At 39.3% G+C, this 72089-nt stretch overlaps 2 protein-coding genes and 1 long non-coding RNA gene across 7 annotated transcripts in view; 2 read left to right on the forward strand and 1 right to left on the reverse strand.

Annotated features, from left to right (window-relative positions):
- Nucleotides 1–4262: 4262 nt before the first annotated feature.
- YIPF6 (Yip1 domain family member 6) lies at nucleotides 4263–29154 on the reverse strand. The gene is made up of 7 exons (XM_081043381.1): nucleotides 29050–29154; nucleotides 16819–16947; nucleotides 15694–15772; nucleotides 12047–12089; nucleotides 11282–11407; nucleotides 10502–10659; nucleotides 4263–8651 (listed from the first exon to the last, which is right to left on the reverse strand). Exons 1-7 carry the CDS (start codon nucleotides 29104–29106, stop codon nucleotides 8533–8535), a joined length of 711 nt encoding a protein of 236 aa, XP_080899507.1. The 5' UTR covers nucleotides 29107–29154; the 3' UTR covers nucleotides 4263–8532.
- A 588-nt stretch (nucleotides 29155–29742) lies between these two features.
- Nucleotides 29743–33988, forward strand: LOC308495487. Its single transcript, XR_013992992.1, has 3 exons — nucleotides 29743–31701; nucleotides 32597–32687; nucleotides 33321–33988. It is a non-coding gene; the product is annotated as an uncharacterized lncRNA (long non-coding RNA).
- Nucleotides 33989–69212: 35224 nt separating this feature from the next.
- Nucleotides 69213–72089, forward strand: part of OPHN1 (oligophrenin 1) — a 314749-nt gene continuing 311872 nt past the window's right edge. For 3 of the 5 annotated variants that reach the window (XM_081043828.1, XM_081043826.1, XM_081043830.1), the window contains exons 1-2: nucleotides 69213–69910; nucleotides 70044–70201. In XM_081043828.1, coding sequence (XP_080899954.1) covers nucleotides 70048–70201 — 154 coding nt within the window. In that variant the 5' untranslated portion in view covers nucleotides 69213–69910; nucleotides 70044–70047. The remainder of the gene's footprint in view (nucleotides 69911–70043; nucleotides 70202–72089) is intronic. The other 2 variants (XM_081043829.1, XM_081043827.1) reach the window with 2 other exon arrangements.

Here is a 72089-nt window from a genome sequence, read left to right on the forward strand (position 1 = left end):
GGAAAGATGGGAAGAGGACAGATCTTAATGGGCCTGGAGATAAAAGATTTGGGACTTTTTAACCTTTGTACAGTAGAGAGAGCAAGGTCTGTTTTTTTTTTTTTTTTTGGTCTTGTTTTGTTTTTCAGTGCAGTGCTACTAAGAGTAATGCCATCAAAGAAACTCTTTCCTCCATATAATTCACAAGAACACTAGCAGAAATGATCAGAATTAGGTTTTTTTAGAACTTTGAAAATGTACTGAAATTTTTCAACAATTAGAGGAGTGCTGAGTTAAGAGAGAGGCTGTCTCTGAGTTAACATCAGCACACTGCATGGCATTTGAACTTGCCCTATTACCATACCCCCTTCCCACCTCCACGGTAGCCTTGAAAACTACCAGCCCACAATCCCAGTGAGACCAGAGCCTGGGAGGGGCAGAGAAGACGGGAGCTCTGTTCCGTACAGTAGCATTCTTGTATACTACTGAAATTAAAGAGATACTAACCTGACGTAGGCTGTTTTAAGTTAAAGTGTGAATTGTAATCCCCAGTGCAAAAAGTAAGAAAATAACCCCAAATTATAGTAAAAGAGATAACAAGGGAGTTAAAACCATACACTGAAATTATTTAACATAAAAGAAGGCAGTAATGGAGGGCTAGGTGCATATGAAACAGACAGCAAAATGGCAGATATAAATCCTACCTTAGCAATTCTTACACTGAATGCAAATGGTGCAAACACTTAGAAAAAAGGCTTAGATCTGCAGAATGGCTAGAGAAGCAGGTGCTGCTTATAACAGACACACTTTACATTCAAAACACAAATAAGTCGAGAGTAAAATAATGAAAAAACATCTACCATGCAAACAGTAATCAAAAGAAAGCTGGAGTGGCTATATTAATATCAGACAATACAGAAATGATAAACAATTGTTACTAAAGATAAGGAAGGACACTTCATAATGAAAAAAAGGCTGAACCCATCAAGAAGACAGAATGGTTAGAAATATATCTGCAGAGACTAAACTAGCCTCCCTAGTAAAAGCAAAAAAAAAAAATCTGAGGTACATGAAAATCACAAAACAGAAGACTATAAGATGTCCCCTCTGGAGTCTCTTTCATAAGGGCACTAATCCCACTTATGAGGGCTCCGCCTTCATGACTTAATCACCCTCAAAAGGCCCCACGTAACAACACCATCACATTGAGGGTAAGGATTTCAACATATGCATTTTGAGAGGAGGCAAATATTCAGTGTATAGAATGAAATGAAGCTAAAGCAGGGCTTACAGGCAAATTATAGCTATACATGTCTGTATTTTAAAAATAAGAATGCAAAACAATAATCTAAATTTCCACCTTAGGAAACCATTAAAACAGCAAAGTTATCCCTAGCAAACTGAGAAAGGAAACAATAAAGATTAGATGGGAAATAAATGAAATAGAATATAAAAAACAAGAGACCCCCAAAGTTGGTTCTTTGAAAACACCAAAAATATTGACAAACATTTAAGTAAACAGATGTGTGTGTGTGTGTGAGAGAGAGAGACAGACAGAGACAGAGAGACAGAGACAGAGAGACACAGAGAGAACGAATGAAAATTCAGGGAATATAAGTTTTATAATCTTCTAATTTGTATACTCAGAGACTCAGGACTACATTAAATTGATAAAGCAAGAACAGGCTGCCACAACAAAAGAGTAATCATGGATAGGACAGATTCCTTGGAAATTAAAAAAAAAAATTATATAAACAAACACAAGTTTATAATATAAAGTCAAGGAACACAGAGCAAATACACAAAAAGCTAAAAAACCAAAGGAAAAATTGAGACATGGAGAATTAATCCAGTAGAATCAAACAACTATTCAATGTTGTTTGAATACTAATTCCTAAAAGAGCAGACAAATAGAGGTGATATAATAACTTAAAAAGCTAATTTCTCAGAAACGAAGACACAGATATTTAAGTTGAAAGGTCTCACCGGTTCAGAATAATTTAAATTAAAAAAAAAAATCAACACTTATCCCAGAAAGAAAATTACGGGCCTAGATGATTTTGAATTCTATCAAATATTTCAGAAAGCAATAACACCAATCTTACACAAACTCTCAGAAAATAGGAAGGAGGGAACACTTCTCAATTTGTTTTATGACGCCAGAAGAACTCTAATACCAAATCAGGCAATAGTATTACAAGAAAATTAGATACCCATCTCAACCATGATCACAGATGAAAAAATACTTCAAGTATTAGCAAATCAAAATTCAGCAATATACTAAAAGGATTTACACTGTGACCAAGTAAAGTTTATCGCAGGAATACAGTGTTGGCTGAACATTTAAAAAAGCAACCAATTTAATTCACCGCCGTATTAACAGAATAAAGGAGAAAAAGCACATGATGAGTTTAATAAATGTAGATAAGGCATTTTACAAAATTCATCATCCATATATGGTAAAAATCTCTAGCGAACTATCATTAGAAGGGAACTTTCTCAATCTGATAAAAGGCATTGATGAAAAATCTACAGTGAAGAGATAGTAGTGAAAACAAAAAACTTTAACAGCAAAAGCAAAACTAGGGAACGATCCTCCCCTAGTATTTGGAACAAAGCAATGATGCGCCCTCTACCACCATTTTAAAACATTTTACTAGAAATCCTAGATGATGCAATAGCATAGAAAAAATGTGAATAAAGATTAGAAAGAAGGGTCTTATAGTAATTTTTGCTCCAAAAGACACATTATAGCTGATTGTCCGGCTAGATCTTATTTTCAGGGAAACACGGTAATTGTTCCCATAGAAAATATTAAAGGAATCTACCAATGAACTACTAGAACTATTAAATTCATTTAGCGAGTATGGAGGATACAAGGTTAATGTACAAACTTCTAATCTATTTTTATATACTAGTTATATAAAATTTGAAAATACAAACCATTTTATCTATAGTAGTATCAAAAACATAAAATCCTCAGACATAAATATAACAAGAGACACGTAAGACATCCACAGTGAAAACTACAAAGCATGGCTAATAAAACTTAAAGACCTAAATAAACGGAGATACATACTGTGCTTATGGATTAGAAGACCCAATATTGTTAAGGTGCTGGTTGTCCCCAAACTGATCTCCCTAATCAAATTAGAAAGCTTGGTCAGGAGAGGTCACCGAGTTTGTGGCCAAATTTGATACGGAGATTAGTATGCATCCCGATTACAGTGGAACCCACGTACTATTCATTAATTTCCATTAGTCAGGCATCTAAGGAAAGAGAAGTCCAGACCTACTGTCCAAGACAATGGAAAAATGACTCCAAAGGCATTTCACAGGTCCCTAGGGCTGCCGCTCCCATCATAGGCCCCTAGTGTAAGGGCCTGGTGGGCAGAATGATTTCAGGACTGCTTCCTGTACTCCTGTGCTAAGATCACCTGCCCCTGTGGAAGGTACAGGCAGCATACCTGGGCTGCATACGTGTAGTGCCATGTCTGCCAGTGCGTAAGGTGCATGGCCATCTGCACCTAGATTTTGAAGGATGGAGCCACCTGGGCATGCAGGTGCATGACCCAGTGAATGCTTAGTGGAACTGGGCCATCTGCACAAGTGCAGACCAGGAGAGCCACTCTTGTGTGTGATTCCAGCCTGGGAGAATGATAGGCCTGTCACTCAAATCCACGAGAGAGTGAATTGTGTCCAGCAAAGCCATGTGGGCAGGGCTGCCCCAGTGTATCCAGAATGCACCTTCACCCCAGTGGGCCTTAGGGTTTGGGACTTTCTTGGGACCTGTTTGATTTCACACATTCACAGCAGGAAAGCAATTTCTCTCAGAAAGAATTCTAACTTGAGTCTCACCCATATAACACATTTAGATGAGACTTGTGGACTTCGTTTTTTGAGTTGGTAATATATAAGGACATTCATTTTTATTGAAAAAAGAAGACCGTGGAGTCACAAAACCCGAGTTTCAATCCTGGCGCACCACTCACTATGTGATTTTGGGCAACTGATCGAACCTCTGATTTCTAGGTTCCTCAACTTCAAGAAAATACCACCAACCTGCCAAGGCTGCAGCGATCCGAGGACGTACTGCTACAAAGCAGCGAATCAAGTGCCTGGCATATGTGATTTGCTGAGTACATGGGACTCCCTTTCTAACTTGCTGCCTGTGAGGCCTCCATAGCCTTCCATTCTGTGGGATGACAACATAGCCCATCCAAACAGTACGTAGCAAATCTCTTCGAGCTTTTCAGCACCAGAACAGAACAGGCAAACACAAATTCTCCTTTGCCAGTGTTTATTTGCACATTTAACATTCACAAACAATTTTACAGATTTATTCTTTTCACAGGTTCATAATTTATAGGAAAGACCAGGATTAAAATGGGGTATTGAAGAGTTCCAACACATTAGCAGCAGTGACAGTACAGGGGACAAAGGCTCTGAAAGAGAGAACGGGACACCAGAGCAGCGTGCTGCCAATTCCTACCAGGCAGGAGCCCACTTCACTACAGCCAAGCCCATCCTATTATTTCCTCCCGCGACCCAGTTGAGCCCAAAGCAAAGTGTTCCAATTCTCACACCACTGCTCTCTGAGCTCTTAGGAATAGAACTAGTGCTACAAGCAACCAGCTGCTTCCTTTGACTATAAACACCTGAACAGGCAGGTTACATTTTGATGCATTAGCCATCCCTCTGGGAGATTTAAAAACAGGCAGAAGTTGTTTGATTCTTAAGACTTGAAGAGAGAAAGGGGAGAGGTGTGTGTCTGTGGCGGTGGTAGAAGAGGAGGGGAGAGAAAAGGGGCTCAAAGACGGAGCGGGGCAGAAAACCCAATTCTTCCCAATGTAGAGCTGCTCTTGGGTTTTTCTCAGATGCTGCTAATAGAGTGGTTTATTATATCCAGGAAAAAAGAATGCGAGTGGATTCCATTTAGTCAGTGGGAGGGTGTGATGGGTAATAACAAGGAACGCACCCTGGGGAGCGGGTATATTCATTCATGTACATAACAATGCAATCCCAAACTGTGTCCTACTATGAGAATCTAATGTGTTTTTCCAATTTTAAATCAATTTACTGTGTGACCTTGGGCAACTATTAATCTTTGTGTGCCTCAATTTTCTACTTGTAAAATGAGAATTGTAGCACTTTACATTGCATGAAAAGTACTTAAGAATAGCGCCTGGCCAAATCAATAGAAAGCAGACTGGTGGTTGCCAGAGCCTTGGGGGAAGGGGAAAAGGGAATGATTGTTAATGGATATGGGGTGTCTTTGTGGACTGATGAAAATGTTCTAAAATCAGATAGTGGTGACAGTTGCACAATTATGTGAATATACTGAAAAAAAACGACTGAATTGTACATCACTTTAAAAGGGTGAATTTTATGGTTCAGTGTATCTCAATAATGCTATAAAAAAATTCTTAAAAAAATAGAATAGTGCCTGGCACACAGTAAGTGCCCAATAAATGTTAGCTATTATTAGTAGTAATATTATTGTCATTATTATTATTTGGCCATCCTATGGCCTAAGTAAATCCCTAAAAATTCCTTAGTTTTAATAAAAGCCCACAGAATCTAGAAAATGATTTCTAATTTACATACATGGATTAACATTCACGTGTATTTCTATTTAAATTGCCTCAGAAATAAAGTCTGAGAATCACAATTTCAGTATTTTACTCGGCAATGAAACAGCTGCATGCAATGGACATCTGTTCACATCATGATAGGCTTTAGATAAACTCCACTGGCTTGATGTTACCCACAATTTCAAAATAACAAGAGATTTTCACTTTCATCTCTAGGAGTAAATAGAAAATCCAGTAGATAGGTTATATAAAGTACACAATTAAATTTTCAAATACAGGCTTGCCAGCCTTCTAATCACATTTTGGGGGACAGTTTATAAAAAGACAAATACAGTAAACAGTCTCATGCCCTGTGACCCCACCTGGCCCAACAGAAAAACCCCACCACAAGGAAAAGACCCAGTTCAATTCATGTAATAAGCCTCTGAGGAGGTAAAAGACTTGACAACGAATGACTGACTTTTAAGACTATACGGCACATTTAAATTCATTCACATCAACTGTGTTTTCATAATCTGAACAGCGATTAAATCTAGTCTTCACCTTTGTGACTGCTAAAGAATAGGACAGTGAAGTCTCAATCTCAGATGCAGGAGCAAGTGATGCACTGAGACCGGCAGTAACGCACCCTGTCCGGCAGTTATCCACCGCGCCGGGCAGTGATGCTTACACGCTTGCGTTTCATCTGAAGCATGAAACTTCCCAATTCCTGGCACAGGGTTTCCTCTGTTGGAGTCCCAGTTCCATTCTAGTCCCCCTTTCTACAATTAGCCGTGTGCCTTTGCAGTGAATCAGGGAAAGCTGGGTTGAAGGTTACAAGGTCCAGATACTTAGGTCTTCTGTTACTGAAAGCAATGCACTGTGTTTTGGATATAAGAAAACATTTATGCCCTGAAACTGACCACTTGTTTTCAGAAAGATAATTTCCATTTTACCCACCTTCAAATCAAATAAAGCCATTCCCTAACTCACTCAAGAGCAACAGATTAATACACAGAACAAGCTGCCTTAATCCCCACTATGTATAACCCCCTCCCATATGCACACACACAAACCCCCCGAGTTGTGGTAGTAGGAGTTTCTCACCAAATATTTAGCCTGAGTAAAATTTGATAAAGACTTAATTCCCTTTTTTAAAAGCATGGTTATTTCTGTAATTTTACACTAATCACTGGACAGATTATGAAACAACTTTGGAAGAGAGATCTTTTTAGCAGAGGCTAGAAAATTTCAGACAATGGATATGGATGATAATTTAGGACAAATTTCAAAATTAGGACCAGTTCTAAAATATTCTTTACCAATTCAAGGCTAAAATCTGAGTTTAGCCCTCGCAGAGTTTACTTTAAAATGAAAAAGGGAATTTGAAATAAATACAAATATATAGCCACAAACTTTGGACAAGGCTGGAACAGAGGGGACCAAGTTTGTAAAACTTTTGTACTAGAATATCACTCCAAGAACCCAACTGTCCCAGTGCTGTTCGTTGCTTAATCTGGGGATGGAGAACATGTTTGTCAAATGATATATCTATGTGTAGGTAGTCCTTAAATACAAAATGAATAAATAAATTCTGGGATGAAGAACACTTGTGGAACAAGACATTCCTATCTTTATCAGTAACTGTATTTTTACAATGACAGTTTCCTGCCTGACTCCTAGGCTTTGTCTATTAAGAGTTCTTCAATGTGCAATTTATAGAAGCAGCAGCTCACATTACCTTAAAGGAGCCCCGCTGAGCTCAGAACCAGCCTGTCCCAGACACTCTGCTCGCTGGAAGCCTTCACACTTCCATACTAATACAAGTAGACACAAAAAAAGACTCGTCTAAAGGAGACTTAATTAGCTTTAAAGTCTGCAACCAAGGAAATGAATTGCTACTCCTCAGCCCAAAAAACACATGTAATGAAAAAACTGCCGAGGCCAGTATGAAAAGGCAGCAGCTGTAAAGCCAAGTCATCCTACATCATGCTCTAAGTGTCTAGATGTCCTGTGAATCAGCCCTCAGAACACGAAATCCCTCCGATGAAATGCATGCAGGCTTCGGATTTAGCCTTACTTCCCAGATGGGGGCCAGATAACATGGAATAACGAAGAATTCCTTACAGCTATGCTGTTTCCAAACTGCCTCATTCCACCTATAAGAGAAGGTGCCCACATGATGAGATGCCTTACAGACCTATCAATCGAAATTTCTGAGGTCTCCTACTTGGAAAAGTTCAAGCACTGGACCACTGAGAGCTTCAGGCAAAGGAAAACTACATGCTGATGCTAACATCTTAGCTTGCATACTCAGAGCTAGTGAGTGAGATTAAAAGTAGTGTCACCGAGGCCGAAAGGGGACTATACGGAAAGACTACTCTCTTTATATATCTTCTGCTTTTTCTTTTTTTAAAGCAAAAGGTGCAAAATTTTCTATGATCAAAGTCTGAATACTGGGGAATGCACATCTGCTCCTCTCACATGTATGAACCCCTCTACTAACCTCTGTCATTGCCTTTTTACACTTAAGAAATAAAAGGAAATGGACAGAGATTATCCGTTATTTCTTCTAGTAGCAGGCATAGTCTAATAGTCATAAGGCAATGTGTTTCAGAGCTGCACCTGAACCGGTATTCTGAAAATTGAAAATAGTTATCAACTCCATAGTTATTCAACTTGCAGGATGTATCTGTGTGCTTCCAGAGTCGTTGGTTATTGCCCAAATGGACTACAGCGACCCCCATCATGTCTTAAGAAGGAATTAAACTGTGTGTAGTATGCACATGGATTTTAAAGAAATAACATTACTAAGAGGGAAAGGACAGCCTTTCAAACATCAGTTCCTTACACAAATGGCGACGGAGCTTTATGCTCTCTTGTAACCCCCTCACGTGGCCAGATGCCAAGTACCTTCAAGATAGACAAGAGGCAAAACTCCACGGTGAATTGCACTGGTTTTGAATTTCCATTTCCTGATTTACTTAGGAGTGAAGGTGAGAATCATCCAACTGATGACAAAATAGAACAAGAAAACAGGATAGATGGCAAGGGCTTTGCGGTTTGGAGGTTGACTGTCAGCAAGGAAAGCTGTAGAGGCTGAACAAAATAAACCGAGACAAAACAGAAGGTTGAATATAATGAGATCGTCGTACCTACTAAAACTCGCTAACTGTCGTGTGCTCGCCATAGTCTGGAACAGAATTACACTAGCAGCTCCTGCGTATCTGTGACCCTCAGAGAAGGAGGCACAGCTTTCCAGACAGCTGAGGGCTGCTGGTTTCAAATGCTGAGGCTTTGAAAGTCCTCAGCCATTTTAGATGGAAACCTTTCTGAAAGGGGTGTCTTACCCTTCTCTCAGAGGTTACTGAACTGTGCTGAACAGGCTTAAAAAACGTTATATGGTAATTTGCTCCTACGGCAAATGGCCTCATACTGCTGTGCTTTTTGAAGAATTGTCCTTATTTTAAGTTATCAGATCTTTGAAACGCCGTCCCTTTTGTCCACCCAGGAAACATCTCATGTTCAACAATCACCCTTCAAGGACATCTTTTCTAACAACCATGTGGTCACCTGCCACCCCAGGTACAACTGCCCACTTCCCTCCTCTGTGTTCCCACTGTGCCCTGCACAGACGTCCATCTCCCACCTGGGACACGTAGTAAGTATCCTTAACTGTTTACATGTCTGGCGCTCCACTGGGGTGTAAACTCTGAGGACAGACACCACACCTACCACAGCGCCTGACACACAGTTTGGCCTTAATAACTATTTGCTTCTAAGAGTCTACTTTCCAAACTGCCGTGGGCCTAGATACTGGATAATCAAGCTATTTAGAACCACATGTATGGTAAATTATGAGATTCTAAGTGAAGGGATGAGGGGCTCTCCCATGGGTCAAGCGCCCAAGCTTAATAAACCGTTCTTGGAACATCAATCCTGGTACTCTCAGACCTCTTTGTGGATTACCTCTTGGCTTTTTCTTTTTTTTTAAGGAGGGCGCAGCTCACACTGGCCCATGCAGGGATCGAACCAACACCCTTGGTGCTATTAGCACTGTGCTCTAACCAGCTGAGCTAACCGGCCACCCCACTTCTTGGCTTTTAATCATGTTCCAAGCAAAGAGATGTTTCTGCACTTAAAATATTAGGTGGTCTGTTTGTCCCGTTAAATAAAAAGCTAATGAACATTTCCAGTTTAAGCAGAGTTGTAGGACAATTTAAGGAATGTAAAAACAATGAGCACATAGCATTCACTACCATTGCTAGAGGCTCTTCCTAACCTTCAGCAGAATTTTCTAGTGAAGCAGGAAAGGACCATATGATACCAAACAACCTGTACTGGGGGGTAGTATAGTTCTCAATGGGTATGTGATCTGCTTGAGTTTGAAATTTGATTCCCCCATTCACTAGTTAGTGTCCTAAGGCAGCTGCTAAACTTCTGTGTCTGTTCCTTGTCTGTTCCTCATGTATAAAAGAGGGACCAATAATAATAGTTTTTATTACGGTTGTTGTGAGGGTTAAATGAGACAATACATAGAAAGCTCTTACAACAGTGCTTGGCCTATAGTAAATAAGCAATCTGTAAATACTAGCTAGTATTTTATGATGATTAATGTCAGGAAAAGGCCCATGTCATCTCTCAAGTCACCTATGCCTATATGATAGGGCTAAGATATAGTGGAATCTCCTTTTCCAATGCTATGCATTATTTAAGGCTTTTATAACAAAAGAACAGCTGTGACTCTCCCCATCTTAGAAGTCCAGATACCCAACTCAGCCAAGATGTGCATCGTCTCTCTATCAATGCCACGTAGGGCTCTACGGATGACACTGCCAAGAATCATGTCACTCAGTGTGACTCACGAGTCACACTGGGCCGTGTCGGGGCTTTATCTCTAGCACACGCTTCTGTCTGCTCTGCTCTTGTAGAGAGAAGTACATTCTTACCTATTACAGACCAGGCAAACATCACGATCACCACAAAAAGTCGGACCATGAAGTTTATCGGTCCTGAATCAGCCAAAAGCACCAGCCGGCAAACCAGCATTGCCACTGTCAAGGGAAGTATACAGTAACCCAGCACACAGAGGCTCTGAAAAAAAGATCTAAAAAATACACACATCCATAAAAATCACAAATATATAGCTGATTTGTATCATGATACAGTTTATTACACAGATTTCTACGTATCATGGATTGTTACCTCCCTCCAGATACATAATACCTACATCCTAACATGGTTTTATAACAGGCCTCTATAATAAGCATATGCTTTTTCTCTCCATCCTCTTCCTTCTCCTTTCAAACTCCTTAAGAATGAACCATCTAGGACACTAGAGACCTCCTTCTCCTACTGAACCTCTAAGACGGTGGTTCTCAATCTTTTCTAATTTACAGACCGACCTGAGAATTTGTTGAAAGCTTTGGACCATCTGTTCCCCAAAATGGACATAATCTTCTAAAAAAAAGTTCTGCCTATGATTTCAGGGCTGGAGAGAACATCTGAAGCTTATGAAAGGATCCCAGATGACTTAACTTAATTCCAGGTTTAGTTAATAACTAGATTATCTCTGTTCAGTGGTTTTAACAGAACATACTCTTTGGCCCTCAATTATTTTGATTTTTCTTTTCTTTTTTTTTAAATACCTAATTCGCCAGATCCCCCTTAAAAATCTAAGACATACCGCTACCTAGCAAAGGAAAAGGATAGATTTTAATAATACTCACATGTTTCCTCCAAGCAGTTTTGAGTTGAGGGTGATGGTAACTGCACCAAACCAGATAATGACAAACACTTCTGCAAACTGGGGCCCTCCATCTTTTTCATTATCTGCGGAGCCTTGTTGAAGCATTCTATGACAAGGAAATGACATGAGCATTGCTAATCTTTTCCTTAGAGCCATCACGTTAAGACATGGGTTCTCAAACCCATGGGTTTTCTTTATTAATAGCCCAAAGTCACTTTGCTGTTAGCAGCCAGGATGAGAAGCCAACAGTATTGTTTCCATGCTACCTTCTCCAAGGAACCTTGCTCTCCTCCTTCTGTCCTCTCCCTCTACATACAATGCAGGTGGAAAGCATAACACTTTGTGCTTTCAACTTGACCTCTTCTATCCTCTCCAATTTATTCTCATTCATACTTTTAGGAAGACTTAAAAACAATTGTTTACAAACAGTGCTTAATCCTATAGATATTTAATTCACTTAGTTTAATGGTGAAGTGCATCAGAGTTCATAAACATTTGGTGATTAGAAATGGCTAAAAGAGGCTAAGAAGTCATTGGTAAACAGGTGGGCATGATTTTTACATCTTTAACTCCATCACTCTTTGAAGTGATCTGGAAAGCTACCTTTTAGATTTAAATTCATAAGTACAATTATGTCACAGAAGTCCCACATGAAACGTTCCATCAAAATTCCCCTCAATTTTGAAACTCCACAAAAAAGTCTAGTCTATCTCAAATGACAAAGGAAGGAAATATATGTACTTACAATGCGAGTGTCACACAAAGAATCAAGGGGCCCCATAGATCCCCTACGAGGCAAGAAAAGGCAGAAGACTGTTAAGAAACAACCATGCAGTGTTTTCTAACTTTATTTCAACATCTAGCTTTCCCACTCTCAGAATTCAGACATCAAGGCTCTATCTGGCCAAGCCTTCCCCTTCCACCTCTCCTACCCCTGCAGTTGCCCTCCCTGCTCGCCACTTCTGGATGTCCTTCTTCATATATCCTTTAAGTTTTGTTCACTTCATATTCCACAAATCACCTCTCCCCACCTTCAAGCCACATTCCAGTATGCTATAAAGAGCAATGGATGAGGAGTCAAAAGAACTAGGCACCCCATCCTGCACCCTCAGAAAGAGGACTAGAACCAAGTCACTTCACCAATCTGAGATGATGTTAGACAAGGCAAGTATAATCAGGCCCATCGCACAAATATGAAAAATGAAGCTGAGAAGGAAGTCACTTGCCCAAGTTTATATGAAGTTAGGTGTGGAGGTGGGGCCAGAACCCAGGTCCTCTGATTCCTACTCCAAAATTCTTCCCACTCTGCCACACTGCCTCCCTTTTATAATTATCGCATTGAACTAGTATGGAATTGCTATTCTTCCTGGTGAAAAACCATCTCAATATTGGTAGTTTTATAAGGTTATACTTTAACAAATAATATGAAAGCTTTCTGAAAACTATAAAAGGCTCTACCAACATCGGGTCCAAACACACGGTTATCAATAGCGACTGGGCAATTGATACGCACAGTTTGGTAACATACATCTTACAGCACATTACCCTCCTCAACTAGTATGAAAAAAGGTACAGATGCCACTTTGAACTTTAACCTCACATGTATGTACATAACTTCACCTAAAAATATGTATATGTACACACTTACATTGTGTTTTAATTATATAAGCCATTTTGACACCCTGTAGAAAGTTTGGAAGAGATATAAAAATTAATCCTATGACTAATAAAATTGTTATTCTTGTTAAATTTTAAACTTAGCAACGGAAAAACTGAATTCAAGTACAAATGACATTAACACACTAGCTTTTCTAATGCACTGATTTTTATTTATTTATTGGGGTGACAACTGTTAGTGAAATTACATAGATTTCAGGTGTACAATTCTGTATTATATCATCTATAAATCCCATTGTGTGCTCACCACCCAGAGTCTTTTTTTTTTAATTTGTAAAAAACCTTTAACAGTATTTAAAAACTATTTTCCTATTGTTGTAATACGTATCTCAGAAAACTCACCAGTGTAGTCACTTTTAAGTGTACAGGTACTGAGCACATTCACTGTTGTATAACCATCACCACCACCATCTCCAGAACCTTTTCATCTTCCCACACTGAAACCCCAACCCATGAAATAGTAAGTGTGCACCTCCCCCTCAGCTGCGGGCAGCCATCATTCTACTCTCTATCAGTGTGACTACTCCAGGGACCTAACGTGAGTGGATCATAGAATATATGTCCTTTTGTGCCTGGCATATTTCACGTAGCGTCATGTCTTCAAGGTTAATCCATGCTGTCGTGTGTCAGAATTTCACTCCTTTTTAAGGCTGAGTGATATATATGATACATACCATGGTGCGTACACCCCATTTTGTCCATCCATCATCCATCAGTCGATGGACGTTTAAGGTGTTTCCACCTTTTGGCTACTGTGAACAGTGCTGCTGTGAACATGAGTTTACAAATATCTGTTAGAGTCCCTGCTTTCACTTCTTTTGGGTGCATACCCAGAAGTGGAATTGCTGGATCATATGGGAATTCTACTCGTCATTTTTTGAGGAACCTCCATACTTTTTCCACAGCGGCTTCACCATTTTACACTCCCACCAGCAGTGTACAAGGGTTCCAAATTCTCCACATCCTCTCCAACACTTGCTATTTTCTGTTTCTTTGATAACAGCCATCCTAATGGATGTAAAGTGCTATCTCATTGTGTTGTTGGGGTTTTTTTAGATTATTTTTTTTTAAATCTTGAGTTTTTTTCCTTGCCATTTTGCCAAGGGCTATAACAGGACAGGACAGAAGTGCAAACTGTGGCCATGACTTGCTCACCCTTTGTGCCAGCCTATCTACCTAACCCCTCACGGCTTGCAAATAGACCTCAGCATGTGACATAAGCCAAGATTCATCACTAATCAGCAAACTAACACCTGGTTCTGCACTGTGAAAAGCAACCTGGCTTTGCACTGAACCTCAGCAGCAGTTCAAAGCATCTTCACATCTGGAGTAGCAGCGGGAGACCACAAAGGGCACTGAACTTGAAAACTGGGGTCTAATCCTGCCCGTGATCTTGACAAGACATTCGGCTTCTCTAGACTCGTTTTCTTCATCTGTAAACCACAACCAAGAACTCCTACTTCACAAGGTTGTAAGGATTTAAAAAGATAATGTGTGTCTGGGGGGACGGGAAGGCACTAGAATAACAGCGGTCATTTATGGAGTGCCTATTGAGTGCCAGATTCGTGCAAGGTGGTTGGTAGGTGTTACTGTCTCTAATCTTCAGCAGCAGGTACACGTTATTATCTCCACCTTCACAGAGGAACAAACTTGAATCCCTGGAAAGTTAACTGTCTTATCCAAGATCACATAGCTAGTGGTGGAACCACTATTGACACCCAGATTTGTCCACGTTCTTTCCAGTGGAGCAAATCATCTGAGCTCCAACACACAGCACACCATGTTGAAAACAATTGTGACGCTGCATGCAGTCTCCACCTGGAGTGATGGCATACTTGCCACACATCTGACATCCCTATAATACAGCTGAACTGCTGCCAAAATAGAAGGTACACTCATGCATGACACCACTGTTCCTATTCTCAAACAATTGATTCGATTTTCCTGATAAAGGGCATGAAGCAAACCAAGAATACTTGAAAAGGAAATGGTCTAACAATTGTAAGAATGAATTCTAAGAGCAGAATTTATTGCAAAACTGTTGACAGAACTCTTGAACAAAGAAAGCAGTCATCAGACTACATGACAGTTCTGAAGACAGAAATGTCCATAAAGGTACTATTAATTTGTTACTCCTTAATGAGTGTTACCTTGTTTCCCTGAAAATAAGACCTAGCCAGACAATCAGCTTTAATGAGTCTTTCGGAACAAAAATTAATATAAGACTCGATCTTATATTATATAAACCGGGTCTTATAGTAAAATAAGACTGGGTCTTATATTAATATTTGCTCCAAAAGACGCATTAGAGCTGGTTGTCTGGCTAGGTCTTAGTTTCAGGGAAACACAGTAGCTATTATTTAATTTCACAGTTGAACATTTGCCTTTCCCTTGGAGATTGTTAGCTCTTTAGTTGAACGAAGTCCCGATGTGTTTGCAGCTTCCAGAAATACTTTTTTTTTTACAGTGTCCATTATAGTGGGTGAGGATACAGGATCTGTGTTTATTGATGAGAACAACATATTAAGCACAATTTTCCAATCTCTGAAATTCCGCCCTAATTTTTAACTTATTCCAAAAGTTTCATTTATATATTCATTTATATATGTTTTTTCATCCTGAAAAATGTCAGTTTTATTACCATGGGACCTCTGCCTTACAAAGTACTTATGACAAAACATGATGGGAAGCATCTCAAATGCCTCACATACTTACAATCTCTCAGAAGAGTGTTACTCTTCCTTGGGTACAAAACATGCATAAATTTTTTCCCAACAGCTTTTAGATCACGCATCTGAAAGACATAAACAACTTGTATTGTGATGACCAAGGTTGCCAGGCAGCCAGCCCCCTCACTTAATTTGCTAAAATTTCTTTTATTTCAATCTCCTGGGAGCCTTTTGTTGAATTTTAGAGCTCAAATTCCAGTTCAACTTCTTCACTATACAAACAATCCAGGGAGGCAGGGTGTTTTCATTAATTCCCTTTTCGATTCCCTTTTTCTATTAACCATTTAAGCCAACATCTAACTCTTTACCACATCTACCAGTTCTGTTTTGATTTTAAAACTCTGTAAAAGAGAAATGTAACCCTCTTAATATTTTACTTACGGAGACTAAATAATAGCACTACTAAAATCTGCTTTGCCAAACATAGCATGACTTTCAGTTTATACGCGAGAACGTCCAAAGGGCCAATTAGCCTGCTCCCTAGCTGCCACATTCTTCACAATATATAAAATAATCTCCAACATTTCCACTTTAACTGATAAATGAATTCCAGATGTCAGATTAACTAGTAATCAAGACATCTGAGGAAGGGAACGGTAACACAAATATAACCTCTCAAAATACAGTTGAGGTAATTCTGTCCTAACTTTTTCATCTAGAAATTTCTTCACGTCATTCAGTTTTTTGTTAACATGATTATTAATGGTTTAGCATTCTATCACACGGATGTAACATAATTTACTTAACTGCTATTCCATCTGTTTTTCAACTTTCCCCTATTATAAAGAATGCTGTAATGAACATTTTTGCATATTACTGTTTTTCTGTGTTTTAAAAAATATTTTTGTATTTAATTTTTTTTTCCTTATACTGTATCTGGAGAAGCAGAATTGCAAGCTTCAAAAAGACGGGGACATTTTAAAATTCTTAATATCCATTATAGCCAAATTGCTTTCCAAAAAAGGTGGACCACATTATTATCTAGGGGAGAATCTTGCATTTCAATAAAGAAAATATACTGAAAATCAGTGATCCAAATGAAAATATTACGAAGTGCTATTATTTAGTCCCCTGACACTGAACAGAAATTCTCTCAACTAGTCTAACTTACGATGGTATTGTGGACAGATTCATTTAATGTGGAGCTGTCGAATTCCCGAATACGAGATCTCATAGGAATGGTGATTTCTCCTTCCACAGGGATGTCTTGTGAGATGGATATATCTGAAAGGCCTGCAAACTAAGAAGAGTTAGAAAAAAAATTAAAGTACTAATTGCAGCATTCCTCAAAGACATCATTTCCTAGAAAGTATGGACTATGTCTTTTTGTAAGGTGTTACACAGTTTTTAAAGTAAAAGCTCACCAGATATTAAACAATGAAGTTAACTAAAATTCCCAAATGCTTATTTAAGTTAAAGAAGGAGATGGCATATGATGGAAAAAATTGTAACATAAATGGCATAGACACTTCTTGCCCTCAAATATTTGTTTTCTTCCAAGCATGAAATCTTCACATGCCACAAGCTCGCGACACTGCAGGGTTATCTGTGACCTTTCAGCAATCATCCCAGCACAGCCACAATTCTGTTACACTTGGGCTCCTTAGTAGGCTCTAGTGGCCTCTGCTGGCTAAACAGGAGGATTATGTGAAGCCTAAAGGGAAATGGGAAGAACGGGACAACACCAAAGTATTATCTTGATCTAAGCTTGTTTCCCCTGGTTCTCTGACATCTACAGGTCAAATAACATTTCCAAAGTGAACTGTAAGACTGCAGACCTTTAAACGCGTATGTTGGGGCATCCCGGTGACTCAGGTGGTTGGAGCGCCGTGCTCCTAACGCCGAGTCCGCCGGTTCGATTCCTACATGGGCCAGTGAGCTGTGCCCTCTACAGCTAAGATTGTGAACAACAGTTCTCCCTGGAGCTGGGCAGCCAAGAGCAGCGGGTGGTCAGCGTGGGCTGCTGAGGGCTGCTGTGGGCTACCATGTGCTGCCATGAGTGGCTAGTGGCCAGAGTGAGCCGCTGTGAGCGGCCGGTGGACCAATGACGACCAGAGACCGACTGCCTCAGTCGGGGGGTGCGCAAGGCTCATAATACCAGCCTGGGCCAGGGAGCTGTGTAGACTTAGAAACAACGGCTTGAACAGGTGTGTTTGGGGGGTTGGCGGAAGAAGGGCGGGGGAAACGTGTATGTTCACCTGTCAGATTTGATTACTGTGACTGAAACTCTGGAATCTCCAAATTCTTAACAGAAGCAATCCCTTCTTGTATTGTTTTTGGCCCAACCGGTACAATATTTAGTGGGCAACAGCTGAAACATAAGACAGTATACTGAAACTTTAAGACAAATAAGGTTGTTCAAAGAGCTTATAAGAAACCACTTCTCAATCACACTCTTAAGAGAAATGCACATTAAAACTACTTGAAATAAAAATTTTCACCTCTTGGACTGGCAAAAATCCTAAAATTTCACAACATACTCTGCAGGTGAAGTTGAGGGCAGAGAACACCCACACTGCTGGTGGAATGCAAAATGGTCCTCTGCTCTTCTGTACAGCCGTCTGGCACTATCCAGCAAATGCACACATGAATCACTTGTTAACTCAGCAGTGCCATGTTTAGGATTCTAAAGATAACGTGGCAAACATACAAAAAGACACATACAAGGCTCTTCATTATAACACTATGTGTAAAAGCAAAAACCTGACAATAACCCAAATGCCCATCAATAGAAGACTAGTTCATCAAGTATGGTATACCCACAAAATGGAGTACTATGCAGCTGTAAAAAGGAATAGGAGTTATCTCTAAAGAACTACAATGGAGTGTTAAATTAAAAAAAAACAATGTAGAGGCCGGCCCGGTGGCTCAGGCGGTTAGAGTTCCATGCTCCTAACTCCGAAGGCTGCAGGTTCGATTCCCACATGGGCCAGTGGGCTCTCAACCACAAGGTTGCCGATTCAACTCGGTTCAACTCCTCGAGTCCCACAAGGGATGGTGGGCAGCGCCCCCTGCAACTAAGATTGAACACGGCACCTTGAGCTGAACTGCCGCTGAGCTCCCGGATGGCTCAGTTGGTTGGAGCGTGTCCTCTCAACCACAAGGTTGCTGATTCGACTTCCACAAGGGATGGTGGCCTGCACCCCCTGCAACTAGCAATGACAACTGGATCTGGAGCTGAGCTGCGCCCTCCAAAACTAAGGCTGAAAGGACAACAACTTGAAGCTGAGCTGCGCCCTCCACAACTAAGATTGAAAGGACAACAACTTGACTTGAAAAAAAGGTCTGGAAGTACACACTGTTCCCCAATAAAGTCCTGTTCCCCTTCCCCAATTAAAAAATCTTTTAAAAAAAACAAACGAAAAACCATGTAGACAAAAGTGTATATGTATGCTACCATTTATCTAAGAAAGAGGGGGATACAAATATCTATAAATATCTGCATGTTATTTTTTAAATGTAAGAAATGTGTAAGAAATAATCAAACGTAATGTGAGTTAAGTCATGGAAGAAATAAGTCATATGACATTTTTAAAAAGACGCTGTCTACTGAGGAAAGGAGAAAATGAGCTGGAGGAGACAGGCAAAGAAGCAAGGCCTCTCAATAAATATTGTTCTATATATATATATATGACTTGAAATCATAGAAATAATTCACATAATTATGAAACAAAATTAAAGTTTAAAAGCATTCCCTAACACTGGAAGACAACTGAAACAAATGAAGCTACTGTATGTTGAATAAAATATACAACCACACAGACAACAAGTATTTCAAGTGACTTTACAATCATTTGACTTCTGATTATGATGTAGAAAGCTGGAAAGAGCATCCCTCCCACCAGAACAGTGAGAAAAAAAGCTAGGTAAATGACAAAATCATAACTTCCTTGAACCCATCAGAGAGCTGAATGCAGGGCTACCAAGTAGTTTGAACAAAATCTAAGGAAAGACAGGCGCTTCCAAGAAGAGATGGAACATGAGCCCTAGCTCATCGGTGGCAAAGCACGAGATGATAGCGACACTGGGCATCGATCGCACAGGTGGTTAAGAAGTCATCTAAAAATTTAACATTAATTGCTAAAAGCCAAGTGTGGACTTGTGTGAGACTACAGAGCTCCAGGAAGCATCAGACACAAGGGAGTTCACACCCTCATGCAGCCTTTTCTCCACGGACTTCCAATGGGTGCAGGTGTGGGGAAGGGGAGCAGCTGCCACTTCTGAGAAAAGCACAGAGCCCCACACAGACCTCCCCCCACTACAGAAAAAGAGTCTTAAAGCTGCTGGGGGGAGATGAGCAAACTCTGTTGTCTCGGGGGCACAGGTGAAGGGCCATCGCGGCTGGGGAAAGGGAAAAGACACCTGTCTAATCTTTAGGGAGGAATAGGAAACCATCTGAGGCCAGACCATTAGTGTCCTTTAGTATCACTTTGAAAGTCACACCCAGGAGATCCAGCTACACAGTTACACACGGCCTACGTAAGGCGGAGGCTGGACCAAGACAAGAAAGAATACCTACCTCCAAGGTCCCCACCACCAGACTAGCAGGTATGGAGGAACAAGCAACACCAGTCTACTGTCAGGGGAGGGGCCAACGCTTGGAGAGAGCCCCACTATTTGATGCAAGGGCAAAGGGAAGGCAGAAAGCCGAGCACGGGACAGGGAGGAACATTAGGAAAAACCCTGGGACAACATAGCACACACTCTGAGCACAAGATAAAAGGAGAGGAATTTGAAGCTGGTGATGTAGTGAAGGTTCCCACAGGCAGGACAAAACCCAAACACCGTTTAATACTGGCTAGTATTCATTTAACCCCCACCGTAACAACTTAGCAAAACAGCTGTGCCATTTCTAGGCAGTGTCTACTGATCTATATATACATGATGGCTGGCATTCAATAAAAAAATACCCCCCAACAAACCTACACTCCCATCCACACACATGAAAAAACAAAGCAATGAATAAAACCAGACTCTGAGATGACCTCAATGTTGAAATTATCTGAAAAAAAATTTGACTATGATTAACATGTTAAAAGCTCCCTTAGAAAAGATATATGCATAGCCAAGACACGGAAACAACCAAAATGTCCTTCGATAGATGAATGGATAAAGAAGTTGTGGTATATATACACAATGGAATACTATTCGGCGTTAACACAATGGAATACTATTCGGCGTTAAGGAAAGACGATATAGGAACATTTGTGACGACATGGATGGATCTTGAGATTATAATGCTAAGCGAAATAAGTCAGACAGAAAAAGCAGAGAACCCTATGATTTCACTGACATGTGGTATATAAACCAAAAACAACAAAAGAACAAGACAAACAAATGATAAACAAAAACTCATAGACATAGACAATAGTTTAGTGGTTACCAGAGGGTAAGCGGGGTGGTGGGTGGGAGATGAGGGTAAGGGGGATCAAATATATGGTGATGGAAGGAGAACTGACTCTGGGTGGTGAACACACAATGGGATTTATAGATGATGTAATACAGAATTGTACACCTGAAATCTATGTAATTTTACTAACAATTGTCACCCCAATAAACTTTAACTTAAAAAAGATATATGCACAAATTACGATGAATTTCTGCAAAACAGATGGAAATTGTAAGGTGAAATGGCAATGCTAGAAATAAATGAACATACCGCGTTTTCCCGAAAATAAAACCTAGCTGGACAATCAGCTCTAATGCGTCTTTTGGAGCAAACATTAATATAAGACCTGGAATTATATTAATCTTATTTTATATTATATATTATTATATAAGACCCGGTGTTATATTAAACTAAGACTGGGTCTTCTATTAATGTTTGCTCCAAAAGATGCATTAGAGCTGATTGTCCGGCTGGGTCTCATTTCCGGGCACACACGACAGTAACAAAGAATGCCTTTGACTGCCTTTATCAATAGACTCAACACAGCTAAAGAAAGAAATCCATGCTAGGTCAGTCAAAATTATCCCAATTAAAACAAAGAGAGTTTAAAAAGAAAAAAGCTGTATATGTATCTAATCATTATGCTGCACATCTTAAATTTAAACAATTATGTGTCAATTATATATTAAAACTGGGAGAAACAAATAAAACCCAAAACACAATACAGCACCCAACAGCTGTGGGGCAATATTTAGTTGTCTAACATGTATAGAATCAGAATCCCAAAACATGAGAGAAATAATGGGTCCGAAGAAATATTTGAAACGATAACAACTAAAAATAATGGGAGCATCAAGTGACAGATCCAAGTCCAGAGAACCCCAATCAAGATAAATACCTAAAGATAAAACCAAACCCAAAATCCACAAACCTAAACACATTCATACTACTGAAAACCCAAGATAAAGAGGAAAATCTTGAAAGCAGCCAGAGGAAAAGAGACACTGCTTACAGAGGAACAAAGTATCAGACATCACACCTAAAACTACACAAGCCAGAAGACAATGGAGACACATCCAGAATACTGAAAGAATCAAGTCTTCAACCCAGAAATCTAAATGCAGCAAAAACAGCTATGAAAAGGACAAAACGCTTGTTTTTTTCACTCAAGCGAGAGGTAAGACGTGTATTACAGGAAACGTTAAAACAAGTTCTTCAGGAACAAATATGGTATCAGAAGGAAACAGATTTACACAAGGAAATGAAGATCTCCAGAAGTGTTTAAAATGAAGGTAAACAAAAGCATTTTTGTCTTATTTTTAATTATTCTAAAAGATGACTGCCTAAAGCAGGAGTCACCAAACTTTTTCTTGTAAAGGGCCCAAGTAGTAAATATTTCAGCCGTTAAAAGCCATACAGTGTCTGCTGCAACTGCGCAACTCTGCTATTTAAGTGTGGCTATGTTCCAATAAAACCTTATTTATAAAAAGGAATAGTGGGCCAGATTTTAAATTACGAAAACAAAATTTAGGAGCTAATTGGAAATATGAACACTGACAATGTTCAAATTGGCAATGTGACAAGATATTGGATATTAGGGAATTGTTAAGTTTTTAAATGTACTAGTAATACTGCAGTTGTGTTCTTTAAAAACAGAATCCTTCTCTTTTAGAGATGCGTATTAAATATTTACTAATGTAATGATGCCTGGGATTTGCTTCAAAATAGTACAGAAGAGGGTAGGGTTACAGAAGAAAGAAGACTGCCATAAATTGATAATTATTGAAGATGGGTACATGTGGGTCCATTATACCATTCTACTTTTGTATACGTTAGAAATTTTTCTTAATGAAAAGTTAAAAAACAAACATTCCTAATGTTAGGGGCGACTTCAGTTCTTTTTTTTTTATTCTTGCCCCAATCCCCCACCCAATGAACCTAAACATAATCAAGTCTTTAGATCTTCAGAGTTTACAGGAAATATGTGGATAAAGGAGTATATTAAAAATACTAAAAGGATACAATCAGCCAAATACAGAAAGTGAAGAATTCTACAAGACAAATGATTGAATTGAAACAAATAAATTAATTAAGAAGAGAAGAACACATATATTAAAGGAGATTTAATTAAGAGACCCTGACCAAATACAATTTGTTGACCTTGTTTAGATCCTGATTTGGACAAATTGTAAAAGCTTTTTTCCCCCCTAGAAAATTGGAGAAGATGAACAGAAGTTAGATGATATTCTGGAATTATTAGTTTTGTTATGCATGATAACAAAGAAAACATAACAAAAGTTCTTACCTGTTAGAGAAACACACTGAAGTTATTTATGGGTGAAGTGGTATGTCTGGGATTTGTTTTAAAACATTCAGAAGACATCATGAAAAACAAGGAAAGACTGAAGAGCCATTACAGACTGAAGGGAACTGAAAAAAACAAAAACTAAATGCGGTGTTCAGTGTATATCTTTTGAATCAGAGGGGTACAATGAATGTCTGTTGAGTAAATAATAAATGGATGTATGAATGAAAAAAAAAACTAAATGCAATGTGAGATCCTGGATAAAATCCTGGAACAAAAAAAGGACAGTAGTAGAAAACCTGATAAAATTTGAATAAAGTCTGTAGTTTGTACCAATGGTAATTTCCTGATTTTGATCAATGTACTGTGGTTATGTTAAATATGAGGAAGCTGGGCAAGGGCTATACAGAAACTCTCTGTACTATTTTTGCAACTTTTCTGGACGTCCAAAATGAGTTCAAAGTAAAAGAGTTAAAATACTGCTCCAGAAAAAAAAAATGTGGTGAGGAGCTAGATGAAATAAAAATAGCAGAATGTTGATAGGTACATGGATTCATTATACTTTATTTATTTTAAAGCTTCCATAATAAAAGATAAACATTTTATTTCTGCCATTCTCTCAAATTACCTTCCTTCCTTTCCTCTTCAGTCTGAGTGCTCTCCTCTCCCACTCCCTTAATCCTTTAGTAATGTGGCACTGGCTTTCCCACCATTCTACTGACTGCTTTCTAATGTGGCCTCATCATCCAGAAATACCAGGATCCTTTCTCAGTTTCAGCCTCTCTGGACACTCTGCAGCACTTTCTGGTAAACCACTACCTTTTTGAACCCATATTCTCTCTTCCCTACTACGACACTGCCCTTTCAAGCTCCTGGATCACTTGTTTTGAGTGTTCTTGCTGCCTGCCATTGCTATGGGACGCAGGGCAGTGCAAAAGGAATGGGCTTTGAAGACAAATGGGGCTCTACCCTCACCTGGAAACACTGCTACCGGTATAACAGTTAGATAACACCTGCATAGCACCTTGCACAGTCAGTAATCAACAGATTGCATCTGGATCATACTGTTTAGGAGTGAGGCTCCTGGAGCCAGAGTCTGGATTTAAATCCAGCTCCATTATTTACTATCTGTGTGACACTGAGCGGATTACTTAACCTCTCTGTGCCTCAGATTCCACATCTGTGAAACTGAGATAATGGCACCACCATCACAGGCTTGTAGTGAGGGAGAAATGTATTAACACGTGTAAAGCACTCAGCACACTCACAGCAGGGACTAGATAAATGTTAGCACAAATTCAAGATTCCCAGGGAGTCAATTCCAGTGAATCAAAATATTTGGCTAGCCTTTGTCTCCTGGTCCTAGGAGGCAGCCTCTAAACCCTTGGAATTTCCCAAAGGACAGTAGTTTTGTTATTGATGCTGGGCCCTACTCCTTTAGCTAACAGGTGAGACTTTGCAGACCCCTACATAACTTTACACTACTGAGATCACTCTACACAGTTTAGAGGGTTGGGGCTTAATCATGTGCTAGAAACCTGGCCTGGGGGGGGGAAGGAGCCGGTCAGTCATGCCTACATAATGAAAGCCCAGTAAAAACTAGGTACCCAGATGAGCTTCCCTGGTTGGCAATACTCTGTATATCGTCACACTTTGATGTATCAGGAAGGTAACAGGGTCCTGACTCCAGAGGGAGTGTCTACCGTGAGGGCTGTCTTGTGGAAGACTGTGCCCTTAACCTGTGAAGTTAGACCTAACTCCCGCTAACTGGTTTCAGAAGCCACTGCACTCACTAAAGTGCCATGTGAGTCGCACCCTCTCCCCCATTCCAACCCTTCCTCAGTATCTCAAGAAAATGAGTGACATTGTTCAGGGAGCTGAGCCCAGATCTGTGGCTCTCCAGCCCCACAGAAGACACAGGTCCTGCAGTGCCTCAGCTAGTGGGATGAAAGGTGAGTGGATCCCATGTCCCTCCTCTTGCTCCTCTGCAGACAGGCATGTGCACATACGTGCACATGTGTGTACACTTTGCTGCCTGGCTTAGGCCAACAGGGGAGCAGAGAGAGACAGGGCTAAAGACATATAGTAAAAGTAGGGAGTGCCGCTTTATGAAAGCGGCTAGGAGCAGATGGTTATACTACTGACCAAAATCCTGGAGAAAAGAGTCAACAAGGGTGGAGCGGGCCAGCATCAAGCAGGAACAAGCTCAGTCTAAGAGGCCTGGCTCCAGAAGTGGGAAGGGGGTGGCCAGAGGCATGGTCTCCAGCCAGCCCTTTTACCTGGGACCAGCTTCCTTGCAGACCCCAGGCTACAGCCACTATTACAGCTTTTTTCCTGCTCCCCAAATATTCAGGCAAGAGATAGGCATTACCCAAGATTCTACCTTTTCAACTCCATGCAGATGACTCATAAATGAACAAATCTACTCCCGAAGTCGGGGTTTTAGAGTCTAAATGCCTGCTGCATATCTACTGGCCAGTCTGCCAGTATGTTGCACTAAACATGTCTAAAAGCGAATTCATCAACGTTCAGGGCCCTCATTCTCCTCTTACTTTCAGGACATCGCTACCCTCCCATGTCTACAGCCTTGCTTTTCAAAATGCATGGGGAGCAGCCACAGCATCACCTGGGAGCTTCTTAGAAATGCAGAATCAGAACCTCCAGGGTCGCTGTGCACATTCAAGTTTGCAAAACACTGATCTAAGACATAATAAGAAAGACACTTCCTCCCTGCACTGCAAACCCTCAAGAATTCCGCCTTTCTCAAATCTTCACTTCTCCTGCCACTGCTGCAGCCCAGGCAAGCATTACTTCTTCCTAGAACTCCTGCAACAGTTTCGCTGGTCTCCTAGATTCCCCATGGGAGGTCTTCCTCAGTTATGCTGTCCAATTCATGACTTTAAACACTTTCCTCCTCAAAAACGTCCCCTGCCTCCTAGCTATTAAACCTCACAGCTTAGTAGTCAGTAAGAAGAAACAAAGAAACAAAGTGTCACAAATGAGGGACGCTTTTCAGTGACCGGATATTCTCCAGTCCCACTAATGATCTCACACCCACAAAGAAACAGTCCTGGGGACAAAGTGGAAAAACGTTTAGGTGGATTTCACATTAGAAATTTTGGACTGGAAAAAATTTCTAAAAGAACCACTGAGCATTTAATCTGGCAAAAAATTCAGAATTTTACCAAAGATTTGTTTTTGAAAACATGCAGGATAAAATGCACAATTGTGAAGTACTTTGGGAGTGTTGCATGCAGAATTTTTGAAGAAATAATAAATAAGATCAAACTAAAATGATTAATACTGAAATAACATTTATTTCATGATTATTATGTGTCAAGCATGCTACCAAGTATTTTAATGTGTTAACTCATTTAATCCATCTAAAAACCCTACTAGCTAAATATTACTGTGTCTCCATTTTACAGATGGGAGAACTGAGGCATGGACGGCTTTAGTAAACTCCCCAATATCCCACAGCTGAAGGGCAGAGCTTAGAATCAAACCTAGGCAATTTCACCCCACAGCACACATTCCTAACCACTGTTCCACGCTGCCTCCCTAATTCAGTAGCCTTACCTTTTAAGCCTTACCTCCTAATACTTACTTCCCTGTGCTTCAGCCGAAGTGATCTGTTTTTCTAGAAGTACAAAGTACATTAGTACCTCCCAACCTCTGTACCTTTGCCGGTGAGAGGCTGTGTACTATTATTGGAAATCATCTGGGCTTCAGAAGCAGACCTAGGCTCAAATTTTAGGCCTGACCACTAACTGCTGGTGAGACCCTAGGGAAATTGTCAAACCTCTGAGTCTCATCTCATCTGCAAATAAAACACGGTTTAAAAATCATGTAATTGAAATGGGTGCTGTGAAGTTTAGAAAATCTGCAGAGGATGTGTAGCTCAATCCTGACATGTACTAGCAGGTACTCAATCATTGACAGCTATTATGGTCACCTGGACTTTCAAATCTTATCCATCTCTTGAGGCCGTCTCAAATATATACCTTCTACCATGCAGCTTGCTTCATCACCCCAACCAGACATGATAGCATCTTCTTTTAAATTCCATTAATATTTTATGTGTAACTTTCTCTCATGTACTGCCTCATTTTAACATTGTACGTTTGTTTTATGCGCACAGATTACACTGTAACCACCGTAAGCACAGGCCATTTGTACTCCCTAAAGCAACCAGCACAATGCATTGCACATTGTCAGAGCAATAAACATTCTTGAATTGATTGGATACTGAGTAATGAGTGACCAAAATCACTAAAATTAGTTGGTGAAAGCTTCATTAAAAGAGGGGTAGGGCAGTTTAAATTAAAGACAGGAACTGAATACATGTAGGCACCTGTAATATGTCACACAAGGGACTATGTGTATATTAGCTCATTTAGCACTCTCACGAGTTATTATCTCCATTTTACAAATGAAGAAATGCTGCATTCAGAATGATTTCCTCAAGGTCACAAACATTCCATGAGAACTTGGACCTAGTTACTCTCTGTGTCCCCAGTGCCTAAGAGTGTCTGGAACACACTGGATGCTCAATAAATATCTGATGAAAGAGTAGATGAACAAATAGAGCCAGTAAGCAGAACCTGGACTAGAATCAACTTCACCTGTTCAGTCCTCTACGTTAAGTCGCCAACTTAAAACAGAGGAAAGGGAGGAAGGTCCAAGACGATGGAATAGAAAATTAAAAAGAAAAAGTTGAGAGTATCTGACTTTTTAAATAAATATATAAAATGCATGAAAAAAATAAAACAGAGGGAAAGGATGTACCATTTATGGCCAACTGCAATATAAGTAAACACTGGGAAATAAGTGAACACTGTTTAGTATAAGGGAGTCTGGGGCAGACTGTTGAGTTAGTTACATTCCTTAGTTCATGGCACTCATCGTATTCGACACTACATTAATTATGTCATTTCATCTTCCTAAAATCTCTTTGAAGCAGGTATTTTTATCTCCATTTTACAGACGAAGAAATACTCCCTAGGAAATGACTTGCCCAAATTCACAAAGCAGCAGAGTGGGTGACTATGGTCCAGGTAAGTTTAACTCCCAAAACTGTGTTATTAAGTACTTATCCAGGTTTTGGGCTTGTACTTGCAATAGAAATCCCATCCCTTATAGAAACAAGAGCAAGAGAGAATAAAGCGGATTGCAAGGACTGCGACAGGGAGGGCAGGCATTAAACCCAGACTACCAGGGTCACTGAACAAATGAATACCCAACTTACAACGCCGCAACCTTTCATTAACCCTAGAATGCTGCTACTCCCACAAGGGCTAGTGACAGGTCTTGATAAAATGAGGGCATAGCAGAAAGAAAGATACTTAAGAAATCACCTAAAGCTTGGCATTTAACACAATGTAGAGGACGAGGACAAGTCCTGGGCGTGTCCCAAAAAGAATGGGAGATTCACAAGAAGGCTTAGAAAGAACAGGGTGAGGGGGGATAACTCAGCAGTAAACCCCAAGAACAGGTACAGTGTTGGGACTGGTTCTGGCATCGGGTACAGGAAGGGCCTGCCGGGATGAAAGGGTTCGGACTCTCTCAGGTCACGGTCCCGTCACTCGACTTCCTTAAGGGACACTCTGCCCACCCTCGATCCCTTCTGTTGCAGATTCCCAGCTCACCAAGGGCTTGGGCGATGCTGTCGCCGGGTCTCCCGGAGACTCCGCCGCCTCCGCCATCTTGGCCCTCCTTCTCACGGGTCGTTCCCAGAAGTCTTTGCGAAACCAGAGACGTGGAGGCCGCGGCCGGTTATTGCGTCATTGCGCGGGGTTTGCATCACTGAGAGGCGCCTGGCTTGGGCTGGCGGCCTTGGCCCTTCACCGTCCCGTGTTCTCCGCCTGGTGTTGGGCACAGGTCCGTGTCGTGTCGCCTCGCTTCACTTCTCCGGGGCCACGGGTCCCGCCAGACACTTCCTCTTTAACACTCAAGGCCGATTCTCGGATCGCTCCGTGGGTCTCCGGTCGAAGGCTGCGGTCTCTCCCCCGCCCCCCACCCGGGCCTCGGCTCTCAGGAATAGTTTCGGAGTGCGGTCCCCCAGCACCGCACCTCCGGGAGCAAGCCTAACCCTCCTTCGTCGCAGGGAAACCTCCCGTTTCCGTGCTGCAGACTAGAGGGATCAACCCCCCCAAACCTACTGCTCCCGTCGCCGTCGTCCATGCCCAGCTCATTCCCTGCTCTTCCCTCCTCTACTCATCCCGCTACGTGACCGCTACCCACTTCCTCGACTTTTATAAACATACATACAGTCTCCCCACAGGCCTCTGAGATTACATGTCTTCCATCACCCATTTTGAGTGGGGAGCTTCTCTATAGATGTTGGACAAAATTTTAATCCCACTACAAGTTCGAAACTTGCTAAGATATTTGGTGCACCTGTTGAAAATGTTCAAGGTCTAAAAGGTAAGAATTGCATTAAAAACTCTGCAAGCCTCAACCTCTTTTCCCCCTCTCACCTGAGGGCTTTCAGGGTGTTTGTGACTCCTGGATCCCAGGCTAAAAGGAAGTCAGAATATCCATAGTTGACCAAGCATTATGCAGGACACCTGAGGGCTATTTGACGCTATGAATACCAGTTTTCAGCTTTTAACAAACACAAAAGGGGATGGGTGTGAAATAAAGTACTTGATGTTTTTGAATAGGCAATCCAGGAAAGAACTCAAGTAGTAATTAAACTTAAGCACAAAGAACATGGAATGTCGTGGGAGAAAGTTTCTAAACTAAGGGAGTTCTTTGTGTGTGTGCACACAGATTCTCTTGTTTACATATTCTTATAATTCTCCTTCAGAACAAGAACATTTTCAGTACTTCTGCAAATACTGATGGAAGTGATATTAAAATTTAGACCAGTAGATATGAAACTTTTTCTTAATTACAACACTTCATATGTACAATTTTCCAGCCCAAACCTCCCATACCCACTCCACCCCCGCCCCAGTGTTATCACACCCCCTTGAATTCTGGCATTGACTATCGGGTTACCAAGTCCCTTCCCAATTCCCTGAAGCTTTTGATAACTGTGGGGACAGAGTCCCTCAGAGCAGTTTCCAGGCTGTCAGCTTCACGTGCAAAGGTGCTGGCTCGGGTAATAGATGGCTATCAGCTGTGACTAGTTGGCCATTAGTCACTGATATAACTGCCATGGCTATGCTGGGGGTGGTGACGCTGGAGAGGTGGGGGGGAGGCTGGGGGGGGGCGGGGGTGGTGCGTGGGTTGGCTGGCTGGCATAGAAGCTGATGGCAAATTGCGGATCTTGTAGCTTCTGCTTTCTGTGTCTCCAACCCAGCTGCCAGAGAGACTATAGTGGTGTGACTCTCGTATCTATGGTTCCGTCGGTGTTCCTTTTTGGCCTTGCCATATCCTGTGTTCTTATGCAGGGACCGGGACTAGAGACCCAGCAGGACAATAACCTCTTCTATTTCCTTGCCAAGCTCCAAACTTAGCTATCTCACCCCAACCACAAGCCCCAACTAGCCCCATCTGTTGGCCTTTTTGCCAGTGGTTTCCAGATGGCCTTGATGGTAGGTGAAGAGGAGGGCAGGCCATAAGACAATTGCTGAGGCAATCAATGTTCACTTTACCTAGGCATTGTTTCACATTAAAAATGCCAGTTTTCCCCATTTAACTAATTGGGAGGGTATCGGTTGGGTGTGAGATAATAATGCTATGAAGAATCTCAGGATGGAAGGCTGTGGAGGAAGGGGGTGTCATAGGGACAAGCTCCTAAAACAGGAATTATTTTATGCTTTCAGTTGCAAATATATATCTCAGAACTGCCAAACTCAGTATTCTTCAGTGCACTAATAGTCATTATTCTCCGTTAGACTATCAACATGTAAGGACTCACGTGACTCAGCCCGAGTTACTTAGAAACTTTGTAAGTGCTGGAAGTGGGATTAACATTCAGGCCAATGAGAACTTTGCTAGTTGTTCTAAATTACAGGACAATATAAGGTAGAACTCTATGAAAACTGAAAAATATTGAGGAAACAGGCCATTTCCTAGAAAAATGGTCAAAATTAATTCAAAAGAAGTAGGGAATTTTGGTAGGAAAATTTTAAATACATAAAAAACAAAGTAAAGAATAATTTGTAGGGTACGCTACCATTTGAGCTAAAAGGTAAGGGTAAGGGAACATATGTACCAGGTTGCCAAAACAATGCATACAAGTGGACATTTTGATCAACGTTGCTCAAGCAGCAGTTCGCCGTAATCAGAAGTGTCTGGACACTGATGATGACCACTTTGAGCACCTCTTGTCATTGCAGAAGTCAAACGTGAGTTGTATTCATCTTTTGCGGTCCGTATATATTGAGTATTACAATTTTAACACAGTTTTCCTTTCTTAAAATGTGTATACATTTTTGGGCACCCTCTGTATATTCATATGTTTGAATATTCACAGACTGTACTAATGGCTAAACAATAAACTAGTAACAGTGGTTACCTTAGGTCGGGGATGGAAGGGGGGTTCGGGAAAAACTGAGGAACTGGAAATAAGAGTTGGGACGGATTATTTACTGACTTTCAAGGGAGGACTATTCAATTGTATGACCATTCATGCAGTTTGAAATTTTTACCATATATATGTGTTACTTAAAACAAAAAAAGTTGTCAGAGATCTATCCTTCCCTCAAAAGCTGGATGGTTTCGCAGGCTATTCATTCAAGCCTCAAGGAGCAGATAATTCCTATAACATATACATTTTTACAAAGAGAGGAAAAAGGAACATTCATAAATTTCTTCTAGGCACCCAGTGTAGATATGGTATCAAACCTGACAGAGTATTAAAAATTAAAACTACATACCTATCCATCTCACTTATTAATGTAGGTACAAACTGTTAGCAAATCAAATTGGCAAAATAAAAATACCCCATGTTCAAGTACTTTTCCCCAGAAATGTAAAGTTCGTTCAGAAGCAATATGTAGTGATAAGTGATCATTTTAACGGATCAAAGAAAAAAAACCCATCATTAGGATGCTGAAAATTCAACTCCTTCCTGAAAAGAAATACATTAATAAAGTTGGACTACAAGGATACATTGGGGCCTAAGACTGCCTGCCCCCAAAAATATCCCACGAAGGCATATTGTGACTTTGAGTTAGTTGAAGTTACTTGACCAGCAGCCAATGCCAGAAGTGCATCTTGACCCTCGCTTCTCTCCTCCAGTGCCAGAAATAAATCTCCCCTGTGAAAGGTGTCCATCGCGTACCTGCAGCACTGGCATTCATGTTAGATGTGAACAACTCAGAGCCAACAGGTCTGTACAATCAACTCCTTTTTCCTCTTTTCTAATTTACCACTTGAATACCCAAACCTTGCTTAGATTCCTTTCCACTCAGCACTGACTTTCTTTGGCCTGTCAATTTCTCACAAATGTGTGGTCTTTTTGTCTAAAAAGTGTAACAAGTTGCCTGGTTCTGGCTTTTCTTGGAGCCTCATTTTATGATCTGAGTATTGGGATTTTTCCATGCACATGCTTTAAATAGGGGTTTCTGCTGTTAATCTAGTCTTCTGTCAATTTTATTATTTTATTAATAGTCCAGCCGTAAGAACTAAAGAAGGGTTGGGGGGAATTCTCTCCCTCCCCAATGGTTTTCCTGAGCACTGCTTTTCCTGAGATGACTGCAGCTCAGAGATACTGGTTGTCTGACAATAGAGCTAGCAAACGGAAGATTTTCTTACCTTGTCACTCTCCTTAAAATATCTGTGGGTCTAGTAAAAAAAGAAAACGATCAAAAAAAATTCTCCTTCTAAATTTAGATTATCAGGAGAAAATATTTGTGGAACTAGTGCCTTGGGCATAGCAATTTTGGTAAAAACTTCGTTTGAGTTCTCATGTTTCCGTTGATCCTTTTCCTCCCAGAGATGGTCATTGTTTTCTTTTGTCTAGTTTCTCCACCAGCTGGAAGATGCACCTGGCGGACAGCCAATCGAATAAGCCCTGGATCCAAGCTTAGGGAATCTGAAACTCAATTATGTGGGGGGCACGGGGAACACATGAGTCTCTGTGTTTTGGAACTGCTGTGTTTTTGTTTGTTTGTTTGTTTGTTTGTTTGCTTTGAAAACTGGACCGGTTATCTTTCTTAGGCTAACTTGGGGAGTAAATTTTCTGGACCTTGTGCTTTGGTTAAGCCATAAAAGCCTTATTGGTTTAAGTCACTATTGAGATTAGTTGCAGGAACTTCTAAGTTGAGAAAACAAATTTAGAGAGCTCTCATATTGATATAATAGCTAGCCATTAAGACTCCCTTAATACAATGGAAGGACAGAAATTAAAACAAAAATCTAAGTCCGCTCAGACCACTTCCTATGTACCTTCAGATATTTGTGGACATAAAATTCAGGACGTTAGAAGTACAACTAGGAAATTTGAAACAGCAATACCTTAAACTCCTAGAAGGAGAAACAACTCATATTTCTTCTCTCCCTTGAAGTTATAAACTTTACCATGTCTTTCAAAGGTGAACTCCTCAAGAGATAACATCCCACAATTGCTTGAGACTGAGCCCAATTAACTCAACCAGGAAAACCTGAAAGTTGAAAACCTTAAAACCACAGAAAATAAGAAAAATAGTTCTTTTTAAAAAGTACAAATTGCTAGAAAGGCTCCCTCATCCTGAATCTAGCTGAGTTTCCTTAAAATTATTTGTCAGGGACAAATCCCAATCCTAAAATTCTTCTCCACAAATACTAAAAAGCCTTAATTAACCATCTGAGCACATAAATTTTACTTATTCTAATTATTATCTACAAATTAATGAGTTTTACATCATTGTATCTGTTTCATGGCTAAAATTTTAAAACAAACTGTCAGGTCTCTTGTTCCATCTATCTAAATATTTGTACATATCTATATATGTGTCCATATGTGTATGTATATTTATATGTCGGTTTATAAAACTTATTTTTTCTATCTCTGGAGGATATTAACTAAAATTGGTTTATAAAGAGCTCTACTTAATTGGCTTAAAGGAATTAAGTCCTTATATAAATTAAGAAATAATAAAAAACTAACCGTAATGTTTTTTCAAGTTCACATAATCTAGAAAAATACTTGATATTAAAGGTAATGTAAGTTGCTGGTATAATTTTTTTAAATACACATCTTTAGAGTTATCCACATTTCAATACAATACTTTTATTCTACCTAAGTGTACTACTAAAAGTCAAGTTCATTTGTCAGGACAGAAAATAGCTTGTGATAATAACTGACTTTGTCTAATGTCTTATAAAGTATTCAGAGTAATCTAGGTATGATAGTTAAAAAATGAATTAATTAAATAGATTAATTAATTAAACTATTATTAATTAATGTAAGTATGTAAGTAAAATTACAAGTAAATTTACAGGTAAAATTAATGTAAGTATGTATGTAAGTAAAATATAAGGTTTTAGATAAAACTTTTTAGCAATAATTATGTTTTATAGTCTATGTACTTAAAAATAACTTCCCAATATCTTATTGGAAACTTGAAATTTTAGTTTTGCTAAATTACATTAAATGTTAAAAAATGTATTGGAGGGCTGACCCAGTGACTCATGCGGTTAGAGCTCCATGCTCATAACTCCAAAGGCTGCCAGTTCGATTCCCACATGGGCCAGTGGGCTCTCAACCACAAGGTTGCCAGTTCAATTCCTCGACTCCCGCAAGGGATGGTGGGCAGCGCCCCCTACAAGTAAGATTGAACACTGCACCTTGAGCTGAGCTGCCACTGAGCTCCCAGATGGCTCAGTTGGTTGGAGCGCATCCTCTCAACCACAAGGTTGCCGGTTCGACTCCCACAAGGGATGGTGGGCTGTGCCCCCTGCAACTAGCAACGGCAACTGGACCTGGAGTTGAGCTGCGCCTTCCACAACTAAGACTGAAAGGCCAACTTGAAGCTGATCGGCGCCCTCCACAACTAAGATTGAAAGGACAACAACTTGACTTGGAAAATGTCCTAGAAGTACACACTGTTCCCCAATAAAGTCCTGTTCTCCTTCCCCAATAAAATCTTTTAAAAAATGTATTGATATATACATCATTTCAAGATAAGATACAAATAATGAAACATTGATTACTTAACATAGGTTTATCTACTTTTGGTCTCCTATTACAGAAAAAAAATATTTGGGTCAGTTACTAAATATGTCTTGTGCCTTACTAAAAATCATAATATGAAGAAGCATATACAGTTGACCCGTGAGCAACATGGATTTGAAGTGCATGGGTCCAAATTATGTGTGGATTTTTTTCAATAAATATACAGTCAGCCCTTTGCATCCTCAGGTTTCACGTCTGCAGATTTCACTAACTGCAGATCAAAAACAGTATTTTTGTCTGCAATTGGGAATCTGCGGAACCAGAGAGCCTACTGTATGCATTCTTATTAGGTTGATGCAAAAGTAATTGCGGTTTAAAAGGTTAAAAATATTTGCGAAAGCCACAATTACTTTTGCACCAACCTAATATATAAGGGATTTGAGCATCTGTGGATTTTGGCATCTGCAGGGGGTCCTGAAATCAATCCCCCGTGGGTACCTAGGGAATGACTGTAGTTAAGTTTTGGGGGAGTCAAAAGTTATATGTGCATTTTCAACTGTACTGGGGAGTTGGCCGAGTTGGTGCCCCTAACCCCCTCATTGTTCAAGAGTCAACCGTATTTCTAAAAGTTATGAAATGCATTCATAAAATTTCCAGGGAAAGGATAGTTTACTTTTTACTAGAAGTTAAAGGTTTCTAAGGGTTAAAAATTCTCATACAGGTAATTAAATCTACTAAAATGACAAGGGAAATAACTTTGTATGATACGATGTTTTTAGGCTAAGAAAGGATATGAAACACGGAGATGCTTTTTATTGAGGAAAATGAAAGTGATTTTGTCCTAAATAAAGTTGGTTATTCCTGAATAGGTAAAGAACAAGAGACAAACTAAAATGGACTCAGAAGGTTGTAAAAGGTTTATAAAAAAGGGATCTTGAGAAAGAAATTTTATGTATGATCAAACTGGATAAAATTACATAAATTTATTATGAGGGTTTTAAAATATTTTTTTTATTTTGGAAGCTCTTTTTAAAATTTTTTCAATTACAGTTGACTTTTGTATTATTTTATATTAGTTTCAGGTATATAGCGTAGTGATTAGACATTTATATAATTTACAAAGTGATCCCTCTGATAAATCTAGTACCCACCGAGAACCATACATAGTTATTATAATAGTATTGACTATATTCCCTGTGCTGTACTTTACGTCCCTGTGACTATTTCTAACTACTAATTTGTATCCCTTCAGCTTTTTCACCCAGCTCCCCAACCACCCTCCTCTCTGGCAAACATCAGTTGTTTTCTGTATCTATGCGTTTGTTTCTGTTTTGTTTGTTCTTTTATTTAGTTTTTTTAGATTCCACATATAAGTGAAATCATATGGTATTTGTCTTCTTCTGACTAATTTCACTTAACATACTATTCTCTAGGTCCATCCATGTTGTCACAAATGGTAAGATTTCATTCTTTTTTTATGGCTGAGTAATATTTAATTGTATATATATACCACATCTTTTTTATCCAATTGTCTATTGATGGGTACTTAGGTTGCCTAAAAATAAACTTTAATATCAATAATGTGCTTACATAAAACCAAAACTTAATTTTCTTTCATCTGCTAAAGAGACAAAGTTTTCTCAGACTATTAGTATGATCCTGATAAAATATTATGAGGCGTTTTCAGTCTAGAAAGAAAAGATTTTGTATCTTACTAACTATGCTTCACACTGTCTTCATCAGGTCTTTGATTGCTTAAAATTGAATCTTCTTAATATTAAAAGAGCTAAGTTTTACCTACAAGTGTTTAACTTTCTGTAATTGCCTGCAAAGTCTGATTGTCCCCACCATTAAATGGTTAACTAAATATTGTTTCATAGTAACCTGTAATCGTATTTGACTAAGTGTTTTAAAACCTGTTATATTTTTGAGAAACTTCCCTCAAATCGGTTTCTATATGAAGTCTTACGGACCTAAAAATAACTTTGGGATTTTCCAGAGGGCCCCTGGAATACCTCAAAGATTTATTTTCTCCCCTTATAAAAGAGAAAGATTAAGCTAGTTAGGCATATTTAATATGTTAAATTACATGGGAAGCATTGTCAAATAAGAAATAATACTAAGCCTTCTTTATGTTATGCTTATATAGGTATATAAATGTTCTAAAGTTTCTAAAGTTATATGAAATTCTGATATGTCTTGGTATAATGTTATCAGTCATAATTCTAGTCACTGTCTTAAAATGTGTTTTACAGAAATAACCAAATTGCCTTGTCAATTACACTGTAATCAGATCTATAACCATGCTTTTTGAAGTCTTTTGTCATTTATAGGTACTTAGTGTTTTACTCTGGTGCTTTTTACAAAAGTGCTTCATCTTTAATTCGACTCATAAAAAGAACTCTGAATACAGGTTTCTGACCACTTTAAGACCATGAAACTATAAAATTTACAGAAGTCTAAAGAAAAACTGGATTAATGAAATTGCTGTTATTTAAATACGCTTTTGGAGTCTGTCATGCTATTAGCACAAATTGGAAGTCCGACGGATTCCTAACTTCTGCAGGTACCCCTTTTGCTACTGGGCATGTAATTGCTCCCCTGTTACAACCTATTCACCGCCCTTCTAAAATTGTCATTGTTTGCTGTTGAGCCCACACTAAGGAAACTGATATTCTATTTTTAGGAAACAACAGGGCTGCCCAAGCTACCAAATATGCAGCTCAAAATGGACCCCCCTTATCCCTTCTCTAGTCAGTTTTTAGACCAGCCTTTATCCCTCACTAATGTTACTAACTACAAATCAAATGCCCCATGGTTTAAAAAAATGGATACATAAGGGTATCAAACAATTATTAGATGGGTTATATGTGGGCAAAATGGACATCCGTGGGTCCCTTTTCTGTTGAATTTTATGGCTTACACATATATCCCACCAAATGGATCATATGTACAGATGAGGGTTAATTAAGGAATTAAAAGACAGTTGGTTTTGCCCTGGTATCCACAAAATTTCTGACCAAATCAATTCCCAGTGCTCCTCTTGTAAACCTCACCAAACTTGTGGAAGAAATCAATATGCCCCAGGAAGTCCTCCTAGGCCCACACTGTACTTTGTGGCACTCCACATGGATTTGATAGACTTAACCCCAGTTATTTTCACTGTTTGGTTGTTGTCTGCATGTTTAGCGGGTGGACTGAATGCTATCTAACTAGATATGCTAATGATACAACAGTAGTAATGAAACTAATAACTGGGATTATCCTGTGTTTTGGCATTCCTTTGGGGATTGAATCAGACCAAGGAAGTCACATCATAGCAGATACCAACCACTAATTGCAAAAACTCTAGGGTAGTCATTAAAATTTCATACCCCATAGCATCTTCAATCATCAGAGTAAGAGCAAATTAAAAGTCTAGATATAAAAAGGACTTGAGGAAAGATCTGTCAAGAAACCAAACTTAAATGGCCAGAACCTTTGCCCTTGGCCTTATAAAGACTGAATACTCCAAATAGGAGTGTGGGGACAGAACCCCAGAGAGCAGTTTCCAGGCTCTCGGCCTCACATAGAAAGGTGCTGGCTCAGGTAGTAAATGGCCATCAACTGAGATTGGATGGCCGTCAGCTGTGATTGAATGGCCATCAGCTGTAACCAGTGAGCCATTGGCCACTAATATAACTGCTGTGGCTATGCTAGCAGGAGAAATGGGGGCTAGCAAGAAGATGGTGGCTGAGCTGGCAAGCGAGGACTCCTGTTAGGACGGCGGGTTGCAGATTATGTAGCTCCTGCTTCCTGTGTCTCCAGCCCAACCACCAGCGAGAATATATTGGTTTGACTCCCCTATCTATGGCTCCGTGGGTGTTCCTTTTTGGCCTCACCATGTTCTGCGTTCTTATGTGGGGAGTGGGAGCTGAGACCCCGTATCACACCCCGCATGACAAGGAGACATGGATTAACCACTTTTGAAATAGTATTTGGATACCTAGTAATGCCTATGGGCATCTCTAAACCTTCTATCCCTGGATTAAGTGAACATTATGGGAACATAAGTGAACAACTTGATGCTATGGCTAGCTATATACAAGAGCTAACTAGTATACTTGAAGCTTATCGCCAGCAGGTAAAAGAGGCGTGGCCTCCACCAAGTGACAAGCCTTGCTATCCCTTTCGCCCAGGAGACTGGGTGTATTAGGTTGGTGCAAGAGTAATTGCAGTTTAAAAGGTTAAAAATAATTGCAAAAACCACAATTACTTTTGCACCAACCTAGTACATCAAGATCTTTAGAAGAAAAGACATGCTATCACCTCTTTGAATAGGACCTTATGAGGTACTGCTAACAACCTACACTGCCATCAAAATAAAAGAAAAATTCTCCTGGATCCATGCAAACCATGCCGAAATGGACCCAGTTCTTTTTTCTCAGGACAACTGGAAAATAGTCCCTACAGGGAACCTTAAGGATTTCCAGAGCCAGTCCCCAGGCCCTTGAAGTAGGTGGCATCACAATGGAGACAGCTTTCCCCAAAATCACAGATCAAGAAACGTAGCTTTTACCTATTACCCATCCCTTAAAAAATCCCATATATGAGATATGATAAAAAAATATGGTGATGTTTAAATTGAAAAAAAAATTATTCCAGTAAAAGACACATTGCGGTTAATCCCCCTCAAAATACTCCCCTTCACTTTGGACACACTTACCTCATTGTTCCTGCCACTTTCTGAGGCAGTTCTGGAGGTCCTCTTTTGTGAGTGTCTACTTCATCCTCCAACATGACAATGCTCTGTGTCACACATTGCTTCTGGCATGGCAATTTCTGTCAAATAAAAATATTAGGGTGTGTCTTCATTCACCTTATTTACCAGATCTGGCACTGTGCGACTTCTGGCTCTTCCCCAAAGTCAAAATAACCATGAAAGGAAAATGTTTTGAATCAATTCAGGACATGGAGGCAGCCATGACAGCACAAATAAAGACACTCATGCAAGAGGACTTCCAGAACTGCTTGGCAAGAAGGATGGGATAAGTGTGTTTGAAGTGAGGGGAAGTATTTTGAAAGGGATTAATGGAAATGTGTCTTTTACTGTAATATTTTTTATAGGACTTTATTGGGGAACAGTGTGTACTTCCAGACTTTTTATCCAAGTCAAGTTGTTGTCCTTTCAATCTTAGTTGTGGAGGGTGCCGTTCAGCTTCAAGTTGTTGTCCTTTCAGTCTTAGTTGTGGAGGGCACAGCTCAGCTCCAGGTCCAGTTGCCGTTGCTAGTTGCAGGGGGCACAGCCCACCATCCCTTGCGGGAGTCAAACTGGCAACCTTGTGGTTGAGAGGACGCTCTCCAACCAACTGAGCCATCCGGGAGCTCAGTGGCAGCTCAGCTCAAGGTGCTGTGTTTAAGCTTAGTTGCAGGGGGCAGAGCCCACCATCCCTTGCGGGAGTCGAGGAATTGAACTGGCAACCTTGTGGTTGAGAGCCCACTGGCCCATGTGGGAATCGAACCGGCAGCCTTCGGAGTTAGGAGCATAGAGCTCTAACCACCTGAGCCACCGGGCCGGCCCCTGTAATTTTTTTTAATATAAACTTTCTCCATATTGTTTGATCCCACCTCATATACAGAGGGTGCCAAAAATATATATACACATTTTAAGAAAGGAAAACTGTATTCATTGTAATACTTAATATATACCGATAACAAAAGATGAATACAAGTCACGTTTGACTTCTGCAGTTACAGGAGGTGCTCAAAATAGTTCCCATCAGCGTCCAGACACTTCTGATTATGGTGAACTACTGCTTGAGAAACACTGACCAAAGTGTCCACTTGTATACATTTTTTGGCACCCCCGGTATATAATGCAATTAACACAATTTTCTACATTTATTAATCATTTATTAGGAGGCTAACTGGAGAATGGTTGTCTCTATACTAACTTCTAAGTTTCCACTATGGACCTTTTACCAACTTGTGTCTTGCTCTTATTAAGCCTCTCTTTTTCAACAGGCAGGACACAAACCAGACACCCTCTTATACCAGTTTCCCCAATATTGGCCACTTTAACTAATCAATCTGATTGCTGGCTATGTCAACATCTCAATAGCGCAAAAAAAAAAGCCTGAACTAGCTTTTGTTCCTGCCAATGTAAACACTGGTGGACTGAGTACAGAAGATGGGTGAATGACAAAGAATGGTATCCATGGCAAGACAGACATCACTCTGCCTCTTCTTCTGGTTCATTTGGGCCCAGGAAACACTCTGTAGAGGCTGAAGGACTATCCCTTACCCAGATAAAGACAATACATTAAAATGTTTCCCATTATATTAAAAACAGTCGTGATCATAGACTTTTCCTGGGTGACATACCAGGACCATATTGCAATCCAACTGTGGTTTGATTTCACAGGTAGCTTATTCAAACCTGCCATGGAAAGTAAGCGACTCTAGTATTACCCTTTTGGGCGCAGATGTCTGCCAAATCACCAAATATTTTGGATGGTTTACAAGCCACCTTTGTGCAACTTGGGATATTCCAGCTGCTCCCTGATTAAGTGGCCCAATACTCTATGTGGGTGGACCAAAGTCTGGACCTACTTGGCCATGCAACAGGACCACGCTTTCTAGCTGCCAAAACCAGACTACAGGCCTTCTAGATCATCCATTTTGCAGTTTGTTCTGCTCTCACAGATTGACAGGATATATGGATACTGACATAACTCATGAAACTCTTTCAATCCTGGGAATGACAGATCCCAGTTGTACCTTGTCTGTAAACCACACTGGTATTTTCATTTTATGTGACAATAAACTATATAAAGTTTTCCCTAAATGGTCAGAATGTTGCGGACTCAGATACCTGCCTCCTTTTGTAACCAAACACTTCTCTAAATATCAGCCAAATTAAACTTAGGCTCCTTTGTTCATAAAGTTGTGTGACATAAACATGCCAGTAGAGAAATGACAGAAAATCTGCTTGTGTATCACAATTCAAAGTTTTTTTCAGTGGTGAGGGTCTGATTCCCCAGATTCAGAGATTATGAATTAGAAAACGCTATCTTAAATCTCTCCATGGTCATGGGACAAGAGTTCAACCCCACTATGCAAACTCTGGGAGTGTACCAGTCAGAAGTTGTAGTTCAAAGTTGCTGTGCGTTAGATACACTGCCTAGCAAAAAGGATGGTTATGCAACCATCAGTGGGAAATGTTAGTTCCATGTAAACCAAACTGGACAAAGAGTAGCTAACTTAAAAAAAAGGATTAATATTTTCCATCAGATAAATGAAGCGAAGACATTTTGTTGGACTGACCTATTCCCAGGAATGGGTGCCTTCTTTAATGGGGTGTGGGGAAACAAATGTGCTCTGATTTGTTCTTTTCTGTGTGTTCATCCTCATTCTAATTCATGTTCCTTTCTCTCTTAGCAGATCTCTTACCACTCAGCTTTTAACCCATTTTTTCTCTCTGGCAGCCATCAGCCCAATTTTCAGTGTGTGAAGCTTCCAGGAAAGTTTCAAAGGAGGGAAATGTGAGGCCCAAGATGGGATACCCGAAAATATCCCACGAAGGCATATTGTGACTTTGAGTTAGTTGAAGTTACTTGACCAGCAGCCAATGCCAGAAGTGCATCTTGACCCTCGCTTCTCTCCTCCAGTGCCAGAAATAAATCTCCCCTGTGAAAGGTGTCCATCGCGTACCTGCAGCACTGGCATTCATGTTAGATGTGAACAACTCAGAGCCAACAGGTCTGTACAATCAACTCCTTTTTCCTCTTTTCTAGTTTACCACTTGAATACCCAAACCTTGCTTAGATTGCTTTCCACTCAGCACTGACTTTCTTTGTCCTGTCAATTTCTCACAAATGTGTGGTCTTTTTGTCTAAAAAGTATATAACAAGATACCTGGTTCTGTCATTTCTTTAAGCCTCATTTTATGATCTGAGCATTGTATGGGGATTTTTCCGTGTACACGCATTAAATAGGGTTTTCTCCTTTTAATCTAGTCTCCTGTCAATTTTATTATTTTATTAATTGTCCAGCCGTAAGAACTAAAGAACAGTTGGGGGGAATTCTCCCCCTCCCCCACAGATACTTACTTAACATGATAAATAAATCTGCTTCAAACCATTAAAGCTAAGAACAAGAGAAGAATGCTTCTTATTACCACTATTATTTGATACACTGTTCCAGAAGTGCTAGACAATGCAATTAGACCCTTCCTCTAGGGGCCAAGGCCAGTCTTGCTTATGCTATCGGAGGCCATTGGTCTTTCCTGGATATTCTCACCCAACTTAACACTCACTAATGCACAAGCAACTTTTCAGCCCTATGAACCCCAGGCATGTTTCCTACTTTCAGTATTTCCCTTTCTTTGCACTGGCCTGTTCCAAAGTATAGGACTTCTCATATAAACACTCCACCCTTCCTGGTGCAAACATATTTTCTCTTCTCTCCTCTTGTAAAGAATTAGTGATCAACCCCTCCCTAACTTCTATATTTTCCTCCTCCACCTCTTTTCTTTTCTTGCCATGGCCCAGCCCTTCCCTTAACCCATTCTCTAGTCCTTTCCTCCTTCTCTGAGGCTTTTATAACTTATTTTTACACCAATCTCCAAACTAAGTCATCTCTCTAACTCCTCTACCATGTACAACAGGATCTTGAGTAACAGTAATGTTGATGAGACAGTGTTGGAACTTAACTCATACTTATAGCAATTAGACTATGGTGAAATTGATTTTGTTATATGTCATTTTGCTTAAAGTTACAAAACTTGTTGACAATGGTAAGTGAGGATCCTCACTTAACTCATCCCAGGGCTTTCTCAGCACTTCTGACTCAAGATTGCCTCGCCATTGGTCTAGGAGGAGGTCAGGTTATAAAGCAGTTATAGATTCAGTCAGTATTCAGGTTACCTGGATGCCCTTTCTGACCACATACACCTGTTCCCTGTTTAGCAAACAGGGTAGAAGATCCATAAAAGGTGAAACAGAGTACATGAAGTATCTGTATTTTGGGATAGGCAACCACAAAAACTCCAAAGTCATTCTAAAGGTAAAAAGATGTGAAAGACGTGAACAAACTCACAGAGTAGGAATCGTCATGTTATTTATTTATTTTTTTGTTACAAGTAGATCCAGCAACATTGATAATCACGTATGCCTACATTCATTCTTCTCTTTCAAACCACGGGTATTTTCTATAGAGCAGTTGACAGTTGCTTTTTTAATCCATTAAATTACATTTACATACTTAGCTGTGTCCTAATTGTAACTTTATAGCCCAAGAGATAATTTTCCAATTTGTTTTTCATATTTATACATTTGTATATATTATTAAATTTGACTCATACTTTCACGAACATTTCACTATGAAAATATTCAAATACATAAAAAAGTTGAAAGAATAATAAAATGTGAAAGACAAGCACACTGAGTGCCCATAGGCATACCACGTAGGTTCTCCAGTTCACAATTTCCTCTTTCTGCCTTCTTGCATCTCTATCTGTCCATCCATTTATCCATTCATGCATCATTTATTTGTTTTTTATCCATTTCAAAGTGAGTTGCAGACATTAATACCGGGGGTGCCAAAAAAATGTACACAAGTGGACACTTTGGTCAATGTTGCTCAAGCAGTGGTTCTCCGTAATCAGAAGTGTCTGGACACTGATGGGAACCACTTTGAGTACCTCTTGTAATTGCAGAAGTCAAACATGACTTTATTCATCTTTTGTGATCGGTATATATTGAATATTAATTTTAATAGTTTTTCCCTTTCTTAAAATGTGTATACATTTTTGGCACCCTGTGTATACTTCATACCTAAACATTTCAGCATGCAGTTTTGAAAGGATAAGATAGATTTTTGTGTATTGACATCTAAAGGTTTCCAAGATATATTAAATGAAAAGGGCAGCTTATTAAAACGTTAGTTAAACATAAGGATTAATGCAGACACCGTGTTTCCCTGAAAATAAGACCGGGTCTTATATTAATTTGTGTTCCAAAAGACGCATTAGGGCTTCTGTTCAGGGGATGTCATCCTGAAAAATCATGCTAGGGCTTATTTTCTGGTTAGGTCTTATTTTGGGGGTAACATGACATAAGAATTTAATTGCCTAAACAATGTCCATTTCTCCTTATTCCTTCTCAACAGAGCTGTACTTTTGTTCAGTGTGGAAAAGTGTCCAGGTCCAAGTATTGAATCACGATCAATTCAAGTCAGTCATGGCAATCTTGTTCTCCAATTTCCCAGCTTCCTTTGACAGCAGTTCTGGCCAATAGGAAAAAAACAGAAATCATCCAGGGAGGCTTCTGGGAACGGGAAGAAATAATGACTTCTTTATTAGATAGAAGAGATAGGTTCAGCTTGCCCCTCACCCCAATCCTTTGTCCTTGAATGCAGACATGATGTCTGTAGGCACAACAGCTATCTGGCAACTAACAAAAGACAAAAGGTGAGGATAAAAGCCCATGTGCCAATGGTCTTTTCATGTTCTGTGTAATTCTTAAAGCAATCATCACATATATTATTGTAATATATAAATATCTTCATAAAAATGGGATATGATATCAGTACCAGCTTTATTCAAAGTAAATTTTGGAGACTTAAAAGAGAAGGTAGAAATTGTGAAAACTAAAGTCACATACATCTTATTGGAGTAGTGTTCTGTCTTACCCTGGATTTCCTCCAGAAAGCAGAGCCTGAGACGAGGCCTTTCATATTCAGGTTGATGTTGGGAAGTAATCCTTGGCAACACGAGTGGGGAACTGGGAAGAGTGAAGCAGAAATGGAAGCAACATCATTAGAAAGATGTGTTTTCTTTTTTTCTCTAGACCAATGTTTTATTTTTATTTTTTCCTGCCAGGACATCTGTTTGAAATTCCTGGGTGGCAAACTGCCAGGTTGGTGTGGTCCTATAACTGGGTCAGCTTGGTAGGATGCATAGCTTTGCTGAAACTGGGGCCACAAAGTTGACAAGAAGCCTTCCAATACCTGCTTTGCTCATCATATGATGGTCCCCTTAAACAGATGTGTAACATTTAGGCATGAGCAGGATAACCACAAGCATTATCCTAGTTTGGCAAAGACATTCTGCTAAAATAGTATCTCCATATTGCATGTGGAGCAAAACTTACGAAAACAACAAATTTAAGAATAGAATCTAAATACTTTTCTAAATTAAAAAAGTAAGGACTAGCTGTTGGTGAATATGTCAAAAATACGTAAGCGAAGAACAGATTTTTCAAGCTCGAACATTGTCCCAACATCATGTCACTTTTTTAAAAATTAAAGTTTTTTGGGGTGACAATGGTTAGTAAAGTTACACAGATTTCAGGTGTACAATTCTGTAATACATCATCTATATATCACATTGTCTGCTCACCACCAGAGTCAGTTCTCCTTCCATCACCGTATATTTGACCCCCTTTACCCTCATCTATCACCCCTTTCCCCCTTACCCTCTGGTAACCACTAAGCTATTGTCTGTCTGTGAATTTTTGTTTCTTTATTTGTTTGTCTTGTTCCTTTGTTGCCTTCAGTTTTATATCCCACATGTCAGTGAAATCATATGGTTCTCGACTTTCCCTGTTTGACTTATTTCGCTTAGCACAATGTTTTATTTCTTTTTTTTTTAATATTTTTATTTATTTATTTATTTATTTTTTATTTTTGTTGAGAGCCCACTGGCCCATGTGGGAATCGAACCCGCAGCTTTCGGAGTTAGGAGCACGGAGCTCTAACAGCCTGCGCCACCGGGCCGGCCCACAATGTTTTATTTCTTATTTCAACCTTTTGCTCTTGGTCTTTGTTAAAAATTTTTTATTAAAATATAGCTAACGTACAATATTATGTTATTTTCAGGGGTACTCCATAGTTATTTAACATTTATACGCCTAAAGAAGTGACCACCATAAGTCGAGCACCCATCTGACACCAGCCACGCTCTCACGATATTATCGACTATATTCCCTATGCTGTATATTACATCCCCATGATTTATGTCTGTTATACCTGTTAATGTGGACCTCTTATTCCCCTTCACCTTTTCCCCCTTTTTAAAATTTTTCAATTACAGTTGACAATATTATTTTATATTAATTTCAGGTGTACAGTGTAGTGATTAGACATTTATATAATTTAAGAATTGATTTCCCCTTACTAGTCCAGTACCCACCTGGCACTATACATAGTTATTACCATGTTCTTGGTTATATTCCCTATGCTGTACTTTACACCCCCATGACTATTTTGTAACTACCAATTTGTACTTCTTAATTCCTTCACCTTTTTCACCCTGCCCCTCAACCCCCTCCCCTCTGGCAACAATCAGTTGCTAGTATCTATGCCAGTGTCTATGAATCTGCTTCTGTTTTGTTTATTAAGGCTCTTCTTTAGATTCCACATATAAGTGAGATCATACAGTATTTGTCTTTCTCTGTCTGACTTATTTCACTTAGCATGATACCCTCTAGGTCCATCCATGTTGTCACAAATGGTAAGATTTCATTGTTTTTAATGGCCAGGTAATATTCCAATATATATATCTACTACATCTTGTTTATCTAATTGCCTATTGATGGGCATTTTGAATGCTTCCATATCTTGGCTATTGTAAATAATGCTGCGGTGAAGATAGGGGTGCATATATCTGTTTGAATTCGTGTTTTCAATTTCTTTAGATACATACTCAGAAGTGGGATTGCTAGGTCATAAGGTAGTTCTATTTTTAATTTTTTGAGGAACCTCCATACTGTTTTCCACAGTGGCTGCACCAATTTACAATCCTACCAACAAGTGCATGAGGGTTCCCTTTTCTCCACATCCTCGCCAACACTTTTTGTTTGTTGATTTATTGATGATAGCCATTCTGACAGGTGTGAGGTGATATCTTATTGTGGTTTTAATGTGCATTTCTCTGATGATTAGTGATGTTGAGCATCTTTTCATATGTGTATTGGCCATCTGTATGTCCTCTGGAGAAATGTCTATTCAGGTCCTCTGCCCGTTTTTTAATTGGATTGTTAGTTTTTCAGTGTTAAGTTGCGTAAGTTCTTTATAAATTTTGGATATTAACCCCTTATCGGATGTATCGTTGTCAGACATCTTCTGTTATTCAGTAGGTTGTCTTTTCATTTTGTTGATGTTTTCCTTTGCTGTGCAAAAACTTTTTAGTTTGATGTAGTCTCATTTGTTTATTTTTTCTGTTTCCCTAGCCTGAGGCAACATTTGATATTGTCTCTCTTCCCAATGGAACTTGCAGATTTCCCCTCAATTCAAAAATGAAGAAAAACCTCATATTAGCCTTTCCCTTTGGTAATATATATATATATATATATATATATATATATATATATATATATTTTAATATATATATATATATTTATATATATATTTTAATTAGTACATTGTGTGACAATTGTTAGTAAGGTTACATAGATTTCAGGTGGACAACTCTGCAATACATCATCTATACATCACATTGTGTGTTCACCATCCAGAGTCAGTTCTCTTTCCATCACCATATATTGAATTCCCTTTACCCTCATCTACCATGCCCCTCTCCCCTTATCCTCTGATAACCACTAAACTATTGTCTGTGTCTATGAGTTTCTGTTTCTTCATTTGTCTTGCTCCTTTGTTGTTTTCAGTTTTATATCCCACAAATCAGTGAAATTACATGGTTTTCTACTTTTTCTGTCTGCCTTATTTTGCTTAGCATGATAATCTCAAGATCCATCCATGTTGTCGCAAATGGCACTGTTTCATCTTTTCTTATGGCAGAATAGTATTCCATTGTGTATATATACCACAACTTATTTATAATATCATCTATTGAAAGATACTTTAGTTGTTTCCATGTCTTGGACACCATAAATAAAGCTGCAATGAACATTGGAGCACATATATCTTTATGGATAAATGTTTTCAGATTTTTTGGGTAGATACCCAAGAGAGGAATTTCTGGGTCATACGGTAATTCTATTCTTAATTTTTTTTTTTTTGAGGAACCTCCGCACTGCCTTCCATAACGGCTGCACCAGTCTGCATTCCCACCAACAGTATATGAGGGTTCCTTTTTTTTCCCCACAGCCTCTCCAAAACTTGTTATTTGTCTTGTTGATGATAGCCATGATATGTGGTGTGACGTCCTATGTCATTTTGTTTCTATTTGCATTTAACTAATGAATAGTGATGTTGAGCATTTCTTCACATGTCTATTGGCCATCTGTATGCCCTCTTTGGAGAAATGTCTATTCAGGTTCCCTGTCCATGTTTTAATTGAATTTTTTGTTTTTTTGTGGTTGAGTTGTATGAGTTCCTTATATATTTTGTATCTTAGCCCCTTATCGGAGGCGTTGTTTGCGAAAATCTTGTCCCATTAGGTTGGTTGCCTCTTTATTTTGTCAATGGTTTCTCTTGCTGTGCAGAAGCTTTTTAGTTTGATAAGTGAATGGGACTACATCGTGCAGGTGCAGAGAGTGAGCCAATAGGGTGGCACCTGTGGATCTGGAGTTGAAGAAGGCGTGGTGATCATGTAGTGTCTTAGGTTACTTAGGCTTATTTTTGTTTGACTGCTGATGATTTAAACAAACTTGATAAGAGATTTAAACAAACTTAATAATAGTTTAGAAAGATGTATTGTAAAAACAAAACAAATAAGCAAACAAACAACTGAAAAGAAAACTGTTATCCTGCAATAATCAGGTTATTATTGTCTGATTTTATCATTTTTGTCAGGCCAACTGTTCTAGATGAATTGTATATCCTCTAGTGTTTTCAAACAAAAGAATCTCAACTCCAATCAAAACAGTTTCATGTAGATAACAAAAAATGTGTTTTTGCAACTCTAAGTAAGTATATCTAAAAATCGTTTTGATGAATGAGTAGCAAGATGCAAAGCAATATGTATGTAATTTTCTTATAATCTATGACTTATATAAATTGTAAAAAGTATGTGTTAACTTTTATAATTAAAAAATTACCTAGATAAAATAAATGAATGGGACTGTAGCAAACTAAAAAGCTTTATTTATTTTTTTGATGCTATTGTAAAAGGGATTTTTTCCTTAATTACTTTTTCTGAGAATTCATTTTTATATATAGAAATGCACCTGATTTCTGAATATTAATTTTGAATCCTGCTGCTTTACTGAATTCATTTATCAGTTCTAGTAGTGTTTTTTGGTGCGAACTTTTGGATTCTCTATATATCATATCTTGTCACCAGCAAATAATGAGTTTTACTTCTTCTTTTCCAGTTTGGATGCCTTTTATTTCTTTTTCTTGTCTGATTGCTGTGGCTAAGACTTCCATGCTATGTTGAATAAAAGTGGTGAAAGTGGGCATCCTTGTCTTGTTCCCCATGTTAAGGAAAATGCGTTTAGCTTTTCACCATTGAGTATGTTAGTTGTGGGTTTGTCGTGTATGGAATTGAAGTATGTTCCCCCTATTCCCACTTTGCTATTTTTTTAAACATCATAAATGGATGCTAGATTATCGCAAATACTTTTTCTGCGGGTATTGATAGGATCACATAATTTTTATTCTTCACTTTGTTTTTGTGGTGTATCAGGTTAATTGATTTGCAGATATCAGACCAACCTTGCATCCCAGGAATGAATCCCACTTGATCATGGTGTATGATCTTTTTAATGTATTGCTGATTTCAGTTTGCTAATATTTTGTTGAGGATTTTTGCATCTATGTTCATCAGGATTGTCAGTCTATACTTTTCTTTCTTTTTGTAATGCCTTTGTCTGGCTTTGGAATCAGGGTAATACTGGTCTCTTAAAATGAGCTTGGGAGCCTTCCCTCCTCTTGGATTTTTTGGAATAGTTTGAGAAGGATAGGTGTTAATTCTTCTTTGAATATTTGGTAAAATTCACCTGTGAAGCCATCCGGTATAGTACTTTTGTTTGTGGGGAGATTTTGTTTACTGATTTGATTTTGTTAGTAGTATTTGATCTGTTCAGACTTTCTGTTTCTTCTTAATTCAGTCTTGCAAGATTGCATGTTTCTAGGAATTTATCCCTTTCTTCCAGATTGTTCAATTTGTTATAGGTCCTTGCTTTTTATCACAGAATATTTCCTGCCAATCACTTCTGGCCTGAGAAGTTTCTGTTGAGAAATCAGCTGATAATCTTATGGGAGCTTCCTTGTAGGTAACTCACTGCCTTTCTGTTTCTACTTTTAAGATTATGTCTTTGTCTTTTTTTTTTTATTAGTTTCAGGTATGCAAAGCAATGTAATAGTTAGACATTTGCACCCCTCACAAAGTGATAACCCTTCCCCCCTCCCCAAGAAATTCTGTCTTTATGTTTAACTTTTGGCTTTTTAATTATGATGTGTCGTGGTGTGGGCCTCTTTGGGTTCATCTTGTTTGGGACTTTCTGCACTTCTTGGATTTATATGTTTATTTTCTTTTCCGGGTTTTGGAAGTTTTCTGCCATTATTTTTTCACATAGGTTCTCAATCCCTTGTTCTCTCTCTTCTCCTGCTGGTCCTTTATGATGTGAATGTTATTCTTGATGTTGTCCTAGAGGTACTAGAAGTGTATGTTTTTAAGCAGAAAAACGGGGTACATTCCACTGAGGAGCCATGTACAATACACTTCAGAATTGTCTGCTGGAAGGACAGAAGAAGGGAACCTTTCTCTACGGTTCACATGTCCCAGTGGTGAAGGGTCACTACATGGAGCGTTAACTCTTTTGCATCTCCGAACTTGTGTATGCTTCAGAATGGCAGAACAGATTCCCACAGGCCTACAACAGGAAGTGAGATACAGCACAGCATAGACAAGTGCTGCCAGAATCGTAGGCTGAGGAAGTGAGGCATGAGAAGTGTTTGATGACTCGTCTAAAGAAATGATGATTGGCATCTGAAAAATAGTGCCAGCAGTAGGAGTGCCAAGGAAGCAATTTTGCTTTCATTTTTTTCTTTAATTTTTACATTTTCATTTATAAAAAGAGAGGCAACTTCGTGAAGTGAATAAGGATAGAAACTCTGGAACCAGAATACCTGGGTATGAAACTCAACTGCACCATTTACTCTTAACTTCACTTTTGTCAAGTTATAAAACCTCTCTGTGCCTCAGTTTTATCATCTGTAAAATGGAGACGATAAGAATAATGACCTCATAGGGTTGTGAGCACTAAACAAGCTGAATGTTAACTATTAATACTTAAAATAGAAATGCATGTTTGTTATAAAGAATCAGAATACATAAGTGTACACAATAGAACGTTAAGTGTCTGGTATCTGTTAGAATGCTTTCGTTTTCAAGAAAGAGAAAGTCAATCACCCTGCCAGTGAGGGATTGGAGAGAACAAGGCCCATGAATGGAATACTGAGAGGGGAAGCCTTGGGCTCAAGTAATTGGAGGGTGACATAAAGCTATTATGTCTGCAAAGTCAGGTCAAGAGGTTGAGGGAAGCTGAGGCGTGGAATGGAACTCAGACGAATTGAACGCTTAATGTTAGTGTCTAGCTAGCCAAGGGGAGGTGTTCCTTCCCTTACCCCCTTGGTTATTCCTTCTGTCTCTTTGTCTCGTCCATCATTGTCTTGCTTCTTAGAAGTAATACCCTCCCCTTTTGTAACCAGGAAAATGGAGGACATACAGGTCACTTGACAAAAGAAGTAAGGAAAAACCAGAATGTTTAGTCAATGTTTGTTCTGAATAAGTTCATCTGAAAAGTACACTTTTGAAAAGCAAACAAAACCTATGCAATTAAAATGTCACTGAAATTGCAAACAGAGCAAAGAGAAATGTGTGTGTTGGACTACACATTTCTACTTCCCACCCTTACCCAATGTCTCTTTTTCAGAAAGGAAGATTGTGAATAAGGAAAGAAGGAGGAAGGAATGTTCCTGAGGAGTACAGAACAGCAACTTTTCCCACACTTTGTCTTAAATAAACTGCAACGTGAAAAACACCATACAGGGATCATTTTAAAGTAGGTTTCCTCTATGATAAGGTTGGGAAAGAGCATGGTATGGCTAGGCATGGCAAAGGGGTCAGAGGCCACTGATTTTCCTAGACCTTGCAGTCCTTGAGGGTGCGTATCTGATGCACGAGTAGCTGAGCTATTTGTATGCAAATTTAAAATATAGTTTAATTTTTCAGTCCGGCCGTCCAAGTTATTTCCTACATTTGTGTATGCATGAATTCTTAGAAAAGCCCACTGCTTTAATGTATATGAGATGAATAAGAAATTAAAGCTCAGGGAGAAATGGCACCACCTCACTCTTTTTATCCTTTAATCCTGTTGGGACCTACAATTGATTGATCTACCAATATTTTACTGTCCCTCAACCCATCTGATATCCCCTCTTCTCTCCTTATTCAACTTAACCGCCACCGATAGCCACTACAATCAGTCCTTTGCAACACTCTCCACTCCCTTTCCCCTCTTTTGCTTGATCATACTTACTGGACAAAAGTCCAACCCTAGTTAAATGCAGCACCTTATCTACTTGGTGCCCGCATAGTCGGCACAATGTGATTGGAGTCAAGTACACAACTATGCTGACTGGTCTCACTTTAAATGACCACAAAGCTTCATGGATGGGTCCTTAGTGCTGCCTGGTGATCACACATATTTCTTTAGTGATCACACACTCACCTACTCACCTAGAAAAAGATGACATCACACCTTCTTTCTCCTCACAACTTCAACATTTCCTTTCCAGTCCTGAATTTCGGATGAAAGCACTGCCTACTTCACTGAGAACATAAAAGCAATCAATCGAGAACTGGTACACCCTCCCACTGGCACATCTGTCCACTTATGAACATCTATCACCACATTCTCCGTACCAGATCCCAGCCCACATCTCCCCACCAAGAGTAATGTGGCAAGGTTAAAAGGAAATGTCCACACAAATGAAATGACTTGATTAAAATGACCTAGCAAGTTAAAAACAACTAACATCTGCCCGGGCTTTACTATTGGACAAACCATTTTCGTATACGTTTTTGCATCTGATCCTCACAGAAATTCTGTGAAGTAGGTTTTGTGATTATTCCCATTTTATAAGAAAATGAGACTCAAACAAGCTAAGTCACTTGCTCCAAATTGCTGAGAAGTTTTGTTCGTGGTAAAGGTTGGGTTAAAATTCATGCCAAGAGTAATAATGGAGAAGATTTTAAAAAGTTTTTACAGAAGAGTACTGTGTACAAATCTATACAAACAAGTTTGAAAGCATCAAGGAGATGAACAGATTCTTAGGAAACTAAAAATGATCAAAATTGACCCAGGAGGATTTAAAAACCTCATCAGAACAATTGCTATGTAAAAACATATTTTAAACTATCGGAGAATCAGTCCTCTATATCAGAGGTTGAGAATTGTTTTCTGTAAATGGACAGACAGTAAATGTTTTAGGCTTTGTGGGTCACCTCTTGTCGCTATTGATATTCTTTTGGTTTTGTTTGTTTTGGTTTTTAACAGCCCTTTCAAAATATAGTGTCTTAGTCCATTTGGGCTGCTATAACAAAGTATCACAGAATGAGTAGCTTATAAAAGAACAGAAATGTATTTTGCACAGCTCTCCAGGCTGGAAGTCCACGATCTAGGTGGCAGCATGGCTGTGTTCAGAGCCCTCTTTCTGGTTCATAGTTGGCGCCTTCTCTCTGTGTCCTCACAGGGCAGAAGGGGCTAGGGAGCTCTCTGGGGGCCTCTTTTATGAGGGCACTAATCCCCTTCCTGAGAACTCCACCCTTATGACCTAATTACCTCCCAAGGGCCCTAACTACTAGTACTATCACCTTTGGGGTTGGGATTTCAATTTAGGGATTTTGGGGGGGGGGACACAAACATTCAGACCATAGCATGTAAAAACCACTCTTAACTCGGGCAGTACAAAAACAGGCTGCAGGTTGCATTTTGCTTGCAGGCTGTAGATTGCCAATGCCTGCTGTATACGTAGCTACCAGTTCACAGGAAATACAGTAGACAGAAGAATATATTCAATGACACCATGGGGATGCAATCAACAAAATCCGAAGGAGGGAATCTCTGATCTACAAACACCTTTGTCTGTGGTTTATCCTGAAATTTTCAACATCTGCTCTTCAGTCCTGACTTTGCAAATAAATTGCAAGGGCAGATATCAATTACAATGTTTGAATTTTATTTGGATCCTGATTCAAAAAAGGCAAACAGGTAAAAAAAAAAACAAAAACACAGCATTTGAGAAAATTTGGATAATTTGAATACTGATGAGATATTTGTTGATATTAAGGAATTGGGTTTTTTTGTTATAATAACAGTGTCTATGTCTAAAAAAACTATTGGGATTTTAATCGAATTGCAATTAATCTAAAGATCCATTTGGGGAGGACAGACATCTTAATAATACTGAGGATTCCAACACATAAATATCGAGTATATCAGTCTAATTATTTACAACTTTTATGTCTTTCATCAATGTTTTATAGTTTTCAGCAAAATATATACACATTTTTGTTAGATTTATACTTAAGCATTTCATTTCTAGTGCTACTGTAAATGTAAATCCTACGATGAACTGCACTTGATAGTATTATATTAACAATGTATTATCCTTTTTTACATATTGCTGGCTTTGATATGCTAGCATTTTGTTGAGCGTTTTTATATGTATGCTTTCTGATTATCTTTTGCCAGTCTGTGAAAATTCATTTGACTTGAGTTTATATTTAGACACCTCAGTCTTTCTTTGAGGTTTTCTACATAGACAATCAAATCATCTGCAAGTAATGACAGTTTTATTTCTTTCTAATCCGTATGTAATGCATTACTTGCTCTTGTCTTCTTTTGCTGATCAGCACTACCAGGAAGAAGTGATGACGACGGGCCTCACTGGCATTTTCCTAATTTTAAAGGTAAGACTACCAACATTTCGCCATGTAGGACACTGTTGTGTGATTTTTGTCAATTCCACTTTGTTTTCAGATTAAGAACGTTCCCTTCTATTCCTGGTTTACTAAGAGTTTTTAATCAAGAAAAGGTGTTGCATTTTTATCAAACATTCTTCTGTATTTACAGAGATAATCTTATGGCTTTCCTCATTTATTGTAAGAAGTAGTAAATGTCATTGAGAGATTTTCTGCTATGAGATTATCTTTGTTTTTCCTGCAATGAGCCCAACTTGATAATGGTACATCGTAGTTTTAGACACTGGAAGATTTAGTTCACTCCAATTTTGTTTAGGCTTCATGTATCAATATTGTAAGTTAAATGGGCTTGTGCATTTTCCTTCTTGTTGTGTTCCGTTGTGGTTGTGACATCAAAACTATTCCAGCCTCAGAATTAGAACCTGGAAGATTCTGAGTAAAATTGAAATGATCTTTTCCTTTAATATTTAGAAGAACTTTCCTCCAAAACTGTCTGGTTTTGTGTTTTCTTTGTGGGAAGATTTTAAACTCCTGCTTCGATTTTTAAATAGCTGTAGGTCTGGTCAAGACTTTTATTTTTCCTTGAGTGAGTTTTGGTAATTTCTAAGATGTCCCATTTCATGTGAGTGTTCAAAACTCTCTATAATTAATCCCCTTTCTCATCCATATTATTATTTCTTCATATCTTCTTTTTTTCTTTGTTTTTCTAGAAGTTTATATTTGTTAAGTTTGTTTAAAAAAGAAACTTTGGCTTTGTGTTTTCCTCTTCTATTCCTTGTTTGCTGACAGCTATTTAAATCATAAATTACTATAAAACGTTATCAAATATATTATTGCCATTATATATGTTAGCTCATTCAGACTGTTAGTATGTTCAGTTACATAGATAGGATTCACGATATTGAACCATCCTTCTATTCTTGATCATGATGAATGATTTTTTAAAACTATACTCTTGGATTGCTTAGCTAATAATTTATTAAAGTTTTTGTATCTAGACTTGGTGAATTGTGCCTATACTTTTCCTTTATTCTGTTGTTTTTTAAATTTTTTTCTGTTTTTTTAAATTTTTATTTATTTTTTATTATTAGGCTCAGATGTACAAATCAACGTAATGGTTAGACATTTACACAACCCACAAAGTGATAACCCCCCAAGTCTACTACCCCTCTGACACCGTACATAGCTATTACAATACCACTGACTATATTGCTCATGTTGTAGTTGACATTCCTGTGACCATTTTGTGACTACCACTTTGTATTTCTTAATCCTTTCACCTTTATTACTCACCCCCTAAGCTCCCCTCCCATCTAGCAACCATCAGTTTGTTCTCTGTATCTATGAGTCTGTTTCTGTTTGTTCAATCTGTTCTTTAGATTCCACATATAAGTGAGATCATATGGTATTTGTCTTTCCCAGTCTGAGTTGTTTGACTCAGCTTAATATCCTTTCTTCTGTTATTGTTTTATTGTTTGGGAATTAAGACTATTAGTGCTTTATAAAATGAACTGGGAAGATTTTTGCTCCTCTGTAGTAGAACAAGTTGTATATGATGACAATTTGGAGATCTACAAAGCTTGGTAGAACTCACTTGTAAAACAATATGGACCTGGGTGGTGAACACACAATATGATTTATAGGTGATGTAATACAGAACTCTATGTAACTTGACTAACAATTGTCACCCCGATAAACTTTAATTAAAAAAAAGAAAGCATCATGGACCTGGAGATTGATGAGAGGAAAAATCTTTGACTATGACTTTAACTTTATCTATTTAAGTTCTCTTTCTTTTGGTGCCATTTTGGGCATTTTTATATATTTCTATGAGCTTATCTAGTTCATCTGTGTTTTCAAATTTATTGGCATATGCTTGTGCATAGTACATTTTTATTATTTTTAACCTCAGTTGTGTCTTAATCTTCATTTTGTTTACCAGCATCTTAATTCTTTAAAATTAATTATTTTTGCCAAAGTTTTATCTTATTAATCTTTTTAAGAACCCATTTTAATTTTGTAAATCTTCTCTTTTGTTTTTTTCTCAGTATTATTCCTTTTTAATAATTTTCCTATGCACTATTTTTATAATTTACATGTTGAATGTTTAACTTTTTTGTTTGTAACCTTTCTTGTTTCCTGACCAACTTATTTAATGCCATAAATTTTACCCTATGTATGTATTTAACTTTTTCAGGTTGGCCCCCAGATTTTGACATGTATAGTTTTATTATCATTCTATTGTATCATTTCTTAATTTCTTTTAGGCTTCCTTTTTAACTAAGGGTTTATTTATTAACATGTAATTTCATTTCCAGATTTATGTGATTCCGTTAGCTATTCTTTGTTATTTATTGTATGAAGGTTCATATCAGCCTTATGCATAATAGCCTCAAAGTGAAAATAATCCAAATGGCCATCAACTGATAAGTGGATAAAAAAATGTGATCTATCTATACAATGGATTTTTATTCTGAAATGAAAAGGAATGAAGTATTGATACATACTATGAAATGGATGAACATTGAAAACATGCTGAGTGAAAGAAGCCACACACAAAAGGTCACATATAATTCTATTTATATGAAACGTCCAGGACACACAAACCTATACAGACAGAAAGTAGACTAATGGTTGCCTGAGGCCGGGAGATGGTGGGTTTGGGGGAGGGATAGATGGTGACTGCTGATGAGTACAGGGTATTTTTTTGAGTTGAGGAAATATTTTAAAATTTACTGTGGTGATGGTTGCTCGATTTTATGAATATAGTAAGAATATTGAATTGTACATTTCAAATGGGTGACTTGTATGGTATGTGAACTATATATCATAAAAAAGCAGGGGGTTGTTGCAGCAAAGTGTTGGTTAGACATGAGAATGACAGAAGTTTTCAGTTCTCTCAAAATGATTGTTTAAAGAATTGGAGAATGTGCTGCTTTATATTTGTTTAAAGTTTAAATCTCCAATTTACTGTTTATTGATAAAAGCAGGATAAAAACATAAAATATTTTGTATTTTTCCTCAATGTTCTATTGATTTATTTTTGTCACACTGAATAGTTTAATGAGGCCGTTTTACATAAGCTCATATCAACAACTGGAAATAAGAATTTTCTTAAGTGCATGATGTAAATTTTTAAATTTGGTTTCACATTAAATAGTCTAAGTCTCTTCCTAAATGTCCTGGTCAACTAAACTCTCCCCACATCTTTGGGTTCAGTGGGTTTTCTATTTTTTAATGTGTTATTGCTGGCTACAAGAAAGCTTGGCTTTGCTTTGTACAATCTCAAAATAAGTAAATCAGGAATATGAAAACCATTATATGAAAAGGGCAAATAAGACTTTGATTATGTGAACTGGTAGTATATTGGGAAGAAAGTGGAAAAGTTGTATTAAAACAAATGAGTAACAGAACCAACTTGTTTTTGGTTCCCTAGTGAATTAGAACAGTATTTATCAGACTATGAGTCTCAAATCATTAGTTGTTTAATTTAAAAATGAACAGCAACAATTGAGTACAGAGTTAAAAAGTTTTACTGCCATGCAAGGAACCCAATCCAGTACCAGGCCTAGGTAGGTTCTGGAATATGAGGCTGGGAATAGGAGCAATAGGGTCTTTTAAAGTCAAAAGTTCTTAGACTGTGTCTGTCCTATTTTAGGCAAGCAAAATCTCTGACTGGTGTGGATTGGCCGGGCATATGTGGGTTTGTGGGTTAGGTAAACACTGGGCTGGCTGGAGATAGTCTGTTGTGTAAATTAGGGTCCCCTCTGGATTGTGGTGTCTAGTAGGGCCTACATGCATGTCAACAGGACAAGTCAATATTTACTTTGGGAGATGAAATCATTTTCATGAGTAGTGACCAAAGTTTTAAAAAAAGTAATGCGAAAAAAGAAGTAATGCACTAGAATAGAATAAAAAATAAGAGCACATTCTATGTAGTATTTTGTGAAACTTTAGTTTTATATATGTATATGTATACATATATATATATAGTCTATGATGTAAAATGTATTTTTTTTGCATTTTAAAACATATATATATATATATATATTTATTTATTTATTTATTTATTTTTAATTTATTAGTTTCAGGTGTACAAGACAAGGTAATACTTAGACGTTCATCATTTATATCCCTCACACTGTGAACCCCCCTCCCCCCGTCCACTATCCCTCCGACCTCACACCGAGCCATCACATTATATATATAAAATTATAGTTGGCATTCATTACTGTTTAGCTTCTGGTGTACAATGCCATGATCAGGCATCCACAGTATCCCTGAGGTGGTCTCCCAAATAGGACGCATGTCCATCGGATACCCAACAAAATCTTTACAACATTATTGATTACGTTCCCCAAATTAATTTTCAAAAAGCCCTGAGGCCATCTTGTGGTTACCAGCTGCTTCCTAATCCCTTCACCTTTCCCCTTATTAAAATGTATTTCTTACTATGCTCATGGTCAAATAAGTTGAAATAGTACTGAATTAAATGATGCTCCTTAAGTTTTTGTTTTTTTTTTCTGTTCTGAAGGATATAAAATAAAAAGTCCCCTCTCTCTCTATCATATTTCCACTCACCCAAATCAGGATCATTAAAATCATTTGTAAATGAATGCACACACACACACACACACACACACACACACACACACAGAGTCCCATTTCTAGTGAGATATGATTTAAATATAATTACAATATGTAATATAAAACACATAAAATATGACCATACTCCAGATACTAATGTGAAACTAGTTTTGTTTGTACATACCGTGGATGTATTTTCCTAAATCATTCTCTATATGTGTGCATAACCGGCCATTGCATGGATCTTTTCCTTTTTATGCAGTCCCATAATGGTCCTTTCAGGGATTTCTAGTTTGGCTACTGCAAAACAAAACTGCTGTAGTGAACGTACTCTCCATGTCTTTGCACGCTTCTGTGTGAGAGCTATAGCACAAATTCTTAAAAGTACTGCTGCTGCGTGAGGGGAATATGCATTAATATTTGGGTAGATGCTACCAAATTGCCTTCCAAAACATTCAGACGTCAATAAAAATACAGAAAACATTCACGCTAGCTTATATTTCCACAATCTGTCTATGAGGGCCCCTGTTTGTCCTCGTCAGTATCTGTTTTTAGCAAGCTTTTAAAGCTTATCCAGTGTGATGAAAGTGATACCTCAGTCTAGAGACAGGCTAGCAGGATAGTTAAGAGTGATGTCCTGGTCCCAGCAGCTAGATGTGATTCCCAGTTCAACCACTTCCACGCTGTGTGAATTGGTACAAATGACTTCATCTTTCTAAGATTCAGTTTCCTTATATGGAGAATGGGAATGGCATTCCTACCTTGAAAGGTGGTTGTTGTAAAGATTAAGTAGGCGCCTTGGACATAGTAAATGTTCATGTTAGTATTTTGTTTACCTTTCAGTATTTAACATAATTAACTTAAAATTCAAAGTTGTTCTTAAGAATAATAAGTAGAATAACTTTGTGGTCTAATCAAGCTTTTGAATGTTGAAATGTGAATTCACCCACAATTCATTCTTAGTAAGGTTCTGAAACCAGTTTCCTGCGTGTGGTCATGTTGGTTTAACAATGAAAGGGACAAAGCATGATTGGCACGTACTGGCTCGTTCCTTGCTGGAGCTCTGCCACTGTACTTGTGCCTACTTCAGACAGCCATCTTGGTGTCCATGGTGTGACGTGTCCATTTGTCAACTTACTAGCATGAAGTTACTGCAAATTTGCAGAAAAGGGACCAATATATATTGTTCTTATTAAAATTCTTTATTTTGTATCTTAATATTTTACTTTATTCTAAGTATAAATGCATATGCATTTGCAGCCAGTGGCATGTTATTCTTAACATGTGTCTACTGCCTGTTTTATTGATAAAAAAGAAGAGATTTAAAAATTGGAAAGAATTGCATGTTTTATCTCGTGTTGTTTTACTTGAGGAGTAACTAAAAGAACATTATTAAGCTCAATTGTCTGAAGGCTTCTTCATGTCATTTCACCTCCGGAGCCAGAAACCTGTTGGAAAATATTTCAGTTGTTTTATTTTTATCAAATTATCATTCTACTAATTGCATTAAAAAAGTATGCAATGTGCTATGTGATAGGAGTAAAAATGACCACATGTAAAATATTGCACATACACGTTATTTAATCACGTTTATTTAATTATCACTGAGAATCAGATGTAAGATGAACTACTATGAAAATTAGGAAGTCTAACTGTTGCCAAATCAAGGAGTGGAAAGTTCCACTCATGTTATTAATCAAAAGCATTGTGTGAGGACTGTGGTGGGGTAGCCAGCAGGCTGTATGTGAATGGTAGGTATTGATAGCTTTCTGGGAGTTTATACGTAAATACCCATGCTTTTATCACCCTTACAAAATCTCTCACAATTGAAATAGGCTCTCTTAGGATTTTTTTTTTTGAACTGCGGATAATTGGGAATCAAAACGATTAGTTCATTCACATAGTCTTTTCTTTAGATTCCATATATAAGTGAGATCATATGGTACTTGTCTTTCTCTTTCTGACTTATTTCACTTAACATAATGTTCTCTAGATCCATCCATGTTGCTGCAAATGATAAGATTTCTTTCTTCTTTATGGCTGCGTAATACTCCATTGTATAAATGTACCACAGCTTCTTAATCCAGTCATCTACCGATGGGCATTTTGGTTGTTTCCATATCTTGGCTATTGTGTAAAGTGCTGCAATAAACATAGGAGTGCATACAGATTTTTGAATTGGAGTTTTGGATTTCTCCGGGTAGATGCCTAGGAGTGGAATTACTGGATCATAGGGTCAGAGTCAGTTTTGGGGACGCAGAGAAAAAACCGAGAGTGGTTAGATGGGTGTGTGGGAGGGGGTTGGGGATAAGGGGAAAGGTGAAGGGATTTGGAAGCAGCTGGTAACCACAAAATGGCCTCAGGGTTTTTTTTTTTGAAAATTAATTTGGGGAAGGTATTCTATAATGTTGTAAAGATTTTGTTGGGTATCCGATGGACATGCGTCCTATTTGGGAGACCACCTCAGGGATACTGTGGATACCTGATCATGGCATTGTACATCAGAAGCTAAACATTAATGAATGCCAACTATAATTTTATATATATCATGTGATGGTTCAGTGTGAGGTCAGAGGGATAGTGGATGGGGGGAGGGGGGTTCACAGTATGAGGGATATAAATGATGAACGTCTAAGTATTACCTTGTTTTGTACACCTGAAACTAATAAATAAATTAATTAATTAAAAAAAAAAAAAAAAAAAAAACGAAGACAGAAAATGGCCTCAAGGAGAAAAACCCCAGGCTGTTACCAGTAGACAGCTTTGATATGGTCCTGCTGATATGCAAATGTGATGGAACCCGTGTAGCCTATGAATACGAAATGTTGGTGGGTAATTAAGCACATCGCTTAAAATAAACCACATTTTAAAGCTGTAAATTGATGGCTTTTTTCACCATCAGAAACATCGTTAAGGGGAGTCTTGAAGGGAGAGGGGTGTAAGTGGAGAGTTGGATGTGTGGGGAACTGTGGCAAAGGATTTTCCCTTTCTTCAACCATTTGCCACTTAGAGCTCCTAAAATCTTGGCTTAGGCTAAGGAAAGAAACTAGGCCAAGTGCAGTTAAAGTAGAGAATGGGCCAGAGCCAAGATTGGGTCTGGAAAGTTTAGAGGGCTGGGCATATATAGCATGGGTGCCAGCTCTTTCAGCTACTTTTCAGAGAAGTTCAAAATAAAGCCTTTGTTAATACTAAACGTGGGATAATTTCAAATCATTTGCTACAATTACCAACAAGTGACCCTGGACTATTTTTTTTCATATGGCAGTACTAAGTATCTCCAGTCACATACGCAGGAGGGAATGGGGATTAGATATTGATGTGTTCCATTGGAAAGCATTGTGATACAATGGCCAAAAAAAAAAAAAAGGCTTCTGATTCAAGCCTGGATTTAATCTCTGGTGCACTGTTTTCTGGGCGACCTTGGCCAAATAGCTAATTTCTCTGATTTTTCAGTTGCCTTATCTTTAAAATGAAGGTGACAATAGAACCTTCCTCACAGAGTTGTTGTGTAAAGTAAATGAGATCGTTTATATACAGTGCCTCTCAACCTGAGCTGTCCCCTCTATCGTCACTTCTAGTCCCTCCTTCCTCTCCAAGTTTCTCTTGTTACTGATAGTGGCCAGTTAACGTCTATCTTTTCTACCATTTTGTGAAAGAAGGATTGTAACATTTTAGGACAGAGAGCTTTAGGGTTCTTTATCAGAAGCACACGGGTTATAAAATATTACTTTGTATCTTTAAGATAAAACTCTTTTTAAACACATCTCATAAATTATCTGAAGCCTAACAAATGTCACTTGGAAAATTGCCTTTCTTTCCAGGATCTCAGACCATCTTTAAAAGAACTCTATATATGTATCAATATGTGGAGAGGAACAAATGATTAATAAACACTGCATATAAATTATTTTAATGAAGCTAGCTGTGGTCCCAGATGGGAGAGAGAAAGCAGAAGCTGGCATATTAAGTCAATACTGAATATTTATTTGGTTTTCTTGGGAAGGTACATTGCCTTTTCTAAAAATCTATAACATCTGGTTTCTTTACTTTCCCTTTCTATATCTTCCAAGTTGTGAAAGCAATTTGATATTTATAGCAGGCTTATCTGCTCCATTAGGTTAAAGGTTTATGGTTCTCACTCCAGCGTGAAGGATAGACAGACAGACCCAGCAAGCTGAGAAATTCCTGTCCCCGGTCACCTGAGCTGAACAGTCTCGAGACTTTCGGCTGTCCGGCAATTCCACCTTGGAGTAGAGTGAGTAATCTACTTAAATGACCAACTGCAGGATTTCATCTTTTGGTTCTTGCCCTGAGAAGGAGCCTGGGCCAGGTTGCTATGTTGCAGACCCTTTGAGTGTCCTGAAAAGTTGAGCTTGCATATTCACCAGACCACACACCAGGCTAGAGCTTCTCTGTGAGTTGAAATGTGCATTCCTCTGAGTGTGGCTTTCTATTTTCCTCTGATGATAACAACCAGGGATCAAGTTGTGTTGTTATGTAAATATAATGTTTTTCTAGGACTATCACTGTGAGTAATCTGACTCCTCTGTGCCTCTGGGGCTGTGACCAGAAAAAGAACAGTGAAAAAGCCACTGATTCCAGCAACATTTACTGAGCAGTTATTATGGCACTTGCACATGAGTTATGTATAGTTCATGCTCAGAAAAATTGCTGAAGAAGATATTATTCCCCAGAGAGTTTACATGACTTGTTCAAGATCACAGAGCTTCAAGAAACATACAAGAAACAGGGGGGATGGACTTTGTCTCCCTGAACAGTTTTTATTTTTGTCTTTTTTATGTTTTTCTCTTTTTCTATTTTCCCTGAACATTTTTTAAAAAGTTAGTTTTTTATAGCAGTTTTAGGGTCACAGCAACAGTGAGAGGGAAGTACGGAGATTTCCCATGTACCCCCTGCCCCCAGACCTGCACAGCCTCCCCCATATCACCATCTCCCAGCAGTGGCACATTTGTTACAGTTGATGAGCCTACAGTGACACGTCACCATCACCCAGAGTCCCTAGTTCACATGAGGCTCGCTCTTGGTGTTGTACCGTCGATGGGTTTGGACAAATGTATGGACATGTCTCCACCATAAGAGTTTCATACAGAGTATTTTCATTGCCATGAACACCCTCTTGTACTCCGCCTATTCACTCTTTTCCTCGCTCCCCACCCCTTGGCAACCACTGCTCTTTTCACTGTCTCCATAGTTTTACTTTTCCAGAATATCATATACCTAGCATTGTACAGTAAGCCTTCTCAGCTCGGCTTCGTTCACTTACTCATATGTGCGTTTAAGGTTCCCTCACGTCTTTTCATGACTTGCTAGCTTCTTTTTAGGGCTGAAGAATATTCCATTATCTGGATGGACCACAGTTTATTGATACATTCACCTTCTGAAAGACATCTTGGTTCCTTCTAAGTTTTGGTAATTATGAATGAAGCTGAAAGGGGACTAATTTCCAAATCCTGAACTTCTTTTAGTACTATTTCCTAAAAACCATTTGCCTGAGAACTCACCACTGTATGCCTTTTCCACCTCCCTTTCCCAGCCTCTCCAAAGGAAAAGCATACCTTTCAAAGGTCACGAATGTTATTGGTACTTTGACCCAGGATTTAAAAACCCTTGGGGCCAAATGAAACAATAATTTCAAATATTGATATCCAGGTACCTTCTTTGACTCCAGGCCCTATAACCTACCCCTTCCCCATGCACCACACTAAGAGATACGTTTCAATAAAATTGTATGTTTTATCTTTAACAACAACCACGATGTATAATATCTTCATGTTATTTTTATCTTGTGTATACATAATAATCGAAATTATAACTCAGTACAGAAGACTTTTTATACTTGGAGCCTTACGGTCAAAATAAAATAATTCAGTTTCTACTTATAGACATTTTTGTTGTAGAGAAATTCAATATGGTGATCAATAGGGGAATTTCTCGTGCAAATACATATAATGATAGAATACAATTCTTTGTGGAGAATGCAATGGGCATTTGATTTCAAGGAGGAAAAAATGAACAATGTACATTTTTTGAAGGTTAGAGAGAAGTTTACACTTTTGTTGTGCTTTGTGTTTAATGTTTGATGGTAAATCCAATGAAAATCTTTAAAAGTGTAATATAACAGTTTTATTTTAAATTGTCAATATGTATAGTATGCCAGAAATGACACCTTTTGCAACTATTTAAACAGGAGGAAAAAATGTGTCAACCTAAAAATGTGTAAAAATGAGGGAGTATGTAGCGTCCCAAAATTCTTTTAAGGATTATGTGAATAAAAAATTGAAGACCCCAATCCTATTGGGTTTTAGTGAGGGTGTAATGTGTACAAAGCATGTAGGATATGGCTCGATTAATGCAGTCAGTCTCGGAAGGACTGGGTTCTTCTAATTTTAACCGTCTTCCTTCTTTGATATTGGGCATTAGTTTTTCCCTGCACTTTAGTTTCACTGTCTAGATAAAGGATAACAGATGACTGTAAAACACTTTGAGTATAGGAAGTTAGACGAGCATGATTGTACCTAACATCAGTCATGTCAAAGGTGGTGTTCATAGTGATGAAAATAGTGGTATAGGCTCTATAAGTAAAGGCATATAGCATATGTTCAATAACTGCTGGTCAAATTACTGGATGAATGCTTCAGGGAACCTTGCTAGAATGAAAGACTATATACTTATTCATTGGGCACCTTCCCTTAGTACCTGCATTGGTTCTTTTAAAGCCCATTTTGGACATTTTCTAGTAAAGATAAAGAGTAGGAAATAAAGGTAAAATAAGATAAAAACAGTAGGAAGTCCTTCCCTGGGATGTGTCTACTTATTAATTTTCCGAGGTTGTTTCCTCATTGGACTCTACCATACTGCCATATAGTGTAGTGGTTAAGAGCAGCGTCTCCAGAACCAGCCAGGCTAGGCTCAAGTTCAAGCACTGCCATTAGCTCATCTTTAAATAGGTACAATAATAATAGTAACCTCATAGGATTGTTTTGAGGGCTAGGGAGGTGGGTTATAGGATTATAGGTTGTGTGAAGAGTAGAAGAATGCCCCCCCCCCCAGATGCCATGCCCTAATCCCTGGAACCTGTGAAACTGTTACCTTACATGGCAAAAGAGCCTTTGCATATGCGATTAAGTTAAGGATCTTGAGATGGAGAGATTATCCTGGGTTATTTGGTAGGTCCCTGTTAGTGAAAGGGGGAGACAGGACAGTCAGTGTCAGAGCTATACAGTGAGAAGAAGACTTGATCAACCATTGCTGGCTTTGAAGGGATTGAACGGCTTCTAGAAGGCAAGAACAGAGATTCTCCTTGATTGTCTCCAGAAGGAAACAGAGCCCTTCTGACATCTTGATTTTGGGCCAGTGGGGTCTATTTTTGATTTCTGACATCCAGAACTGTAAAATAATAAGTGTGTGTTGTTTTAAGTCACCAAGTTGGTGGTAATGTGTTACAGCAGCCATAGGACACTAATATAGGTGAATTGGCCATTTTTACTCTATTGACAACCCCAGTCAGTTCTGCCTTTTCTTAACTTTCTTCACCCGGCAATCGAATGATAAACACCTGTCCCAAATCAAAACACATCTTTTTGCCCATGCACGCATTATTTTCTAGCCCCTAACTACCCTTAATCTCAAGGAAGCACCTGTAAGACTACCCCAGCTCTCCTGCAATGGACAATGGACAAGAGACGTCTTAGTGAAGCTGCAAAACAATTAGTAACATCATTGTCTTAGGTTTTCCACTCACACATGGAAAATCACGTGCTTTCATTAACAGCCTATGCAATGAGTTGGGTGACAAAAACCACGCTTTGAGGTCCCATTCAGGAGAAATGGAACTCCTAATTATGGCATGTCTTTTTTGAGGGCAGGGGATTCTGAGCTTAACATAGAGATAGAGATCCTAAGAGTAGGAGTCACCCCTGCAGACGGAAAGCCCATGGGAACTGGAGAAATGGGAAAGGGGAGAGGAAAAGAAGTTGGTCGGTCAAAGGGAGGCTGGAAGGAAAAATAAACAATCCAACCAAGTAATGGGAAGTGAGAGATGGCCTCCCACAAACTCGTCCCGGGCTCTGGCTCCAGTTTCCAAAACTTTCCAGGTAGACGCCAGCGCGGGCGCACCTGCCCCTCAAGGCTGGGCCAGGCCAGGGAGCCTGGGGCAGGCAGGGAATGCATTTCTGGCAGTGCAGCCGCCCTGGCGGGGTGGTCGGGAGATCGCAGGGAGGAGTCACGGGGCGTGAAACGGAAAGACTACATCTCCCAGGCCGCCATGCTTTCCAGCTGGAGTCCTAGGGCGCTGACTGCTCCCCAGTTTCCGTAGGGAAGCGCCGGGCCACCGCGGCTATTGTGCGTCGCGCTCTCGCCCTCCTCTTCCCGCTGGGGTGTCTATGGAGCAAGGCTACGTTTCCTTGCCGCCTCGGCTTAACCCTTCCGTCGCCTAACAGGACAGCAGGCCGGCTCCCTGGGACCAGGAAGAAGTCTTGGGAGCCGGAGGACTCTGGTAACAAAACCCTAGGGTGCAAGGCAGACACTTGAAGGAGACCGAAGGCTCGGGCTCGGTACCAGGGCTTGGCTGGGGCGGGGCAGAGGCGCTGGCTTTAAGAAGGGGGAGGGGGCCGTGCAGTCAGGGTTGCCCGCGGAGTTCGGCAAAGGAAATCTGCTAGCTCCGGAGCCGAGAGTGAGGAGCGCGGAGAGGCGGCTCCCATCCCCAGCGCTCACCCCCGCCTACACCCTGGGCGGGCCGAAGTGTCACGTTTGCAATTGCTCTGGAAGGATCCGGCCGGTCTCCAGAGGCGAGCCGGGCTGTGGTTTCTGCTGTCCGTCTGGGGAGGCGATGCCTAGGGGGCATGCTGCTTAGTAGGCAGTACCCTGCTGGGATCCGTCTGCGTTAGTTAGCTCTCCCAGACACCTGAAGCCATCGCCAGGCCGCCGGTTTCCGGTACAGACCAGCGAGCTCTCCCCAGGAATCTCATCAGAACAGGTACCTGTCCTCCAAAGGGAAGGAGTGTGCGAGCTTCCTAAGCAGGTCGTATGCTCAGTCCATCCCATCTACTCTCCCAACTGATGCTCTTGTCTTTGTGTCTTTCCTTTCTCCTTCCAACCCCCGCCATCAGAATCATGGGGCATCCCCCACTGGAGTTCAGCGATTGCTACCTGGACAGCCCCAATTTCCGAGAGAGGCTCAAGTGTTATGAGCAGGAGCTGGAGAGGACCAATAAGTTCATCAAAGACGTGATCAAAGACGGCAACGCGCTTATCAGTGCAATGAGAAGTAAGTGGAAGGCTTCCATGAGGTGTTTCCCTGATCTGTGCCAGCGGGGATGGAGTTTAGAACTTTCCGCCTTTCCTTTTAGTGCCTTGACCTTATAAGACAGGATCTGTAGCTGTGTCAGGGACCCTCCTGCTCTGCATCTATCCTTACCTGGCACATTGTTCCAAAGGGACAATCTGCCTGTACTGTCAGACGTGTTTAGCACCCATGTCTGTGGCAAGCGCGCATCCAAGCTGACTGAGGAACTGCCCCAGCACCTCCTAAAGAATTGGGAGTTAAAGCCAGCATCTTGAGTAATGGTTTTGTCCTGGCCTCTGGTGGCTACAGATAAGTGTGGGGGCAGTGAAATGTTTCTCGTGACAAGTTATTTTCTGAGAAAAGCACCTTTGCCCCAGGGATTTTTTTTTTTTCTTTAAGTAACTGAGCTATGGTTTTGGTTAAGGTCAGTCTCTAAGCTCAGAATTACTGGATGGCCTCACGTGCCACTGAATTCTGCTTGAGGGTGAAACAAAGCCCTGCCTGGTCCCTGGCACAAGAAGCCCAGCCCCCAGGGAGCAAATTGCAGGGCTAGAGTTGGGAGCCACAGGACTGAGGGAACCTCACCTAGCTTGGCTTTCCCAATGGTCACAGCTGACAGCTGTGGGACTCCCCCCCTCCTTCCCTACTGTGTGTGGAATTTTTATTTCTGCTAGTTGGCAGAAGGCTTGGAGTGAGAGAAAGAATAATAAACATCCTCAACAAGAGTGCAGGCAAACCAACCCCTTGTGCCAAAGTATATACCCAGAAGAATGGACCATAGTAATTGGGTGGAGTGATCATTAATTTTTTTTTCTTTTCTTGGCTGCAAGATGATTGTGAAAAATAAAGTCAGACTCACTGGCAAATATGCCCTGTATAACTTTGTTCTGTGGATTTATCCTCACAATAGTGTGTCTAGGTCAAGTGTGGGGCCCTTCTTAAGGCAGATGCAGGCACCCGAGAGCAGGGAGAAAGTCTTGGGGCAGCAGGGCAGTGGTAACTGCTACCAGCCGGCCCTGGTGGGCTCTGATTTGCCCCCAGAGTCTGCTTTCTTGGCACATGCCGTCCGTCTTCTTGGTCACAATATATAAACCATCCATGTTCCTGCCAGTCGTTGGATTGAATTTGATCATTTAATGGTTTCTCCTGTTGTGGCCTGAGCAAGAGTAAACTCTTGGCAGCATGTTCAAGATGGGGTATTCGAAATGCTCATCCTTGGGGACTTATAGGCCAGGCTTTGGGGTGTGTCACCACCGACTGGAGTTCACTGAGAAGGTAAAGCCTGGACGATTGTGCCACAGAAGTAGTTAGAAAGCTGAGGGTTCACCAAAAGGAAAAGGGGCATGTTCAGGTTTTTATTTATTTATTTACTTATTACAGTAAACTACTTGGTGCAGTGTTCACAGTCAAATGATGCCCCTCATAAGCTCCAGAAGAGAGCTTGTGAAGTCTATGGTAAGCTGAAAGTGTTTGTGCAAACTAATGGCCCGCTAAGGCACATCAGAGAGATTAAGATTCGTAAGGAAAAACAAACAGTTCAATAAAACATTCGAGGGAGGGCAAAAGTTTTGTTAGCTGGGGCAAGTCAAGGTTTGTATTCTTTCCTCCTCTTCTGAGACAGAACAATTATGCAGGCCCGGACCTTTGAATATGAGCAAAAGATCCAAGAGGTATTTCGGCCCAGAGGGCTTCTTGATATTTATGGTGCTTTTCTGTTTCTGAGTCTACACAGAAAGCCGAAAATAGGACAGGTAGGAAATAAGACCCAGCAGCTAACCCATACTTCATTTCTTTCGTTTAAGTTGCATGGTTCTAAAGCCGTGATTAGCAAGAGGCAGAACAAGAGGCAGAGGCGGGATGTGTCCCAGTG

The sequence above is a fragment of the Rhinolophus hipposideros genome (genome assembly GCF_964194185.1).
Source record: "Rhinolophus hipposideros genome assembly, chromosome: X".
NCBI classification, from domain to species: Eukaryota; Metazoa; Chordata; class Mammalia; order Chiroptera; family Rhinolophidae; genus Rhinolophus; species Rhinolophus hipposideros.

Bases quoted from the DNA above. Each gene is read 5' to 3' on its own strand.
- YIPF6 (XM_081043381.1), bottom strand. From the start codon at position 29,106: ATGGCGGAGGCGGCGGAGTCTCCGGGAGACCCGGCGACAGCATCGCCC. The intron at 15,773-16,818 runs GTAAGTTAGACT...TATGTCTTTCAG, and splicing joins AATCTGTCCACAATACCATC to ATGCGTGATCTAAAAGCTGT. The intron at 11,408-12,046 runs GTAAGTACATAT...TCCTTGTCATAG, and splicing joins CTTTGTGTGACACTCGCATT to AATGCTTCAACAAGGCTCCG.